The sequence below is a fragment of the Lolium perenne genome, chromosome 1 (assembly GCF_019359855.2).
Source record: "Lolium perenne isolate Kyuss_39 chromosome 1, Kyuss_2.0, whole genome shotgun sequence".
NCBI classification, from domain to species: Eukaryota; Viridiplantae; Streptophyta; class Magnoliopsida; order Poales; family Poaceae; genus Lolium; species Lolium perenne.
The window spans coordinates 26,076,994-26,148,262 of NC_067244.2; the positions used below are offsets into that span (position 1 = coordinate 26,076,994).

At 47.4% G+C, this 71,269-nt stretch overlaps 3 protein-coding genes and 2 long non-coding RNA genes across 6 annotated transcripts; 1 reads left to right on the forward strand and 4 right to left on the reverse strand.

Moving 5' to 3' along the window:
* Positions 1-10,270: 10,270 nt before the first annotated feature.
* On the reverse strand, positions 10,271-11,420 carry LOC127325769 (uncharacterized). The gene is made up of 2 exons (XR_007867367.1): positions 10,990-11,420; positions 10,271-10,901 (listed from the first exon to the last, which is right to left on the reverse strand). It is a non-coding gene; the product is annotated as an uncharacterized lncRNA (long non-coding RNA).
* A 6,345-nt stretch (positions 11,421-17,765) lies between these two features.
* LOC127325751 (uncharacterized) lies at positions 17,766-18,989 on the reverse strand. The gene is made up of 2 exons (XR_011752388.1): positions 18,175-18,989; positions 17,766-17,993 (listed from the first exon to the last, which is right to left on the reverse strand). It is a non-coding gene; the product is annotated as an uncharacterized lncRNA (long non-coding RNA).
* Positions 18,990-32,586: 13,597 nt separating this feature from the next.
* On the forward strand, positions 32,587-33,854 carry LOC127325768 (uncharacterized). Its single transcript, XM_051352591.2, has one exon. It carries the CDS (start codon positions 32,587-32,589, stop codon positions 33,844-33,846), a length of 1,260 nt encoding a protein of 419 aa, XP_051208551.1. The 3' UTR covers positions 33,847-33,854.
* Positions 33,855-34,658: 804 nt separating this feature from the next.
* LOC127325742 (probable alpha,alpha-trehalose-phosphate synthase [UDP-forming] 2) lies at positions 34,659-44,120 on the reverse strand. 2 transcript variants are annotated; one of them, XM_051352567.2, is made up of 17 exons: positions 43,289-44,120; positions 42,646-42,743; positions 42,176-42,564; positions 40,336-40,450; positions 40,010-40,111; positions 39,637-39,787; positions 38,615-38,703; positions 38,357-38,405; positions 38,099-38,199; positions 37,770-37,957; positions 37,517-37,634; positions 36,696-36,875; positions 36,481-36,603; positions 36,316-36,403; positions 36,123-36,229; positions 35,792-35,899; positions 34,659-35,152 (listed from the first exon to the last, which is right to left on the reverse strand). In XM_051352567.2, the coding sequence occupies exons 1-17, from the start codon at positions 44,043-44,045 to the stop codon at positions 34,901-34,903; spliced, it is 3,015 nt and encodes a 1,004-aa protein (XP_051208527.1). In that variant the 5' UTR covers positions 44,046-44,120; the 3' UTR covers positions 34,659-34,900. The 2 variants fall into 2 exon arrangements, with proteins under 2 accessions (XP_051208527.1, XP_051208526.1); XM_051352566.2 differs by having other exon boundaries at positions 36,099-36,229.
* Positions 44,121-62,540: 18,420 nt separating this feature from the next.
* Positions 62,541-66,044, reverse strand: LOC127325748 (putative FBD-associated F-box protein At5g53635). Its single transcript, XM_051352574.2, has 5 exons — positions 65,803-66,044; positions 64,814-65,723; positions 63,767-63,928; positions 63,470-63,674; positions 62,541-62,766 (listed from the first exon to the last, which is right to left on the reverse strand). The coding sequence occupies exons 1-5, from the start codon at positions 66,030-66,032 to the stop codon at positions 62,708-62,710; spliced, it is 1,566 nt and encodes a 521-aa protein (XP_051208534.1). The 5' UTR covers positions 66,033-66,044; the 3' UTR covers positions 62,541-62,707.
* Between the last annotated feature and the right edge of the window lie 5,225 nt (positions 66,045-71,269).

Sequence of the window (71,269 nt, forward strand, 5' to 3'; positions counted from 1 at the left end):
GCACATATCCTCGTCATTAAGTTCTGGAGATTGCCGATGATCCCTTCTGCTTTGCCGCGCTCTGTCGACCCTTGCTTGTGCTACTGTGTCTCTTGCTCCACTTGGTCCTTCAGGTGCTGCCGCTGTTGGACTATTTTGCCTTGCCGCTCCTTCGGGAGGCGTTGATACAAACGCTGTCCCCATAGCTCCAACTCCTGCTACCGCCATATTGTACAGTGTTTCCCTTGGATCACCTGGAGGTGGTTTAGATGCAAGGATAAAAGCATGTGTTGCCATATACCCAGCCTCTGGTGTCTTAGGGATGATGTTTCCTCTTGTATCTATCGACATAAACGACATGTCGAGGTTTTGGACCAAGTGCTCTCTTTCTGCTTCGGGTATGTGTTGCAGCCTTGATCTTGCTCTGTTCCGCGCCTCCCGGTGGCTATCACCCGTAGTTCTAGATTGTCGACTTAGATCTGCCCTTCTCCTGCTGGATGCAGAAGCTGCTTCCTTTCTCCTGTTCAACTCAGCTGTCTGTTTTTCCAATTCCCTGGCAGCTCGTGCGAGCCTATATTGATATGCTTGTAATTCCTCTGGTGTGGCCGTGGTAGCCATTGGTTCTGTACCGTTCATAGCTCTCGCGGCTCTGTCCCACGCTGCTTGCGAAAGTTGAACTCTATCTCGCGGCTCTGGCCCGACGTATTTGTTGCCCAGGCCTTGGCGCAGATTGGAGGGATCGACGTATGGATTTCCCAAACTGTCGAAAGCCTCAGATGTTTCCTCTTGATCTTCAATGGCATAAATCTGATGATACTTTGTACTCAGATCTATGTTGGATTTGGTGACATCATCGTTGAGATTGATGAAGACCTTGCCCACTGTGAGAGATTTGTCGATGAAGTCGTGACTGTCGACATCGCTTGAGCCATCGCTTATATATGAGTCCGCAGATGACTCAAACGACATGTCGTTGAAGATCTTGGCGAGTTTCTCTCTTGCTCTGATGCTGAAGTAGCGTGTCGCCGAAGTTTCTTCTTCTCCTGACTCGGTTGACGATGCATAGCTTGCAAAATCAGAATCGACCGCCGACGATCCCGACGAAACCGGAATCTCGACACGATACGATCCTTCCTTCTCGACGCGAAAGTGAAACCTTCCGAACGTCATCTCCATGGGCTCCGCCAGATACGCATATGCATCCAAACGGGAGGGTGGGTGAGGAACAAAATCGACAAGACCAGCAGCGATCTGTTTACCTCGATCCATTGTGTTGCTTGCGGTTGACGATGTCGAAGATCTTGAACGTGCCATCGAGATCAGATCCTTACGCCTCTAGTTCCCACAGACGGCGCCAATTGACAAGGTATCAACTTGTCAATGCCTATGGATTGTAGGCTAGGGTTTAGTTGGAAGTAGAGGGTAAGTAGATCTCGAAGGTTTCAGCCGAAAAGTACTCGACGATTATAAAAACTAGGGTTTGTAAAACAATGATTCGATTCCCTCTTCGTCCCTCGGCTCCCCCTTTATATAGGAGATGGAGCCGAGGGATTCGTGCTATACAAGTTACAGAGTCCGGGACGGTTTCTAACTCATCCCGTCATATTACAAATAACACTTCCTATTACAACTCTTGACTTTCCTTGATACATCTTGGGCTCCCGAATCTTCTTATTCTTCGGGTAGTGGGCCTTCAGTAAACCCCGGGTACTATCTTCGGCAGGCCCATTTGGGATGCCTATGTCACCAGGTTCTTGATAAATCCGGAGGTCCTGTGTTTTGCAACTCCATCCACTCTGCGATGAAGTCTGGTAGAATTTGTGACTTTATTGCCTTTCTTTTTTCATACGTGATGTCCCGAGGGGAAAGTTCTATTCCCCAAAGGGAGACACGGCCTGTAGCTTCTGGATTATTGAGTATGTTGGATAAAGGCGCCTCATTGACCACTATTATCGGATGCGCCAAAAAATAGTGGCGCAATTTTCTTGCGGTTGTGAATACTCCATATGCTAGCTTTTGGTATTGCGGGTACCTCTGTTTTGAAGGCGATAATACTTCGCTGATGAAATATACTGGCCTCTGCACTCCATGGAGTTTTCCTTCTTCTTCTCTTTCGACAACTAGCGCTGTGCTGACCACCTGAGGTGTAGCCGCAATATATAACAGGAGCGGTTCTTTCTCTTATTGCGAGAAGGTATATATATTTCGCTATCAATGGGCACGAGCCCCCGAGTGTCTTGGTGGTGACGTTCTATATTTTTGTTGCGAGGTTTTCAGACCAAAGCAATAACATTTTGACGAGTGCACTATATTTATAGTTCTTAGCTTCCGATGTTCTATTTGGCGAGGTATTCTTGTACCAAGGCGAAATATTTCGGTAAGTCTAGTTTATCTATATTGTATATATTTTGTAACTTGAAGGCATTGAGCCCCCGAGCGTGTCGAATAATAAGAAGTATATCTCCACTATCTTTATTATATTGCAGCACCGCGAGCCCGCCTCATTAAAAACCTTTCCGGTCCCACTCGGTGCCCCGAAAAGGAAAAGAGTGCGTCTGAAAACTCGCGGGCGTTTCAGTACATTGTATTTTTACAGAGGAGGACTATATTTCGACTCTAAGCGTAGAACCGCCTGAGCTGTGCCACGTTCCAGGGGTTTTTCTCGGGAACCCCTGTCTTCTTGTCTTTTATCCTGTACGCTCCTCCTTCGATTACTTCCGTAATGACGTAAGGGCCAAGCCATGTCGACTCGAGTTTTTCAGTGCGCTCTTGATTGAGTCGCAAAACTAAGTCTCCAACTTGAAAGGATCTTGGTCGCAAACGTCGACTGTGGTAGTTTTTTAGGTCCTGCTGATATTTAGTTACCCTTGACAATACTTCGTCTCGAGCTTCGTCGAGTGCGTCGATGTCGTCTTCCAATGCTTTCCTGGAAACTTCTTCGTTGTACTCTGTGACTCTGGGGGAGTCGTGCTCTATTTCTATCGGCAGTACTGCCTCTGCTCCGTGGACTAGGAAGAACGGGGTCTCCTGTGTTGCTGTATTTGGTGTTGTTCGGATGCTCCATAACACACTTGGTAACTCTTCTGGCCAGGTATGTCGAGCTTTTTCCAGTGGTCCTAATAAGCGTTTCTTGATGCCATTGCAGATGATACCATTGGCTTTCTCGACTTGACCATTGGTTTGAGGATGTGCAACTGACGCGAAGTGCAATTTGATGCCTACCTCTACACAGTACGCCTTGAACTCCTTTGACGTAAAGTTGCTGTCATTGTCTGTGACGATGCTGTGAGGTACTCCAAATCGAAAAACGATGCCCTTCACGAACTTTATTGCTGATGCTGCATCTGGTGAATTTATCGGCTTCGCTTCTATCCACTTGGTGAATTTGTCAACAGCAACCAACATGTACTCGTATCCTTCTGGCGAAGCTTTGTGTAATTTTCCCACCATATCGAGACCCCATTGTGCAAAAGGCCAAGATAAGGGTATTGGCATTAATTCTGCTGCCGGAGAGTGAGGTTTTGCGGCAAATCTTTGACATGCGTCACAAGTTTGCACTATTTCCTTCGCGTCCTCAATCGCTGTCAACCAGTAGAATCCTGCCCGAAAAACCTTGGCTGCAATAGCTCGACTGCTTGCGTGATGACCACATACTCCTTCGTGTACGTCCTTCAGAATTATCCTTCCTTCTTCGGGTGTAACGCACCTTTGTAACACACCCGAGATACTTCGCTTGTACAACTCCCCTTTGACCACCGTGAAAGCTTTGGATCGCCTAATAACTCGCCTTGCTTCAACTGGATCATCGGGTATTGTTTTTCTTAGGATGTATGACATGTACGCCTGCATCCATGGGATTTGCACCATTAGTACTAGATCCTGTTCCTCTTCTTCTTCTTCCCATGCTTCTTTCGCAGCCCCCGAGGGTTTCTCGCTCTTCTCCTTCTTTGTTAATTTCTTCGGCTTCGTGGATCTTTCTATTATCTCTTCCCAGAACACACCTGGGGGAATTGCGAGGCACTGCGACCCGATGTTTGCAAGAACATCGGCTTCATCATTGCTCAACCTGCTGATATGGTTTACCTCGCATCCGTCAAATAGTTTCTCCAGCTCATTATACATCTCTTTGTACGCCACCATGCTATCATTGACCGCATCACATTGGTTCATGACTTGCTGAGCTACCAATTGTGAGTCGCCAAATATTTTTAGTCGAGTTGCGCCGCAGGCTTTCGCCATCTTCATCCCATGTATAAGGGCTTCATATTCTGCCTCATTATTAGATGCGTTTGGGAACGTCATCCGCAGGACGTATTTCAATTTGTCGCCTTCAGGTGATATGAGTATTACCCTTGCTCCAGCTCCTTCTAACCTTTTGGACCCGTCGAAGTTCATAGTCCAGGTGACAAGGTATCAACTTGTCAATGCCTATGGATTGTAGGCTAGGGTTTAGTTGGAAGTAGAGGGTAAGTAGATCTCGAAGGTTTCAGCCGAAAAGTACTCGACGATTATAAAAACTAGGGTTTGTAAAACAATGATTCGATTCCCTCTTCGTCCCTCGGCTCCCCCTTTATATAGGAGATGGAGCCGAGGGATTCGTGCTATACAAGTTACAGAGTCCGGGACGGTTTCTAACTCATCCCGTCATATTACAAATAACACTTCCTATTACAACTCTTGACTTTCCTTGATACATCTTGGGCTCCCGAATCTTCTTATTCTTCGGGTAGTGGGCCTTCAGTAAACCCCGGGTACTATCTTCGGCAGGCCCATTTGGGATGCCTATGTCACCAGGTTCTTGATAAATCCGGAGGTCCTGTGTTTTGCAACTCCATCCACTCTGCGATGAAGTCTGGTAGAATTTGTGACTTTATTGCCTTTCTTTTTTCATACGTGATGTCCCGAGGGGAAAGTTCTATTCCCCAAAGGGAGACACGGCCTGTAGCTTCTGGATTATTGAGTATGTTGGATAAAGGCGCCTCATTGACCACTATTATCGGATGCGCCAAAAAATAGTGGCGCAATTTTCTTGCGGTTGTGAATACTCCATATGCTAGCTTTTGGTATTGCGGGTACCTCTGTTTTGAAGGCGATAATACTTCGCTGATGAAATATACTGGCCTCTGCACTCCATGGAGTTTTCCTTCTTCTTCTCTTTCGACAACTAGCGCTGTGCTGACCACCTGAGGTGTAGCCGCAATATATAACAGGAGCGGTTCTTTCTCTTTTGGCGCCACTAGAATTGGTGGTGTCAAAATTTTCCGTTTGAGGTCCTCGAAGGCCCTATCTGCATCTTCGTTCCACTGGAACTTCTCTCCTTGTTTGATTAAAGCGTAGAATGGTAGCGCCTTTTCTCCCAGCCTGGCGACGAATCTGCTTAAAGCTGCGACTCGCCCAGTTAGCTGTTGTATTTCCTTCAACTTTGTTGGCTTCCTCATTGTTACGATAGCTTGGATTTTTTCGGGATTTGCTTCAATCCCTCTCGCCGAGACTAGGAACCCGAGAAGTTCTCCTGCAGGGACGCCGAAAGAACATTTCGTCGGATTCAACTTAAGACAAAATTTGTCGAGGTTATCGAAAGTTTCCTTCAAGTCCTCGATTAATGTTGCCCCCTTTTTTGATGTGATGACGACGTCGTCGATGTACACTTGTACATTTTTCCCAATCTGTGTTGCTAGGCACTTCTGCATCATCCGTTGATATGTTGCTCCCGCGTTTTTCAACCCGAAGGGCATTGTTTTGTAATAAAATACGCCATACGGTGTGATGAACGCTGTTTTGGCTTCGTCGTCTTCTTTTAATCTGATCTGGTTGTAACCAGAATATGCGTCCAAAAAGGAAAGACGTTCACATCCTGCCGTGGAGTCGATAATCTGATCGATCCTTGGGAGGGGAAAGTGATCCTTTGGACAATGTTTATTGAGGCACGTAAAGTCGACACACATGCGAAGGACTTTTGTGTTTTTCTTCGGCACCATCACTGGGTTAGCTACCCAAGTGGCCTCAGTAGATATCTCTTTGATGAAACCAGCTTCTCTAAGTCGATCAATTTCTGACAGCATGGCTTTGCGGTTTGGTTCCGAAAAACGCCGCAAAGGTTGCTTGATTGGTCTCGCAATAGGATCCAAGTTTAGGTGGTGCTCGGCAAGTTCCCTGGGTACTCCTGGCATGTCGGCTGGACACCATGCGAAGATTTTCCAGTGCTCACGGAGGAACTCGACGAGCGCGCTTTCCTATGCGAGGTCCATGTTTGTCGCGATGGATGTCGTTTTCTTCGGATCGGTTGGGTGGATCTGTACTTCCTTAGAATCTTTAGCGGTGTTGAAAGTTGATTCTTTGTTGGGCCTCCCTACGTCTGGCAGCACATCATAATCAGTCATGAGCCTTGACGCTGCGTACTCTGCCTGCATCCCGAAGGTTTCTGATAGTTGATGAAAATCTTTGTCGCATTTATCGGCCAGCGCGAAGCTTCCTTCGACTGTGATTGGTCCCTTAGGTCCAAGTAACCTCCAAAGCAAGTACGTGTAATGTGGTACTGCCATAAATCTGGCGTACGCTGGTCGCCCCAACAAAGCGTGATACTGCGACGGGAAATCCACAACTTCGAATTCCAACCTTTCTATCCTGTAGTTTTCTCGGGTCCCAAACTGAACGTCGAGATTGATCTTCCCCAGTGGGTAACTTGGCTTCTCTGGTGTGATGCCGTGGAAACGTGTGTCGGTTGGTTTCAAATTTGCGAGGGAAATATTCATCTTCCTTAGCGTATCTGCGTACATAAGGTTTAAACTGCTACCGCCGTCTATGAATACTCGAGATACATCGAATCCCGCAATTACTGCTGGTAAGATCAGTGCTGACTGCCCTGGTCGAGGAACTTGCTGTGGATGATCAGCTATTGTGAAGCCAATATCTTGCCCTGACCAGTTTAGGTACTCGACTGTTGGTGGTGGCATCTTCTCTGCCATAAACACCTGTCGCGAGATTACTTTCTGAGCTCTATTGGATGGCCTGCCTTTCTGAATCATCGAGACCGCTCCGTTAGAGTTAGGATCGACATAGGGCGGTGGAGCAGGTGCTGCCGCTATTCTGAGCTGATGTCGATTTTCATCTGTAACCGCGGGAGGAGGTGGCAAGTGAATCTCACTCCTAGGTCCTTGAGGATTTCTTTGTGCTGCCTGAGCATTTGCATGTCCTGCCCATCTTAACATTGCCTGGAAATTTCGGCAATCCTTTTGCAAGTGTCCTGACTGTCTTTTTCCATTGCTATCGAGAAAGAAATGCATCTGACACGACCCGTTCATCATCTCTTCGGGGGACACAAAAGGTCTCTGGATCCTTGGCCCGCTATTTTGCCTGCTATCTCTATTGTCGCCTTGCTGTGCATTACTTCTTTGGTAGTCATCTCTACTGTTTCCTCCATTGTTTCCCCGAAAGCCAGCCGATATTTGGCCAGGTGCATCGTAACTTGAAAATTGACGGGGAAATCGGCGTCTATTTTGAAAATTTCGATTGCGATCTTCCTCTGGTGACCTATGTCGTTTGTTATGTACCGCATCTTCGCCATCTGCCCATCTGTTTGCTATCTCCATTAAAGCTGATACTGTTCTTGGGTTTGTCCTCCCCAAGTCCTCCACGAAATCTCCTCGTCGAACTCCTGCAACAAATGCATCTATCGCTCTTTCGTCAGATATATTTTCTGCCGAGTTTTTGATGATGTTCCACCTTTGGATGTACTTCCTCATTGATTCATCATGCTTTTGTCGACATGACCTCAACTCTTCTAGTGTCGCAGGTTTTTTGCAGGTTGACCGGAAATTTTTGATAAATACGTCCTCAAAACTTTCCCAGCTGTCGATGGAACCTGGGGGAAGCTTCTTTATCCATGATCTGGCGGCTCCGCTCAGGTGTATCTGGATGCTTTGCATGGCTGTCGCTCTGGTCCCGCCTATCAATTTTACTGTCTCGAGGTAATCGACTAGCCAATCCTCAGGGTCTTGCAGTCCATCGAATTTCTTGAAACTATCGGGTAGCTTGAATCCTGATGGAACTCGAGTTTTTCGGACCCGTCGTGTGAAACATGGAAGTCCACACATGTCCTCTTCAGCAAGTTCTGGTGAATGCCGACGTTCCCTTCTTTCTTGTCGCGCTCTATCAACTCTGGCCTGAGTTGTTGTGTCTCTGGCTCCACTTGCTCTTGGTGGATCTTGCACTGCTGCGGTAGGTCTCGGACTATTTTGCCTTGCGGTTCCTTCGGGAGGTGTAGCTGTGAACGCTGCTCCCATGGCTCCACATCCTGCCATGGCCATGTTGTACAACGCTTCTCTTGGATCTCCGGGAGGTGGCCTGGACGCTAAGATGAAAGCTTGTGTCGCCATGTACCCTGCTTCCGGTGTTTTTGGGATAATATTCCCCCTCGTGTCGATTGACATAAAGGACATGTCGAGGTTTTGAATTAGAGTCTCTCTTTCAGCTTCCGGTATATTTTGCAGCCGAGATCTTGCTCTCCTCCGAGCTTCTCTGTGACTATCTCCCGAAGTTTCTGAGTGTCGACTTAATTCCGCTCGTCGCCTACTTGATGCGGAAGCTGCCCCCCTTCTTCTGTTCAAAGCAGCTGTCTGTTTTTCCAATTCTCTTCCAGCTCGGGCGAGTCTATATTGATAAGCTTGCAGTTCTTCGACCGTAGCAGTTGTCTCCATTGGTTCAGAGCCATCCAAAGCTTTCGCAGCTCTATCCCAGGCTGCTTGTGGAAGTTGGACTCTGACACGTGGTGTGGGCCCGGCATATTTAGTGCCCAAACCTCTCCTTAGATCTGAGGGATCGACATAGGGGTTTCCCAAATCGTCGAAAGCCTCTGATGTTTCTTCTTGATCGCGACTTGCTTCTCCAATGGCATAAACTTGGTGATATTTTGGAGTTTTCACTTTGCTTGGTTTAGTGACACCATCATAGAGATTGGTGAAGACCTTCCCAATAGAGATTGATTTGTCGATGAAGTCGAAGCTGTCGGTATCGCTTGAATCATCGCTTATATAGGAGTCCGCAGATGACTCGAAGGACATGTCGCTGAAGATCTTGGCGAGTTTTTCGCTTGCCCTGCTGCCGATGAAGCGTGGCGACGAAATCTCCTTGTCGTTTGACTCGATGGATGATACTGAGTTTGAGAAATCAGGACCAACCGCCGATAATCCCGACGAGATCGGAACTTCGAGACGATACGCTCCTTCTTTCTCGACGCGGAAGTGGAACTTTCCAAACGTCATCTTCATGGGCTCCTCCAGATACGCATATGCATCCAAACGGGAGGGCGGGTGAGAAAAAAATTCAACGAGACCAGTTTCAATCTGTTTACATCTCTCCATGATGTTGCTTGCTACTGATGAAGTCGACGATCTTGAACGTGCCATCGAGATCAGCTCCTTGTCGCCTCTAGATCCCACAGACGGCGCCAATTGACAAGGTATTAACTTGTCAATGCCTACGGATTGTAGACTAGGGTTTAGTTGGATGTAGAGGGCAAGTAGATCTCGAAGGTTTCAGCCGAAAAGTACTCGACGAATATGAAACTAGGGTTTGAGAAACAATGATCCGATGCTTTCCTTGTCCCTCGACTCCCCCTTATATAGGAGGCGGAGCTGAGGGATTCGTATTGTACAAGTTACAGAGTCCGGGAAGGTTTCTAACTCCTCCCGCAAGATTACAAATAATGCTTCCTATTACAATTCTAGCTTGAGAGTGGATTTGTTGCCACCGGGTGGCACTGCCCCCCCGGTGGCTGCCGTCGGATGGAGCGTGGGAGATTCGTGCCGCCACCCCTTGCATGTGACGCGATGCGTTTAAGACTCGTCGAAACTTGCTGAGAACCGGTTCAAACACTAATTAGGCGCTGACGTCTGAGTGATGTGCAGCAGGATGCAGCCGGTGCCGCGCTGCAGCTATCAGTTTTGGCAGTTCACTGTTTGTGACATTGAATGCATCCGTAACACTGGATGAACGTGACACGAGCTAGTAAGCTACGCCGGCAGGAGCGAACTCACCAGGCCCTCGTTGGCCGACCTCACTGCTGAGGTCCAGCTCGAAGCAGGCAGCCGCGTGTACTCATCTTTGCTCGAAAGAAATCAGCCTCCAGTGCTTGTCATCGAGGTGTATAGTATATTTTCTATGCAATAATAAGTAACGTCCATGGATGCTTAAGACCCACCTCACGATTTTACCATTGTGAAAATGAGCGTCTGCCCTGGAGTAGATGTCTTCAGGTGCGTCAAGCAGATGTCAAGGTCTCCTAACTCACATCTGTACCAAGTATTGCTTGCAGTAAATGAGGAACAAAGTTGTACTTCACTGTAAGAGACCAACACGGCCACCTACCAACAATCATTGTAAAACACTTCCTAGCATGCAAATCAGAAATTCACTCTTCACCACACCTTTTCTACACATAGGGCGGCGGATATCAAGGAGTCTTATCACTGCCAGTCTGCCATACTGCAAGACTCAGCGGAATGCATGCTAAAAGCCAGCGTCGATTTGATTCTTGACTGTTTTCACCTGACGCACTGCAGCGCTGCGATATGCTGTGTTCGGGTAGGTGATTTGCAGTGTCTCTGCTAATTAGTGCATGGACTTGATACAAACACACGCAAGGAGCACGAATCACAACGCAGGAACGGACGGCATCGACCGAGGGGGTAGTGCCACCGGGTGGCAACACCTTATTTTGCTTCTAGCTTTCCTCAACAATATCTTGGGCTTCCGAGTCTTCTTATTCTTCGGGTAGTGGGCCTTCAATAAACCCCGGGTACTATCTTTGGCAGGCCCATTGGGGATGCCTATGTCACTCATTGCGTCATACAAGTTATCATCCACTACATCGTCGTGTTCATCCGCTGTGTTCATCCCGTGATCATCATCACCAGCGTTGCTTACTGAGAAAATTGGGCCACCCCGTATCAAAGTTAATTCACGGTCAAGGTTGTATACCAGAGACATGATCCAAAAGAACATTCTTCCTACCTGATTGCACATGTTTTATGTGCAATGATTTTGGTCAGAAGACTGCTGATCATCCAGTGCGAATTTGCAAAAGCCTTCTGAAAATACATGTGCCTCGTCTGGGATATTATGAAAGCAACCTCTCAATTAGATTCTACATATTTGTTTAAGCATAGATTGCAAAAATCCATACCGTCGTGGAGCTTGTTATTTTTGGAGCTTGGGCCTAGGAAGACCATCAAATCTTCAGCCAAGCCTGTTACTAAGACCATCAGAATTTACGCATTTCTTCCAATTTGTTGAGCTTTGGACGCGTCTTAGCAATATCCATCGTGACCCCGAGGTGGAAGAAGGCATCGTTTGGATGGTCATGCTGAGTGGCCAATACTCGGGCAAGTCAGCATATGAGGTGCAATTTTTGGGTTCGACGTCCTCAAGCATGGACAAAAGAGTATGCAAAGCTTGAGCACCTCCGAAAGTCAAGTTTTTTTTTTTGCGTGGCTTGCTATTCAAAATAGGATTTGGACTGCCGATCGCTTGGCCAACTGTGGATGGCCTAATTACGGGCTTTGCTCTCTTTGCAAGCAACGCACAGAAACCTTCGTTCACCTCTCGTCCATTGCCACTTCACCAGTCATATTTGGGGCTTCGTCAAAAATAGGATGGAACTCCCAAACTTGACCCACTTCAATGGATGAACCTTTCGATCTCCGAGTGGTTGACCATGAAGGTGGCCGGTCATATGCCCAACCAGAAGGATCCATCACATTGCTCGTCTCTTGGAAGGTGTCGAACGAGCGAAAATGTAGGGTCTTCCACAACAAGAATGCTATTAAGAGAGACAATTTTTATTGGTTCTAGCGGGTGTCAGACGGTTGGGCTATTTGTGCCGCGAGAGTGATCCTTGTAATAAGCTTAATTTAGTGTAGCATGGCATGTACTTTCATGTAAAACATCTAAATCAATAGATATGGGCAGAGATTTTGACCCTGTTTCAATTTTTTTATGTACAGACGAGGAAAATTCACACCTTATTTTCAACATGGGTTGATGATCGTTTCATGTACTGTCTACTCTCCTGGCACTAAGTAATTGTTGCAGGATAATTTAATGAACCTAGACATAGTTTTGTCTAAATTGGCGACAAATATTTGAAGCCGTGGAAGTATTGATTTTAGATTCAGTTTTTTTCCCCATTTTTCTGCCTGTACAAGGCTCTTGTACTTCAGACCTTCAGTACTTCATTATACCCAAAATCTAGTAGTACTAAAGATATGCAGCATCAAGGCTGCTAGCTACTATAGTAAAACATTGTTAAGTTTGAGAAACATATGAATTCCCCAGCTCGTAGAGACCATCAAAATACTCGGCCGGTGTATGGTCTAGCTACAAAAATGAAAGCACAGGTACCAGCTGGTCTTGCCGACATGGCAAGCTCCCAGCAGCTGGGCTCTGCCGGTGCCAGCTCGCTCCTCCATTTCGGCGCCACCGACGTGCCCAGTTGACCACCGGAGCTGAGTGCGTACGTTATCGCGCCCGACGGCCTCGTTATTCGGCGCGGCACCTACCTGTGTAGGCGTCCGCCTCCAGCAAAACCATCAAACATGGCGAACAAGGCGATAAAACTAGGGTTTATAGTTGTCGCATCAGCAATCTCCACGCTCGGGTGTACGTCCTCGACCTCGATCACTAGCCCCCACGCATGCGCACACCAGTGCGCGTACCTAAGCAGCATCATTTTTCACACACTAATCACACCTGGCCGGCCAGCTGCCACTGAGAATTTCTCGATCATAGACTGAGCACACAAGATCCAACTTAATTGGTTTGGCCCTCCGCGTCGCTCCCCGCGGGCGACGGGAGGGCGACAAACCCTAGGCGCCCGAGCCCCGCTCCTCTCTGCCCCTCCCCGCCGCTGCCGCCGGCGCAGGCCGCCGGGCAAAGCCCGCGCGGTGCCAGCGACGGCGGAGCTGCTCTTCCCCGCGCATGAGAAAGGGAGACGCGGGGTCTCCTCATCTGGTGGCGGTGATCCCAAGTCGGAGCGGTTCCGGCGGCGGCGCATCCTCCTGGGCAGCACGGCGGCGGGTGACGACGAGGCGGTGGCGAGGCTCCTTGGCCGCGGGACAGCGCGGTGGCTCGGGGCTCCACCTGCCTGGCCCAGATCTGGGCCCTTCGGGCTCCACCTGGGTCCGGGCGGGCCGGCTCCCTGCCCAGCGGTGCTCCTCTTGGCGGACGGAGGGACGGCCGGTGCTCGGGGCAGCGAGGTCGGCGGTGCGCATACTGCAGCGTGGAGACATGAACTTCACGAGCCCGCTTGGGCTCGGCCGGGCCAGGTGGGCCTGGTGTGTTCCGGTCGACGCGTCCAGTCGGTGTCCGCAGGCGGCGGTGGAGGTGGTGCCCTCCGGCGTGGCTGCTGACGTGCTGCCTCTCATTCCCGGTTGGCTCGTTCTGTTCGTGATGACCCTGCTTCGTTGGTCATGGTGAGACGGCGGAGGTGTCTGCAAGGCCGTGGTGGCGCATGGTGGTGGGTGGCGAGTGTGGTGGAGCATGATGGAGCGTCCGAGGCGAGGTTGCGAGGGTCGGGAGAAATCCCTGTCGGTTTTTCCGGCACCGATGCGATGACGCCCGCGGGCGCCATCCTTCCTTCTTGAAGGGCGTTGGGTGAAGCCCTGTTTCCTTGTCCTTGCGCGTACCGGGGGAAACCCTAGGACTACTCCGGGCAGCAATGGCGTCGTCGTCGCATCCATTCTTGAAGGTGCTGCTTGGTACGTGGAACTTCAGAGTGCTAGGAGCGTGGTGGGAATTCTCCAACGGGCGCAGCGGTTGCGAGGCATCTCCGTTTTCGTTGATCCGACCCTTTCGGCATTAGTTTCTCTTTTCTTTCTTTTGTGTTTTCTTTTGGACATGCTTGTACTGTTTTCCCCAGCAATGGTTCTATGTTGTATCGGTGTTGTGCTATATTAATATAGCGGGATGAAAGCCTATTTCGAGGAGGATCCAACTTAATTGCTAGCTAGCCGGCCCTCTAGCTCCGCGATCGAATGCGAATATGTACGTGTTTTTGCAAACCCTAGATGGCCAGGTGCCTCTCTAGTCATCTCATCTCCTGGAGGCTATATATAGCGAAGGTATCCCGTACGTGCCTTTGCATCCAGCAAAGAGAGTTAGCTAGCTACCTCGAGTAGACAAGCAAGGTTAGTGGGCTGACTATAGCTAGCACCGAGCTGAGCTGCCTAGCCGAGCTACTAGCTAGCTAGTCACTCAATCATGAAGAAATCGGCCGTTGTTGCTGCGCTAGCTCTCATCTTCTTTGTCGCCGCGGCGGTGCTGCCGGTGGCGACGGTGGCCGTCGCGACGCCGCCGTCCAAGTACACAAAACAGGAGGACGTGACAAGCCAGCTCGTGAAGGGCGTGGGGTCGTTCTCAGTGACCGTGTACAAGCTCCACGAAGGGCGGACCATGTCCTACGCGAGCACATCCCAGTGCTGGTCCGTGCCGTCCCAAGAAGGCTACGAGTACTGGTCGGAGCTAACGGCCAAGGACGGCGCCGGCGCCTATGGCAGGTACTTGTCCATCGTTTGGGGCATCCCGGGGTCGGAGTCCAGGACGTGGAAGCTCCTCAGCTTCAACAGCACCAACTGAAGTGGTGAAGCTATTGAGTATTGACGCCTATCGCGCGCGCGGTTGAGACTCTTTCGTCACTCGTCACACTATAGTACTTGCTTAGTTTACTCTATGGAGATTTATGATTTTTAGTCGTACAGTGTCTTGTGGTGGGCACATTGCGATTTTTGTGTTTTTATCACCATGATGATGTGCTTCTGTATTTTGAAATTAATAAGTGTGGCTACTTATTTTGTCATCCTGGTGTTTTTTTTTACAATATTACCACACCCTCCTTGCAATCTATGTTTGTGGTCCTCCTACAGATGAAGCCCTACTTTTCTTTCGATAAAGATGTTTTCTTAAAAGATTTAAGCATTCCACTCGATTTCTGCATAACAAAAATGCACAGGGTCATTTAAATCTAAAAATTACATCAACAAAATATAATAGAGTGATGCTCTCTACAAGTAAAACTACAATACCCCATATGCATGGTGTAGACTACGATGCCATCCATGTTGGATAAAAGTACCACTCATTCTTTCCTCTAACCATCTATACACACCTAAATAAATAGGTCGCGATGCTCCACAATGTAGGGATGACCATGAACGGACCGTGGCCATGCACCCATAGATGACTTGCATAAGAGAGAAAAATTATGGTTAAAAACCTTGTTGTTTCTGTATAGCTATAGTCACCAAACAACAACAATCGCTCTCACCATAATAAGTAGTTTGAACCTATGATCCACACCACTTAGCCAATTGCTGAATATATTCGCAACGCTGCATGTTGGGTATAAGGTAGAGCCTATCTGGATGACACAGTAAGTGTTTGCACTCTAACAGTAAGTGTTTTATAGTCTCGTCGTGGTGACACAAGACACACATTTTACTTTCATTCCAATTGCATTTTGCCAAGTTATCCTTGGTAAGAATTTACGCCTCGACGAAGATATCATGTGAAAACCTTCGTTATGAGCAGAATCTTCATTTATTGTTGTTATCAACTGATTGAATTAAAGCTTTGTACATAGAATCTACCGAGAATTTACCACTCTCATGTAGATTACATCGAAGTTTGTCGGACCCATGTATCAAATAGACCAAAGCCAAACACTGCAGCCAAGCATTAGAAGGTGCTAGACTAGGAGCAACGAGATATCATCTGAACGACACATTTTGTGGTAAAGTTTCCAACACCTTAGCGAGTGTATCATTTTTGTTTCCCACAATATTATATAGAGTTGGATATTATTCTTGAAGTGTGGTGTTACCTAGCCATTTATCGTTTATGAATCTTATTTCTAATGCTTAATTGAGAACGAACCATATAGGAAGAAGAGCTTCTTCGTCACCATTAGATCAATCCAGAAGTGCGAGTCACTTGGTTTCCAATAAAGCTAAAACAATGTACTGAGCATACACACTTTCACCTAAGTAGGGTTTGTTAGACCCCATCCACGTCAAGGTCATGACTAACAGGACCCCCCCTTCAGCAACGCATCGATGCGTTGCCGAATGTTCATATAAGCGTTGCTAATGTCTACACCAACGGATCTGGTATGCGTTGCCGTTGGTGGCGTTGCAAGAGTCTACAGCAACTCATATACATGCGTTGGTAACTGGCATGGAGAAGCGTTGTAAGATAACAACGCATATAATTAGAGCCTAACAACACTTCATATGCGTTGGTGGTTGCCCCATCTGAATGGGTTTTACAATGCGCATAATAGATATTGCAAAAGTTTGGAGGAGTTGATAGATAGTTCAAATAACTAATGGTAGTTTATATATGGACAACCACAATTATTTGTTCGATGCTGGGAGTGCATCGGAGAGATGCAATATAGTAAACATAAAGACCTCATATATTAAATCAACTATGTAGCTTTACATATAGCAGGATTCAACGAATACATGTTGTGTATTTCTCAAAATGACATTCTAAAACATAATCTACAACTATGAGGTAGTGGCATCATTCTCGAAACTTTCTCTCAGCATCTCAGCCATGCATCATCTGAATATTTTGGCAATCTACAACAATAGCACCAATTTGAGATAAGTAACTTACCATTAGTCAGAAAAAACAAGTGAATAAAATAGTACAATTTAAAATAGCTTCAACATACGAAGGTTGAAGGCCAAGAGATAATTAATCTAACTGCATAACCACTTCTCGGAACACGGAAGGAAGTTGTGTTTATCTTTTCTATATAGACAAAAAACCGAGAACTTTTTCTGTTATATATAAATTATCATTTATTTCAGTAGACTTTTATGTGTCCTCTTCATTCAAATCAAAATAATCTTTCCAGTCTAACACACTCGTTGAGGATAGCTCACTCAGGTGTGGAATCTTACTTACAACAAGTAGCTTGGTGCTAAAAATATTTTAAATAAACTTGTTGTGATTTACAGAGTAAAGTTTAAATTAATATAGGAGATAGAATAAAAGATGTAACTGAGTAATTGTTTAAGAATTTTCTTTTGACTACACCTGTTATAGACTTATAGTTCACTGAGTAAAATATTTTACAGAAATTCTATGATGTGCTGACTCAGTGTGCATCCTTCCGTACATAAATGTACAGAAAATACAATAATTTTCACTATTCAGAAGTAGATGAAGATAGACTAAAAATGCACATGAAACTAAATTCAGACATTTCTTCCCACGTCAGTATGTATACTAGTCCATTGAGATGCCTAGGTCGACTATTAGAGCATCCCCACTCGTTGGCGCTCCCCACGTCCAAATCCGGCGAAATTTTTGTCCGGATTGGAGGAAGATTTGGCGTGGGGGGCAGTATATTTCCAGTCGTGTGCTCCCCAAGCGGCGTTTCTCGGGGAAAAAGAGGACGGCTCGGGGAATCCGGACGAAAGAGGAGACACGTGGGCGTGGGCGGTTGGTTTAGCTTCATCCGGAGTCCCCGAGCGCTCCCCGGGAGGGCGGGGATGGTATGGGGAGTCCGGACGAAAATAGGCTCAAATCCGGATCAAAACGAGGAACCGGGGGCCTGACTGGGCCGTTTTTCGCCGTCCGGATGAAAAAAAGTGGCCGTGGGGGGCTCTGTGGGGAGACGAGTGGAGATGCTCTTATATGTGAGACCTTAACAACATCAGGACCAATGACCTTCTGCACAACCATGGCTTTATATTATATTTTTAGATGCATCACAAAAATACTGAAGCTTTACCTCTCGTATAAAAATGCATAAGCATAAGCATGTTATCACAAGAAACCAAACAGAAATTTCTGATCCAGTGTGTAAAGATTCTGCAATACAATTTCATATCTTTGTCGGTTCCTTCCTTGAGTAGAGAGGATTCCCAATATAATACATGTTGTGCATATCTCCAGCGAATACAATTTTATATCTTAGTAGGCGCCCTCTTTGATGACAGAGCATTCTGCAATAGAATTTCAGAAGTCAGCTCAGTTTCCCGTATTTTTACAACCAACTAGTTAATCCCTGACTAGCTCTGAAAGATGCATACCACACCTTTGAAAAAAACGAGCTGGGCATAGTAATCAACAACACATTTGTCAATTTAGTGAAACCATAGGCACAAGTTAAAGTTGCAGGAATACCGAAGCTACAGTACGTGATGTGGTTCCTGATAGGGTTTGCCAAACTGGAACAGTCCTTCACCTCATTGGCTCCAGAATCACCAATGCGAACACACATATGTCAGCAGCAACGTGATAATGTTCTGGAATCACGTTATGTTAGATTTTCTGCAGTATAAGTCACTAATATTTATGGCACAGGAACATTGACATATTAGATTTTTTTTTGGATAATGATTGACATGTTAGGTACCTCTAGCCTGCTGTAAAATTTGGGGAGCTCGAAAATAAGTAAAAAAGGAAAGAGCAATCAAATGTAGGAACTGGTCACCTGATTAAAGGAGAATCGTGGTGGGGACGATGGTTTGGCACCCCTGGCAGGGGATCTGGGATCGAGGGGCGCCCTTGTTTGAGGAGCGGGAACGACAGGAGACACAAACGGATCCACGAAGCACAATCACCTGAAAAAAAAAACGGATCTCTGCACAGATCGAGTGGTGCCCCGTGCCCGTCGTCGATGGCCGGTTGTGGAGCAGAGTTTCGCTCGTCGGCTCACAGCTGCACATACTTGACGAACCCTAAACATCTCAAGCCATAACGCCAGTGCGAATAATGAAGTACGAACGGATGAACCGACGGCGACCACGATAGAGATAAATAGACGAGACCGACGACCAAGATAGAGATGTAAACGCAGGCCTGAAGTCGGGTGGCAGCGGCGGCCGGGGCGTAGTGGCATGAGAGGATCTGGGAGGGGGAAGATCTGGCCGGAGGTGTATTGCTGCGGGAGGAGAGGACGGGCATTGAGGGGAAATATCAGATCGTGTCTTGTTTTATCTCTCCACTCACACCACGCATGGGGAAGTGGGGAAGTTGTTCTCTAGGAGCGCATGTGGAATCCGTTGGAAGATATGCGTAGCTATAGGGGGGTTCGTGTTGTAGTAAGTTCTCCTTGATTTTAGAGCGACAAACGATACTCTTCTTAGAGCAAGTACAATAAGTCCTAGTCAGCTGACTATAAGGATTAAAATAGTATATTATTGCTTAGTTGGAGGAGAGAGAGGAGGAAAGAGAAGGAGAGTGGGCTCTTATGCAAGAGCCAGCTCTAGCACGTGCTCCTAGGCACTTTGTGAGAGTGAAAGGTGGGTCATACATTGATTAAGTACTACATTTTTATAGCTCACTATTGTATATGTTGGCTCTAAGTTGGCAATAGATGACATGGCACTTGGCTTATAGCCAGCAGCTGGCTACACTATTGGAATTGCTCTTAGCTAGTCGATACCTTCTTTATTTGAATCCATTTTTCTGAAGACACAAGCCGCACATCCATTTATTTCGTTGATAGGAGAGATGAAAAAATAGAAAAATGCTAGGAAGCTTTGGCTCGGCAGCACGGCTGCACGGGGCTCCTATAGGGAAACTAGACGCTTAATGTGTTCTTGTAGATGGAGTCTCGAACTTGTAACTTTTATTTTTGCAAAGCAAGAAATCTCTACATTTAATCTAGTCCCTACAAGTCCACCAAAACGTTCATTTTAACGGATTGCTTTGTCCATCCGGTGCAAAATCTTCAGCAGTTGTTCTCAAACATTAGAAAAATATGCAACACACACATATACTTCGAATATCTTTCATAGATCTATGAGTCTTATTCTTTTCCATGTGAATTTCGTATACAGGCGCATGCGACACTAGTATAAAAAGGGCCTACAATCCCGGTTGATAAGGGCCTTTACAACCGGGATTAGTCATTTGGGACTAAAGGCCCTCCCGGTTGGCGTTCCTCGAGGCAAATGACCTTTATTCCTGATTTGTAACCCCAACTGGGACTAAAGGCTATTTCGTTAATATTTTTTATCCATTTTTTATCTAATTATTTTTCGCTCCCTCTTTTTTTCTTTTCTTTTTTCTCCAAAATTTCTAGTATTTCAGTTATTTGACAAGTTCAGTCTCTAACTACACTTAATCTCTAGTCAAATTAATTATCCGTAGTTAAACTTTCCGCTCGGTCACCCATCCTCCCACTACTCTAGCACTAGCACGTTTAACTTTCAAGTTCCTTCCCGTCCCGCTTCCAAGTGCTTCGCACACATGTTGTTGATAGTAATATCATATCAATCCTATTAACATATTGGTCGATGCCACACTTCTTTATTGTTTGAATTTCCAAAGAATTCTTTTAATAAACAAAATTAATGATATAATAATAATCTTGTATTATAATTTTAAATTATTTTAAATATTAATTTGTATTATACTTATTTTTTATTTTTTTAATAATTTTTTTGCCAAACCTGAAAATTTGAAAATCTAAAAATTGGCTAACTTTATGGTTAAGTAACAATAATATTTATGCAGGATGCAATTATTAATTTAAAAAAACTAAAAAAAATATAAAATCATGAATTTCTAGCAAAAACTAAAATCATCCTACTTTCATATTTTTATTTAGAATTTAGTGAATCTAAAAATTAGCTAACCGGGTAAACCCAGGTGAATTCGGATGTAACTTCTTCCACGATCATTTTGCTATATTATACATTTTTTCCGACGTCGTATGCAAAAGTTAATTTCATTTTACCATTTTCTAAGCTTTTTATGGGAAAAAGGTTGAAATTCAAATTTATTAATTTATCCTAATAGTAGGTTGCGTAACATACAAGAATCTCAAAAGATTATATTTTATGAATTTTCTATCATTTTCTTTTATATTTTACAAAGCTAAAATAGGGATCCACGGGGGGCGGGGGGGGGGGTGGTGGAGGTGCGTGGAGAGCCAAAAAAACCTAGAAATCATTTAGTCCCGGTTCGCTTTACCAACTGGGACTAAAGGTTCCAAATAAACTGGGACTAAAGGCTTTCTAGGATGAACCAGGACCATTGCCTCCCAATAGTCCCGGTTCATTTTTAAACCGTGACTAAAGCTCCCAGGGGTGCTGGACGAAAGCCCTGTTTTCTACTAGTGTGATGTAATGGAACGGAGAGTTCCACCTCCAATTCGCTTTTGCAGAGTGACTCGGGGAATCCCTAGAACCTCCGCTAGCAGGATCTTCCTCCTGGTTGGTTCGGAGTGGTGCGAGTTGGCAATGGAGTGATGTCGAGCTTCCGGCGGCCCGTGGCATGATGACGCAGTAGGTGAGCCGGAGCGAAAGCTTTGGAGCTTGTGGGTTGTAGATCTGGGGTGGCCTTTGTCCTTGATCTGATGGGGAGGCGGGGCGTCAACATGTGGTGATGGTCTGACGAAGGTGTTACTATTCTAGCTACGTTGTTATGGTGGCAGGGTGGCGGCATTGGTTGTGCTGGGAGACGTGAAGGTGGTGTAGGTGCGGTGTGGAGGTGCCCAACCTGCTCGCCGACATCCAGATTACACAAAGGAGAAGCAATTGGTGACCATGGGGAGATTCTTCTGCTGCGTACTCTTGCACCAGGGATCTTGGCGTTCATTGCTTCCGCAGATCCGCCCGAACATTCACCTTGCTCGCAATGATGGAGGAGCTCTAGGCAAAAGCCTAACCTCTTGCCTTGGTCGCTACTGACTGCAGCAGCACCCTAGTGTCGTCTATCTTCTTGGAGGTGTTGTCTTAGAGCTTTGTTCTCGCCCTCGTGGGGTTGTGGCCCTCTGAAAAAATCCCTAGCTTTGTGTCGTCTAAGCGGGTGATGGTGAAGGATATGTGGATACCTCTTTGGAGGCATCACTCGTGTCTGCCTCATCGGCGGTGTGGTGGATGTCAAGGCGGCAACACCGAGAGATTGTATTTGTACGCCAAGGCGGTGGCTTCTGGATTCATAGCGGGTGGTGGCCACATGAGATAGGGACATATTGGCTCGCAATGGCTTGGGTGGCAGTGTTGTGTAACTTGAGCGGCGGTGCTGTCAACTCAGTCGACACGTCCCAGTAGGGTGGTTGGACTTTTAGGCTAGGTGGCGGCAATATATGAGTTGGTGTGATGGTCATGGTCTGCGGCCGGCTTCCCTGGGTAGCTTGGGCTGCGGGTTAACACTTAGTGTGGCATTGCAACTCGAGTGCGAGAGGTGGTATGCTATGGCGGTGACGCTGGAAGGTGTTGATCGCACAGAGCGCGATGAAAAAGCGGCAAGTCGAAGCAGCGGCTTTGAGTGTTTGACAAGTTTGAGGGGTTTTGACGTTGGATCGTGTGAGCAATGAGGTTATCTTTTCAATGGTCGGCATCATGTGGGGCATCATTTCTGACGCTTGGTCTTGTGGGTGCGGTCTTCTTCACCTTTTTGGAGCATCCCTGGTTTTCTCCTTCCGTAGCCGGCGTGGCTTCTTCTTGTCGGCGGTAGTGTGAGTTCAACTAGTTTGGTGGAATGGGGTACCGTTCGTTGTGGTTGTGCACGGGCCTATTATGTTTATGTTGGGTTTGGCTTGGCCCTAATTGAGAGTGACAAGGATGCAAAACATCTCCAGGAAGGCACACCAACTATGATTTATTTGTATTTTCAACCATTTGTTATTTGTTGAATTTGTTGTTGTATCATTTGATTCATATTCTTTCAAAACATTTGTTCTTGTTCGTATTGTTTGTAATATGACAGCAAACATTTGTGTAATAATTCAGATTATTGTTGTATTTTATGAAACATTTGTTGTATCAATTGGTTGATTGTGATATTTTACAAAATCCTTTATTTCCGGTTTTTGTTGCGGGCCGAAGAACGGCCGCGCAGTCCAGGCGCGGCCCGCATATCAGCATATTCATTTGGCGCATCTGAACTGCGTAGCCGTTTTTTGCCCCCCAAAACGCATTTGGGGTCTGGGTACGGTTATTTGCGATTTGCGGTTCAGGCGTTCAGCTAGAGATGCTCTTAGACCAGGGTATCCGATATGTCATGGTACCTGCTCGTCTCCGGCCGCCATCAGTCCCGATCGGCGGTATCGCTTGAACCGGTTGATGGAATCTTGAAGATCGGAGTCGTATTTCTTTTCCAACAAGTCGTGCCCGTACCGAGAACTCGCTCTCTGGCTGAGCTTGATCCTGGCGGAGCACTGGGCAGCGCAGCGTAGCAGGTTCGCGATCGACACCGCCGCCAGTCTTGCCCGGCCCGTGGACCTGTGAGACCCTCGAACTCGAGATGCTCGAGCTTGCGGAACTCCGCTAGGAGCTGAACCCGCCGCGCCTCGCTTGTGATGGCGATCTCCTCGAGGTCGCGCACCCGTAGCTTCATCACCTTGGCGTGGGTGTAGCTGCGGACGAATTGCCAGAAGTTCCGGCGGACATCGCGTGGATCCTTGCCAGTCGAGGAGAGTCAAATCCGCCAGCGGCAGAGTCAGAAAGATGTGCCGGAGGGGCCCCCCTATAACGGAAGCGCAGCAGTCTGGGCGCGTCAATCTCCACTCCACGCAATCACGCATCCTTCTTTCATCCAGCCGAACCAGTCGAGCAGCACGGCGGCCGCCGGGCAGCTGAGGCGGCGAAACACACCCTCGTCTCTGGATTCTCGAGGATGACGGACTCAAGGTGGATGACGGCGAGCACCAGCGCGGCTTGGATGACGCCCTGGAGAACCTTGAGCGGCACCTTGCTGTGGCACAGCCGCATCGACGCGAGCCGCGCGAGCGCGATGGCGGACGACAGCGGCAGCTCGAGGCCGCTGCAGTTGCGCAACTCCAGCACGCGGATGGTCTCCGACGGCAAGAAAGCGAGACGGAGCTGGTAATAAATTCCTAGTGCATCATTAGTTCATTACGCGACTACAAGTCGGATCGAGTCAATCCGCTCGAACCGCGGGGCATCGCATCGAGATGGCGAGATCCACGGCCGTGATCCGCGGCGCAATGGAAGAGGTAGGCCGTTTTGAGAAAATATAATCGCGAACGTTTGCGTCCACAATTTTGGTTGTGTACCGCGTAAGTCGGTAGTTTCGTGCGCAAACGTAAGCCCTGGAGTCATTTATCCCTAGGTTTCTTGCATTTCAAATAAGGATAGGAGGAGAAAATCCTGGAGTTTCGGATCCGTGCGAGACACGTACTAACATAAATCTGCTGCGCATATCATGGATGCAACTTGCGCATTACCGTGGGAGGATCATCAGGTCAGATTTTCGTGATGGCGGCTTGGAAAAGTGAGGACCCGTCTGCATGGTCGGACTTGCCGCCGGAGCTGCTGGGCACCGTCCTCCGCTCCCTGCCGTCCCTCGCTGACCGTGTCCGCCTCCGCGCAGTCTGCCGCCGGTGGCGCAACAGCGCCATCGTGTTCCCTCCGTCGCACCTTCACCTCCCCTGGCTCGCCTTCATCGACGGCACCCTCCTGGATGTCGTCAACAATGCCGCGCACCGCGTGCGCATACCCGACGACGCCGTCTGCTACAGCGCCGGCGAGAACACGTTCTTCCTCGTGCACGACGACGGCCGGTGCTCCCTGGTGGACTTGTTCTACGGCGGCACCGGCACGGCAACCCCTCTCCCCGAGCTAGCCGCACTCCTCCGCGCTTCTAAAGTGGACCCGCGCTACGAGCTGCTGCAGCCAGTCCACAAGGTCGTGGTGTCCACGTCCTCGGCAGAGCTGGAAGAAGATTGCCGCCTCGTCGCGGTCATAATCCGCGGCGGCAATGTCATCATCTCCACCTGCCGGCCGGCGGGGGAGGCCAACGCATGCCTGGCGCTGGATAACTACTTCAATTTCTCCATCGCCGACATCATGTTTTTCCAAGGGAGGATGTACGCCCTGGCCAAGGTCCACGAGGCGCTACAGGCCGTCGACCTCAACAAAGGCCGCATCGACCAGCTGCCAGCGCCGCGACCCCCTGGTATCGAGGTCATACCCGGAGCGGCATCGGCCGAATTCGAGATGATTCAGGAGCCTCATCTTCAGGAAGATCCATGGCCGTATGGTCACGAGGTTGCCGGGCGGTATCTAGTTGAATCCAATGGCAAGCTGCTCATGATCAGGCGGTGGATCCGCAAACCTCTGATGAGCTTTAGTTACTATGCGATGACTGAATTCCATGACGCCGACGGATACGACCTCGACCGGACTCGCCGATTCGAGGTCTTCGAGATTGGCCACCGCCAATGGAACAGCCGGCGCCGGTGGCACAAGGTCCAGAGCCTGCACGGACAGGCGCTCTTCGTGTCATCGCCGTGCTCCAAGGCTGCACCTGCAGCGGACCATGGAGCTCAACAAGACTGCATCTATTTCTCCCACCAGTTCTGTCGGAGGAAGATGGACGACCCCCTTGGTGACTCCGGGGTCTACAGCATGAGAGACGGGACGATCACGCGGCCCTTGCTGCCCGAGCCCGCGGCGGTGTCTGCGTCGCTGCCATGGCTCCGGCGGTTCCCTACGTGGGTTTTCCCTGTTGAAGCATAATTCGGTTTCAGCTGCATACTGGTTGGTTCTCGATCGGTTCCTAGTGCCAAGAGACCAAAGGGGTCCAATAATAAGATGGTAAAGAAACTAATACGTACTAGTACTACTTTCTGCATTCTTTTTTCTAGAGGTCTTAGAGCATGTCTAACAGGCCCCGTATATTTTCGCCCCTTAAAACACGAGTAGAGGGCCCTGTATTCACTTTTCGCCGGCCGAAAAATCGTCCGAGCTAGCAGACCCCGTATGTCTAAACTGTAAAAAGGAATATTCCCAAATATGCCAAAAAAAAAAATCATCTTCTTCATCCTCTCCTTCTTCCTCCTCTGGCCACAGCCACAGCCCTGCCCAGCCCCTGCCCCGCCCCGTCCCGGCCCCCGCTGCCGCGCCTGCCGCCGGCCGCCGCCGCCGGCCCACGGCCGCCGCGCGCTCGCCCGCGCGCCGCACCCGCCCGGCCTACCACGCCCGCGCGCCGCCCCGCGCCAAGGCCGCGCTCGCCCGCGCCGGCCCACGGCCGCGCGCACCCGCCCGCCGCCGCCCGCCAAGGCCGCGCCGCGCGCCGCACCCGCCCGCGCTCGCCGGCCGCGCACCCCGCGCTGCTCCGCCTAGCCAGCGAGCACGCGCGCCGCCTCGCCCCCGCACCCGCCCGGCCGCCTGCTAGCCTCACCCGCGCCCGTAGTCTTGTGCAGCATCTCGATTTGGCGTGATTGGGAGCGTGCAGGAGCTCGATTTGGCGCGATTGGGTGCGTGCAGCAGCTCGATTTGGCGCGATTTGGCGGAAGCAGTTGCGATTTTGTGAAAGTTCAGCGCGCCACGAGTGGGGGGTTGGCCCTGTATTCAGCCTCCCACCCTGTACTTGTAAGGGGCGAGGAGCCGCCCCGTAATCGAAAACAGCAAAAATCGATACGGGGGCCGGTTTTACGGGGTCTGCTAGACGGCCGGGTAGAGCCGAAACCCGTATAATGACGGTTATTATACGGGTTTGCCCCTTTTACGGGGTCTGTTAGACCTGCTCTTATAAGAGCACATCCACAACGCTAGACTCTAATCTGAAGAACGGTTAGGTGAAAAAATCAAATGCCATAAAACTGGACGGCGTCCTTAGGGCATCTCCAACGCGGCGACCCATACCGCACCCGTGCATCCGGATGGGTCTATACGAACAAAACCGCGGCCCAACGCGGGCCACACATTGCAAATGCGGATGGCCGTGGTGTTTGGGGTGACCTAAACACGTCCCAAATCTGGGCCAGGTTTGCGTGGCCGCGAATGGCACGTGGTGTCCTCGCGTGTCCGCCTGGTCCGCATGTCTGGCCCACATGTGGGTGCCCCAGTCCTATTAAATGTGGACTGGGGAGGGGGAGTGTCCATATCCAGTCCCCACTCCACCACTCCACTCCGGCCGCACGAGCTCGGCCTTCCGCGCCGCCATGGCCCCGAAGCGAGAGTTCGAGCCGTCCGCCAACGACCATGAGGCCGGCAGCAGCCGGCGAGCCGCTCCGACGGCTTTCGACATGGGGCCGCCGGCTCCCATCCGCCACCAGATCTACGTCACCGTAGCGGTGGCGCATATCTTCTGGGAGTCCGGCGTTCCAATGCCGTGGGGCGACGTTCACCTCCCCCACGGCTGGCACCTGAGCCCAGGTCGATTTCCGGTGCCGCCGATCCCGGGCTCCGGCCGCGCCCGCGTCGCGGAGATTCCGCGACGGCGCGCACAGCTGCCGGTGGACCTCCAGGAGGACCCCGCCTACAGCGACACATGTGGTTCGAGGTGGAGCACAAAGCACTCCGACGCACGTGCTTCACCTCGGCGACGGCGAGGCCTCGCCCGCAGCCGCGCATGCATGCTAGGAGGGTTGGCCACCGCCCGGCAACCTCTACATCGACGAGCCCGCGGCTACTCCGCCGCGGGCCGAGCCCTTGGAGGACAGCGACCCCGAGCTGCACGGCCGCGTTGGCGGCGTCCCGCGAGGTCAACGACCTCGAGGAGCTGGCCAAATGGCCGCACCTCGCCGAGGCCATGCGCGCCTCCTCGCTGGAGGAGAAGGCCAGGAAGGCCAAGGAGGACGCCGAGTCGCCGACGCGTGGGCGTTCCTCGCCATGGCGCGCCGGCGGGAGGAAGCCACGCGCCAGGGCACGCTACAGGAGGAGGAGTGTAGTTGGACTTTTGACTGGAGTACATGGTTATCTGGACTGCATTGAACTTAAATTGTGGATTTAAGTACAGTTTAAATAAAATCAGTAGAAACATTCTTGTATTTCAGCACAAAACGAAAGTAGGAGCAATAGTGTGAAAAAAGAACTCAATTTGAACTAAGGCGTTTCTCAGCCCTTAGACAATTTTTATCTTTCCAAGAATGCGCAACTTGAGGAGTCCGCGGGACAGGACTTTACGCACGCGCGATATTTCTACATGCCCCGAGTTGGCTCACCTTTATTTGTACATGCTCTCAACAACGACTGCTACATCAGTAGCGGGCCCAACCGTCCAATCAGCGGTGCAACTTATTTTGATGAAAATTTAACCAGGCTTACGATACGTTCATGCTTGATGAAAATATGGGGTCCGCCACTAGCTACATCCCTTGGATTTCCCTCTTTTCCACGGAACCAAAGGCAAGGAGAAGAATTACACAGGACTGGCTGCTACATCCGTAATAAAATAAAGGAAAAAGATCACATGAACACTTAGGAAAACAAAATAAACCTCCTTAAGAGCATCTCCTATCGGACACTCAAAATGTCCTCCAAAGAAACTTGGGACGCGTCCGACACTTAACCTTCTCTAGTTGCGCGTTCAAAAGGCCGCTTTGTTCTAGGCGTGTACCAAATATTGTTCGGTGTCACCAACTCATCCCATCTGTATAGACCCTCTATTAGGAACGCCGAACACAACGTTTACACTTGCTTTTTGGTTGGAGGTCACATTTAGGGACGCAGCTGGGACAGGCACGCCTCCAAACGCGGCACCACACCGCGGCGTCCCCCCCCCCCCCCCCCCAAACGACCAATCTGATGCTTTTACCGGATATCCTTTGGAGGATGCGACTAGAGATGCTGTAACACCAAGAAAGTAAATCAGATAAGAAAGCGAGAGGGATAAATTAAATTAAATTTAGAAGTACAATCAAAAGTATAAAATACTACATTAATTAAAAGATTGCTTATATTTAGTGTAAGAGTGTGTATATATAAAAAAAAGTCTCATATATAGTACATCAATACATTGTATGAATTATTATTATTATTTCGTGTGTGTAGACTGGTGTGTTGTGTCCAATTTGGTAGTTGAAACACATATGCATCAAATCTTTTTTTAGGAACATTCAAATGGTAAATAAAAGATTCAGTAACTTCTACCAAAACATGAGGATTAAGGTCAAACATGTTGCTTAGCTCTTTAAACAATATAGTAGTATAGAAGTTCTCTACACATGAATATTCATATTCAACACGGGGTTTTTTACTTTTATCAAGATCTAGCAATACTGTACAATAAGTCTCTTCCTTCTTTTTGAGTTATGTTAGTAAAACTTCCTTCAGATGAATTATCCAGAAAGTGCCAATGATGTTAGGGTAGCCTCACATATAAATTGATCAATATAATACTCTCAAGAATACTATGACAATGATTCTTACAGATGTGTTCATTAAGCCACCCCAAGCTTGAGCAATACTTTCTTCAACATGAGGCCAAAAACTATAAATATGACAATGATCAACATAAACTTCTTTAGGATTATATTATTTGAGATAGAAAGCCTTCCTTATGCATTCCCAATCAAGACGGTATTTATCATCCAGAGATCTAAACCATATGTGAGCATTACCAGAAAAAGTTAGATATAACAATTCATTTTCACTTCATCATGATGAATACCAGATCTTCAATAGTGTTTAAATAAAGAACATATATCTTCAATAGTGTGTAAATGTCCCATAACACTTTGGCTTTTATCCCCTGAAAAAGTTAGTTTCATAGCCTTTTTGGCAATACCAAAGCGAACTACCGAAGAGAAATAGGGGAAGAAGCTAGAGACGTACACCGGCCACGGACGGCGAGAGTTCTTCTCGCCTCCACGATCCGTCGCTATGCTCGCCATGTGTGATCCTTCCTCCCTCATCTCACTCACTCGCTCTCTCTCTCTCTCTCTCTCTCTTCCCGTGACACGATGAGTCTATAACATTGGTACTAACATCACACACTCCAAGATGTTTTGGTGATATTGCATGACAATAAGTGAAGCAAGAGAGTGATGTGATAACTAGCTATGTTATCATAGCACCACACAATCCAAGACAAGATGAGTCTATAACGTAATAAATGAACAATGTATAAAACCACATACAAGTTATTACCACTATGAAGTTTGTGAAATAGAGTAGTAATTTATACATATTACTACCCATATTTTTTCTACTATGACTAGTCTCATAGACGAAAAGTTGGGGAGAAAAATCAATTGAAAACCAGGTCCCAACAGGAAAAAAAAAAGGCGAACGGGGCACTGACCAAACCGGTCACGCTGAAACGATCAAATACTCAGCCCGCTCGAAGATTGCGCTGGATTGCCGGATCGGACGGCGCAAAAATGTAACCGATGACCAAATGAGAAAGGGAAACGCTGACGATCAGCCGGGGGATTAGAAATCTAATCGTCCCTCCGCGCGTGACGCATCGCTCGGCAGCACATGGCGGGCCCCATCCCATCTTTCTTCTTCCCTTTCTTTTCTCAGCCACACACAGGCGAGCCAACCAACTACGCCTCCCCCCGCACACGCATGAGGAAAGCAACCGCGCCGCCGCCGCCCGTTGGCCGGCCTCGCCCCAACCGCCGTCCTTCGACCGGCCTCCGCGCCGTCTCCTTCTCCCTGGGCTGCTGGACGACATCCGCGCCGCCGCCTTCTCCCCGGGCTCCTGGCCGGCCTCCGCGCCATTGAGGCACTCCAAGCAGCCGCGGCCGCTGCAGCTCGCAGGCCGCCGCGGGCCTTGCAGCTCGCGGGCAATTGATTCGCTCCGCCGCGTTCCACTGGACCCGCCGCCGCGCCCCTGGATCTCACGCCGCCGCGCCTTTGTGTCGGCATGGAGCAGATCGTCGTGGCGCTGGAGCTGCCCACCGGTGGGAGAACACGTTGAAGGGGCAGGGGGCACCGAAGACTTATTTTGTGGTGTTGCTACAATTTTTGTGTTCTTTTGCTACTATAGCATATTATTTTTGCTACCATGTCTCCGATGAGGTCTCCAGTGACATCTCCGGCGAGGTCTCCGATGAGGTCGCTTTTGCTACATTTAGCAGACCTTTTTCGCTACAATATTCTATTTTTTTTGCTACAACATCTCCGGCGAGAATCCATTGAAATTAGTGTTTGCTACATTTGTTATAGGTGTTTGCTACAATAGTATATTTTTCTGCTACAAATTCTCCGGCGAGGTCTCCGGCGAGTCTCCGACGAGGTCGGTTTTGCTACAATAGCAAAACCAAGTTGCTACAATCTTTGTGTGTTTTGGCTACTATAGCATTTTTTTTTGCTACTAAGTCTCCGGTGAGGTTTTCAGTGGGTCTCCGGCGAGGTCTCCGGCGACATCTCCGGCGAGTCTCCGGCGAGACTCCGGCAAGTCTCCGGCGAGGTCTGTGTTTTTAGGTGAAAACAGAGTTTGCTACAATTGAACCGTTTTTTGCTACTTTGGTGCATTATGGTAGCAAAAGTGGGAGAGGAGACTGGTTGGTTTGATCTGACGGCCGGAAACGTTTCAGATCTGTTGATCGGACGGTTGGGGACCTGGGGGATTAGATTTCTAATCCCCCGGGGGACGCCCAGCACTCCCCAATGAGAAATCAGCTAGCTGAAATTTAGAAAAGGTGATCATTATGCAATATATAATGGAAAGAGGTAGCCCGTTTTGAGAAAACATAATCGCCAGCGTTTGCGTCCGCAATTTTGATTGTGCGCGTAAGTCGGTAGTTTCGTGCGCAAACGTAAGCCCTGGAGTCATTTATCCCTTGGTTTCAAATAAGGATAGGAGGAGAAAAAACCGGAATTCGACGATCCGTGCGGCCTAACCATTCATTATGCATCCTATGGTTATCCTGCTGCAACCCATGTTCGTTGTTTTCTCGGCGAAAAGGAAAGTAGAAATACGGAGAATATACTCGCGCGAATGCGTATCCAATCCCATCTCGCATCGCAAAGTCTCTCTAGAAACAAAAATTTCGCACCAGAGGGAAAGACGGCGGCAGGGGCACGGCGCAACCTCAAGGCCGCAAGAAGCATGTCAGTGTCGAGACGTCATACATGATCTAGATCCATGGCGGAGCCGAACACGAAGAATCGGTTGCGGTCATGGGGGATGGCAGCATGGAGCCGTGGACACGGAATCGGTAGCACCGTATGGCGGCGGCCACAATGATGTACAGTGGTCCAAATGCTCTAGCCCAGCTGACTCGGTTGGGAGGCCGCTGCAGCGGAGGAACAGCCGCGAGTCGCGACTCCGCCCTCATATTCCAGAAACACCCGCCGCCATGGCTACGTCCTCCAGGTCTGGTCTATCTCCGTCGCGCTCCGTGCTACCACCCCACAAGGCCACAAGCACAACATATGCTTCCATCAGATGCCACCTCCGACTCGCGACAGCCGCCCTTCCAGCAGCCGCACCTCTCCTCATGATGGCAACACATGCGTACACAGAGACGGAGTCTTGCCACACCCAGGGGTCACGACTCACGAAGAGGAAGATGACGACATTTGCACTCCACAGAGACGCCGACTCAAGGAGAAAGAAATAGACGGGGACGAGCGGGAGATGGAGATCGGAGCGACGCTCGTGCTCTCTCTTCTATCTCCGTTCTTTCTGTTTGGATATCTGTCGGATCGATCGAGAGGACATATATACGGAGTAAATACGGAAAAAACTATCTCGCGGGATGGAAAAACTAAGAGCAACCGCACGATGCTGAACGAAGGGAAGGTCGCACGGATCGTCGCACCAAGAGGCAACAGGCAAGCCGCGTCCCCGTGCGAGACATACTAAGATAAATCTGTTGCGCATATCATGGATATATACGCGTTACCGTCGGAGGATCATCAGGTCAGATTTCCCGTGATGGCGGCTTCGAAAAGTGAGGGCCAGTCTGCATGGCCGGACCTGCCGCCGGAACTGCTGGGTGCCGTCCTTCGCCTCCTCCCATCTCTCGCCGACCGCGTCCGCCTCCGCGCCGTGTGCCGCCCGTGGCGCTCGGGCGCAACCGGGCTCCCGCCGTCGCACCTCCACCTCCCCTGGCTCGTGTTCGGCGACGGCACCCTCCTAGACGTTGCAAACAACGCCGCGCACCGCGGGAACATCCCCGACGACGCCGTGTGCTACAGCGCCGGCGATAACATGCTCTTCGTCGCGCACGACGACGGCCGGTGCTCCCTGGTGGACGCCTTCTCCGGCGCCGCGGCGGCAACCCCTCTCCCAGAGCTAGCCGCACTCCTCCGCGCTCGCAAGGTGAACCCCCGCGACCTGCTTCAGCCAATCACCAAGGTCGCGGTGTCCACGTCCTCGGCAGAGCTGGAAGAAGGCTGCCGCCTCATCGCCGTCGTGATCGACAGCGAAAAGGTCATCATCTCGACGTGCCGGCCGGCCGGCGAGACCAACGCGTGCCTGGCGCTGGACGACTACTTCGACTTCTGCATCGCCGACATCAAGTTTTTCCAAGGGCGGATCTACGCTCTGTCCAAGCGCAACGAGACACTCTGCGCCCTCGACCTCAACAAAGGCCGCATCAACGAGCTGCCGGAATCGCCACCCGGCTTCGAGGTCATACGCGGAGGGTCATCCGACAAGATCAAGATGGATCAGGAGCCTCATCTGCAGGAAGATCCATGGCCGTTTGGCCACATGGTTGCCGGGCGGTATCTAGTCGTGTCCAACGGCAAGCTGCTCATGGTGAGGCGGTGGACTCGCAAGCCTCTGCTGAGCTCTAGCTCCCCGTACTCGATATTTCAATTCCGTGATCCCGATGGATACGAAGCTAAGCGGAATCGCCGGTTCGAGGTCTTTGAGATGGACCGCAGCTACCGCCCGTGGCAGCGCAATGGCCGATGGAGCAAGCTGCAGGACCTTGACGGCCAGGCTCTCTTCGTGTCCCCGCCATGCTCCAAGAGTGCGCCTCCAGCACGCCATGGAGCGAGGGAAGACTGCATCTACTTCGTGCATCAGATGGGCCCGTGGAAACCAGAAGATCCACTCGGCGACTCCGGCGTCTACAACATGAGAGACGGGACGATCACGCGACCGTTGCTGCCGGAGCCTGCGGCGCTGTCGGCTTCACTGCCGTGGAGCTACCGGTTTCCTGCGTGGGTTTTCCCGGTTGATTGAAGGTTTATAATTCAAGTTTGATCTACATGGCTTCTCATCTCATCTGCAGCTCTACGGCGATTTTTTTAGTTAACTCTTTGCTAATACATAGTAGTACTAGTCTTGGTCAGTTAAACTTTGTAAAGTTTTTACTAGATTCATTATGAATATACTTTCATATTATATGTATTTGATATTGTACACGTTGATTTGAGAGCCGTACAAGATCTATATTTTTAATCACTCGGTGGTCAGATCATATACATACTAACACAATGGTACAAATCTTTTCTTCGGCTGTAATGTGGTGAATGTGAGCAAATAAACCAAATTGCGGCTGCAGCATCACAACATATTTTCGATAAAGAGCAGCAGAACAACATGGACAAGATCGTAACACATTGTTCAGGTGTTCAACTTGTAAAACAAAAAGGAAAGGTTAATCTGCTACAAACTAAACTCCACTTCCAGTGACTTTTCTTCGGCTGTAATGTGGTGAACGTGAGCAAATAAGCCAAATAGTGACTGCAGAATCACAACATATTTTCGATAAAGAGCAGAAGCACCACATGGACAAGGTCATAACACATTGTTCAGTTGTTCAACTTGTAAAACAAAAAAGGATAGGTTAATCTGCTCCAAACTAAACTCCACTCCTTGCATACCAACTTGACAGGCCAGACATAAAGGGCAGAAGAACATGCCTAAATTGATATTGATGCAAAGATGCATAGACAAATGGGCTTGCAAAGATACACCCACATGTGGTTTTCACTGAATTTGCAAGACAGAAACATGCCAACACGAGTGGACAGTTAATTAACAAAGCACCATAGAAAGAAAATTTTGATTTGAATAAAACCTACAAAAGAATTATAACTTCGGTAACAGCAATTTAATGGTTTTACAGCATCAAGTGCATCGACAAAAACTTGTGCGGTTGTAAATCAGCCGCGAAGTGATGAATATTTTCCAACCTCTTCAACTATATGTACAGTTTTTCCTATTCTTTTTTTGCTTAGCCTAGGATTTGGCACATGTATACGTATTTGAAAGGGGCACCTCCCTGGCCACTCTACAACTGCGAGCCATCATCGTCTACTATGTCCAGGGAAGCCTCAGGATTTGCAAGACCACGGAGCATGGTGACAACATCACTCGTGCCCTCAAGCTTGTACTTTGCTCGAGAGCATTCCCTGCCAACAGTACACGAGAAGTAGTTCTCAGCCTTGAGGCCGTCGAACATGATGCTGGTGCAATCTTCTTGCCCCGCCTTTGCCTCCGATTCACGTTGAATAAAGTAGGGTAGGGTATAGACGTCTTCATCCTGAAAAATGTTGTAATACCATTCAACATGGTGCTTGAGCATTCACAATGACTTCATAGGCTAATGTGCTAGACCATACAATCTAAGCTTCATATAAAATGCATAAAATCCTAAACTGCTGATCATATATTTCTCGACTTAGGAACATGCCAAACATGTGAAAGAAAATGCATATATATGACGACATCATTGGAAGTTGATTTCACCTCTAACAATTACATTTTCTAACTACGAATATCCACAATAGTGGTCTCTATGAATATTGAATGCATCACTGGAGCTTTGGGTATATCATTGTGACGTGACAATTTTGATTTTATGTTTTTCTGGAAGGATCTGAACTTCTATATATATAACAGAAAGGGAGAAACAGTTTTTTCATCAAGTTGAACCTTTGTGCTCTCTGTTTCAAAAATATTGTGTCTGTTTTCTCATTATATACTGGGTGATCTCTTCTTTGATGCAGTACATAGAAGAAAAATACGGTGAAAATGATATAATAGGTTTCATGCCTTATAATTTTTTTAAGGACTCCCTTGACCCCAAACATCATTATTCATATTAACTGTTTGTCCTGTCTCGGTTTGTTCAACTAAAGTAACATAAATAACAACACAGTGGAGAAAATTCAGTAATTACCTTTGCAAGGAAGTGACCTATGCACAAGACAAAGTCGATTGGAGTGGTTATGTTTTTTGACTTTCTTCTGCGACCTAACTCTTTAATGATTTCATTAACAGCATTACCCTGGACAAAAAGATGAATCAGTTTATAGAACGCAGGCACGCAGCCAACAACCAATATGTTCCATCTTCTATTTAAGTAAAGGATGGATCAGTTCAAAAAATATAGCTAACGACCATTATGTTCCACCTTTCTATCTTATTTTGCTTGCATAACCACTGAAACATTTCTGTATCGATTACAGAACTATAAAAGAGCTGACCTTGGTGACTCCCACAGGGCGCACCTCAATTGAGCGTCTGCCTTGAACAATATCAGCACTTCGATTTGATGATGAATACGACCCCAAGTGTTGTAACATATCCTTTGCCTGGTTTCTTCCAAAATCATCATCTGCGGAACATTTGCATGAAACATAGAAACATAAACCTTTTGGTTTGTGTCGATACTGGTACCATGAATGTAAGTTGAATATTTACCTGAGTATTTATAGTTCCATACAAATGATTTTCCACGCTGTTCTAGGTAAGAATTTGGGGTTCTTCTAGTGAAGTATTCAATAACTTTCTGGAAAATATTAGCATAAGTCAGAAGAGTAAACACGAAATTGCAACAACAGAACACACTTCACCGTGTACACGCACCTTTACACTGTCAGAGCAACCAATTTCAAGATGTTCAGTTGCTGTGGTCATCCATTCTCCAGTGGTTCGCCGTAAAAACATCCCGTTCTCTGCCGCCAACCACATTTCGAACTCTCCGAAGTTCTACATGCAGGAAATGGTTATGTGATTTTCAGCGAGAGATTTGACTATATATAAATAATGCAAGCAGAAAATGAGAATCATTAAGAGATTACTTTCTCGAGAATAATTCTGCCATAACCACTGACAACAATTACAGTCGTATCCTTATCGTCACAAAGGGTTTTCAGAGGTCCCTTAAACTCAGGGTTCAACTTCAGTTTCATGCTTGCGGTTTGGTCAGAAGCCCCTATCTCAAAGGATTGGACCTGTTCAGTCAACGTTTCATGAAAACCCTGTATAGAAACACAGTTGTTAGCTGCTCTGTGGAGTAAATGTTCCACCAAAGTGCACCAAAAGTTATTAGATGACAGAACACACATAAATCATAATGTGAGGAAAATCATCACAAAAGTGAGAAGGCATCTAAGATCAGTTACATCTTCCTCCTTTATTCACAAGGAAGATATCACTACACGATTTGTAAGATTTTATTTCCTGAAGGAAATTGTATTGTGATTATGTGAATCTAGCTTCACATATTATAACATTTCTTATTGAAATGAAAGAAAATGAGGATGTCCAGCCAAAACAATCTATAAAACTCGGAAGACTTTATTTGCAGTGAGTTGCCCGCTATTATCTTGAATAATGTCTAAAAGTGGGGCTTCAGCTTAAGTTTGAACCCAAAAATTAAGTAGGTTGGCTCGCCATGTCTTGATTTTATTCAATAATAACCCCAAGTTGCAAAACGACAAGTTCAAGAGTGAGCGTCAAATACACCAGATGCAAACACAGCTATACTCTACCTAAATAAGGCATAATGTAATCATCCAATTATTAGTATTAATTAAAGATGATGGTTTTGTCAGTATCAGAAAATTTTCTGAAAAAACAATGGCGACCAAGTAAGCAGCAAGAAATTCTGCAATCTTACCAATATGAGCAAACGACTTCTGGATTGTGCGTATCGTGAAGTTATTTCTTCAATTGGGAGCACAACAATAGGTTGTTTTGTATGTACTGGAGCTTTAGTAGCTGTTTTATGTAGCTCGCTGCAGGAAAAGAAATATTATGACTGTTAGATCCCAATATTAGTAAGAAAAAATTGTGTATGTCAAGAAGAAATCCAGTCAGCTGATAAATACTAGTCTTCCAAACTCCACGCTAAATTGGCATGAGCCCCTCACCTGACATAGTCTTCAGCCCAGTTTTGTGCACTGTATGCTGAAACAAGTTTATAATTATGCCTATGCCGTTCCTCTCTATCATGAGCTGGCATAGCCAAAGCAGCTTTTATGGAGTTTGCAACCTCTGCAGTATCCCACGGGTTTACAATAATAGCACCAGCCCCAAGAGACTGTGCTGCTCCAGCAAACTGAAAATAGGATAACAGCAAGGCATGTACCATTGAATACATTTAACAAGAAATGGGGAAATACATAACATGCAAATGTAAACTAACCACATCAGTACCAGGAGGTACCTACAAATATTAGGCAGATTGAAATCTACTTACCTCGCTCAATATCAGAACACCTTTATTTGATTCTTGACAGGCAACGTATTCATAGCTTACAAGGTTCATACCATCTCTCAGTGACGTTACCAGAGCCACATCTGAGCAACACCAAGTAAAAAAATAAAACATGCTCAGTTACTCACTAGTAGTAGAACATAATAATAAGTGAAAGCACATGTGACAGATTTGAGGAAATAATGACAACAAGCTGTTGAAGGCTATGCATTTATTTATGAAAAGGGTTGGGAGAATCACCAGTGACTGCATAAAGAGCGCACAGATCAGGAAAATCAACAGTTTGGTCCTGTAAGATAAAAACATCCACAAAAAAATTACTTGTATTTCTCTCTCAAACCGCAATACACAAAATGCTCAAAATTAACATATTTATTGTAGTAGTGATGATTCAGATGTATTTTGACACAAACATGCATAGTACTAGTCTAGAGTCTCTAGACTGGTCCCAAATAAAGCAAATATTAAATTTGTGCATGTAGGGGGAGGGGGACAAACCAGATGGTGAATAGGAGTGGTTCTTATCGTTCCAAATCGACCATTTACACGTGCAACCAATTCGTGCACTTGACTTGCTAGCCTTCGATCTATTCATGGATTAAATAAAACATTAACAAACGTGAAACAATCATTAAGGTTAAGCATGCCTGGTTGTGTGGCCCAGAAAAAAAAGTATTATCGCTAGAATTTTTTTCAAACATTAGCATATGTATTACTTTCACTAAATACATAATCCCATTTAGGATGAACTACTGAATGCCACGAGTGTTTCCGTAGAAACGATACCTTGTAATAATCTCCTGAAGGTTAATTGTTACACCTAAGAACTACTCCCTCTGATTGTGTTTAATCGACGCAGACATAGTAAATACATAAGCTGTTCTCTATTCACACTTTGCGTCAATTTTATCTGACCGGAGGGAGTACCTATAGAGACCATCATATCCCTCCAGTGCCTTATATTTTTTGAAATACCAAGGTGGTGTAATTTCACTAAACAATAGTTAATGACCACAATCTCCAGTTGTGGATGCAAAATTCCAGAATATCCGACTATCCAAGCGGTATTAGACTATTCGTCTAAAAATAAGAGAACAGAAATATTTCCATAAGTAAGAAATGAAGTTATAATGCATATAAGCCTACTATCTTGAGAATTGAGATTCTTAATCGAAGCAATATTATTTTTATATAATTACCTGTTACTGAATAATAAATATCTCCAATGATTTCTATAAACAATTCTTCCTAAGATTCTAAGAAACCCAATCTTGCAGAAGTTTCTGTTTCGGACATGACACTTCAAGAATTACCAGATCTTGTATTTCATCCGCAAGAAGTGTCAGCAACAAATGTTTGGAGTTACATTACTTCAGTTACTACAAGCTAGATTATTTCTGGAAGCATAACAACACACTGTACCGAGAACAATCGTAAACTCAATCATTCTGCATGCCAATCATATGAGTTATTTGTGCAAGAGACTAAAAAATTGTAAACACCAATGAAATGGATCTTACATTCAGGTACGTCACTTCTGGTAGGCACTGCAATCTGCAGTAGAACCACCTTTTCATTCATACCAGTGTTTTCCTCAAGATATTTCTCAAAGGCCAGCACCTTTTGCAGTAATCCTTTAATCATGTCAAAACGGTCAACGCCAAGCATGACCTATCACATTAGCAAGCAACAACCAATCAAAATAAAGGAAATTGTTGATTATCAAGAAGTGTACATGATTCACCAAACAAACTCAAAGAGATAAGGGAAATGTGCTAAATGAACTGAGGTGATACACACACGTTTTGTTGCATTGCAGTGGACTTTTTTACAGATTCTGTTACACAGAGCCTCAAAAACAATAACTTGGAAGTATATGACTTATCTTTGTACCTGTCGACCAGCAAAAATGCTTTTGAAATCAGCTATTTTTGCTTTGACGTCTGGACGCTCCAAAGTGTCTTTGAATTTACTAAAGTCAATCCCGATTGGAAACTGGGTATTTAAGCAAAGTGAGTAACAAATAATCATTTTCTTGCATGCGCAAACAGATAATTTCAAATGTTCTGAATGTTGATGAGGTTTAGATATCATGATGAAAAAGGTAGTAAGCTTTGAGTGTGAGAGTAGAAAATCAAAATCATTTAATATTGATATTGGAAATCATTTTGAAAGTTTCAGATAAGATACAAATATAAATTAGAAGTTCTCATACATACAGCTTCGACCTTCACAACCCTCCCTTCGACCTCAACACCTTCTAGGTAACTCTCAAGTCCAAGAAGGCTGGTGCAAGCACTCACAAAGTGCCTTGCATAATCATACGTATGAAAACTGAAAAAAAAAAGGAATCATCTACGTTATGACCAGCTCAATATTCAAACTGGAAAAGAAGATAAGAGACAATATCAACTAGAGGAAAAAATAATTTAATGCGGACCAATGCACACCTATTGATTCCAAACCACTGCTACATTAAAAAACATGCATTTTTGTAATGGGGGGGCTTATGTTCAACCAGGTGGAGAGACACGGAGAAATTTCCCAAAAGATTATATTGTATCGGCACTATGGTTTAAATCCTAGCCCACCCTTAGCCATCACCGTTTATATTCATGGTAGCTGTGTTGCATTCATGCCCCTCCCTTGGCTCCCTGCATCATCCTAGAAGCGAAAAATAACAACCTCATTCTTGGGAGGGCATCAACTGCCGGCTTGATGGCAGGAGTAGGAAACTCCACTGCCATGTGGCTGGATTTATGTGGAAGCTGGGCTACTAGGAAGGAGCTGATGGTTCCCCAGAACCCAGACAGCACAGGCTGTGTTTCCTCTGCTGCCTTGGGTCGTTGTGTATTTGGGCTAATCCAGTGCTGTTCGTGTGGGTGCTGAACTGCTGATGTGCATGCAATCCTTTATGTGAAGACTATGCTAGTGGAGGGAGTGTTGGATGTTGCCAGATTTGAGTTGTAAAGACTTGTCGCAGTTGTAGCAGATACACATGCTTTATGATATGTGCAGAAACGCTCTATTAGAACAGATGAGTACAAAGAAGATGGAGGAAATAAAGAAAGCAAGCAGAAAAACTGCCACTGAGGCAAGCAGCACAGAAGAAGCAGAGTGCTGAGACTCCTCATTGGTCACTTAGGGGCATGGAAGTATCAGAACTGGAACTGTAGCCAATGCCAAATGAGGTGAAGCTAGAGGGGGGGAAATTGCCTGAGTTGCTCCAGGATGGCCAGACTAATCCTAGGGACAAAAGGAGAGGAGCACTACTTGCGGATACATGTACTGAACCTGCAAAGAAGAATGGCATAGAATGGAGGACGTGGAACCCCACTAATTCAGGGATAGCGGCATGGTTGATGACCTCTGTTTCTCCAGCTACTGCCAGGATAGTGAATGCAGCAGTGATATGGAAAACATTGAGAATATGTACTTTCGGGAAGGCAATATGATGATAATGGAAAATGTTCAGAGCAAGGTAGATGCACTAAAAGAGGGATGAAAACTGTCCAGGAGTATGCCAGCCAGCTGCACTTACTATGACCCATTGATCTGGTGGAGTTGAAATAAGATAGGCATGTCAGCAACACAGGATGGTTACATATTTTGTAAAAGGCCTGAGTTCAAAACTTGAGAACAAGAGAGCTGCTAATGTGCCACCACAGAACCTGCCTATAGTGGAGGATGAAATTTAAGACTCAAGTGGAGATCTGGGTGCGAGCGATAGACAGAAACAACCTTGCAAGATCAGCAAATGTTTCTGACAACAGGGATTGCTACAACTGGGCAGAGAACACGTCTGAAATTGGCGCATTGGTATGGGAGGAACTCTGCCTAGTCACCATTGCGGAAACAGTGGGGAAAGTAGCAGAAAAGAAATCCAACATAAAGCATCACAATTCAGAACATCTCGTTGGCTTTAACATAAGCCAAAACTCAAGCTAGGGCTCTTGCATCTACTTATGTAAACAAACCCTCGTATATAATAGATAGTTAATTCAGGAGCCTCCAAACATGTGACATGAAAAGACAAGTTTTAGAGGAGGAAGAACTCACCCGACCAAGTCAGACTTCAGCACTGCCTTCAACAGGTCCATGCGGTTCGGTAGTGCTCGATAAATTTCAGATGAGGGGAACGGCGTGTGAAGGAACCATCCCACCTTCATGTTGATGTCATGCTTCTTCAATAGCGAGGGGAGGAGCATCAAGTGATAGTCATGGCACCATACGATGTCTCCTTTCTCATAGATTTGGCACACAACATCCGCGAACATCTGGTTGGCTTTCTCATAAGCTTTGAGCTGTGACTTGTAGTCTTTTGTCTTGTTGAACCTGTAATCCTGTGGCAGCCCCATGTAATGAAATAGTGGCCACAGAATATTATTACAGTACCCGCTGTAGTATTGGTCCACCAGCTCTTGATCCATGAAGATAGGAAAGCACCTCTGTCAAAGTCAGATGAGAACCACGTGACAATTTACACATAAAAAGATGTTAATGACAATAATGTGCCAGATTTAACCAACCAAGGTCATGAGTTTATTCATGACGATTGTTTGCTCCTCCTTGTCGGGGATGGATACACCAGGCCAGCCGACCCATGTCATTTTCACCCCGGTCACACCTGTGGCATCATAATTCAGAACATCACCTCCAGAACAAAATTGGCTCAGAGAGGAATATAACTGAACACAAATTTGCCAGGTATGCATTAGAATTGACTGAAGATGGTGGCCTCTGATTTTTTTTTTAAATGCAAACAGGCAAAACACCTATGGAGAATGGCAGACTAGACGAAACTAGATTGGTTTTACTACAGTGCCCAAGGCCTACGGATATTATCACTCATCTGTATCTGTACCAGCTTGAAATAGATGAAGTGCATAAAGGCATGTACGTTGCTCTGGCTGTGGTCTCACGAACGAAGCACAAGCAAATGCCATCGACCTGCAAATCTATTGCCCAAGTAGCCTACATAGTGCAAGTTCACACTTCACAGCCACGCAAGAATTTCAGGAACACTTCCTGACTTCGTATCTGAAACTGTTGCCAGTAATTTACCTGTGCAGTCTAGCTAGTTAATGGAAAGTACGCGTTCCGTTGTCATACATCGCATCATGTTGCCAGCCAAAGATTTGGGGAGTCCTCGATCAGGGACAGGGATCATACCTCGTAGAGCGCTGACGAGACCACCCGAACTGTCAGAGTAGTCCCAGCCGTCTACGAGGCGCTTTACCGTCACGGGAAGACGATTTGCGACGATGAGGATCCGACCCTCCGGTCCTAGAAGTGCGGGTAGACAGCTGGCTGGGGCAGACGCCGCGGATTCGAGGGGGCGTTGGAGCGCGGTTTCCGGCGCTGCGCCTGCGCCGCTGGCGTCGGTGGTGCCGTCGCCGCGAACCCGGGCGCTCGGGACGAGGCCCGAGGCGGGCTCCCCGGGGTCCTCGTCCTCGCGCTCCGCCGGGTCGGCGTCCACTGCTGCCGTGGAGGAGGACGCGGAGGAGGCGGAGGAGGGCAGGTAGGGCGCGATGCTGCTCCCCCGCAGTACCCGCTCCAGCAGGAACTTGGTCGTCGCTGCGTCGTCGCCGTAGCGCGGGAAGGGGTCGGCGGGAGTGGCGCCATGCCCTCCGAGGTCTCGGAGGAGGCAACGGTGGTCCTCGGGGTCCTCGTCCTCGCGCTCCGCCGGGTCGGCGTCCGCTGCTGCCGTAGAGGAGGAAGCGGAGGAGGCGGAGGAGGGCAGGTAGGGCGCGATGCTGCTCCCCCGCAATACCCGCTCGAGCAGGAACTTAGTCGTGGCCGCGTCGTCGCCGTAGAGCGGGAGGGGGTCGGCGGGAACGGCGCCATGCCCTCCGCGGTCGCGGAGGAGGCAGCGGGTGTGCGCGGCGCCCGCTCCGCCCACCTCCAGCGGCGGCGCGGCGTGCAGCATTGCGCCGAACACCTAGCGGGCGACGGCGAGAGCGAGCGGCGGGATGGAGAGAGGGGAAGAATTGGTGCGTGGTTGTTGTGGGGCCCCTTGTGGCCGTTGCGGTTCGCTCTTTCTAGAAGATACGGAACGGGATTCGGCGGCGCGCTGTATCCGAAAACGCCGTTGTGGGCCCGAGTCGTCAGTGACAGCGGAAAGGTCGGTTCGTGAACTCGTGTGAAGCCAATTCGTTCGTGATCAAGGGTTTTGTGAGTTTTTATGTTCTTCAGCATCCGTTATGAAACTAGCAGAATACTGGCGCGGCGGGCACGCCGCGCCCTTGTGGTAGCCATGAGTTGAAGAATAAAATATGTTGCTGCTCTTTTGCTCTGTAAAGAGATTTATAATCTTCTCTTGTACAGAAATATCGCACATGCATTTTTTGAACTCCGCACTCTCAATTTGAATAGGTTGTAGAAATCTGCTCAACTGAGTTGTTTTGCTCTTTAAAAGCGATAATTACATGGCAGGGCATGTTTGCTAGTGTATTTTACAACTTTACATGGACAACTGAGATAATCTGATGATGCAAATACATTATTCAGGGCAATCTGGAGTTCTTTCAAAATATAAGATTGACTAAAGGGACCAGTCGTTATAATTCCCTAGTTGCATTATAAAGCAGAGTACTATTTGTGTCTGTGGCCTCACACAAAGATTGTACGTCTTTTTTGAGGTCGCTTCCATACCTCCCACGATTGAATGTATGTCTTGGACGTTGTCAGAAGAGAACCAAACATGAGTAAGTGAACCAGATGTGCACTGATGTTTTTTTACAAACCACACAAATGAAGTTCAAATGCTAGTGAGAACTGGATTTTTTTCTCGTAAGATGGCATACACCAAAGGAAGTGCTGAAAATCAGCAGTATATATCAGTTTAATCAAACAAAAAGGAGGACGGATACGATTCCCAAACACAACGGTTGCTCAGATTAAGATCTAGTTACATGAAGACAAACTATGCGAGAAAGAGCCCGTCAAGAGGTAAATCAATTCATATCTACATGGAGTGGCATGTATATTACACTAAGTATATACTCTATACAATGGAACACACAAATCTACTAATTCTGTGGGGAATAGATTTAGCTAGGCATTATTTGAACGATTATCAATCTACACAACTCAATTTTAAATATGAGTATTGCAAATATGGCATTCTGATGTCACAGTTGCAGATATATTGTTGTATTTCAATGGTAGCCAGTTTCATACTATTTATACTGACAAAACTGGCCCCAAGCCAAAATTATTTTGTTATCAAGAGGAAAAAAGTAGGTTGCATATTCATCTTTCTGAATATTGATTCTGTGGACCTTTTTTCTCAAGACGTGCCTTCATAGCTAGCACCTAAAAAGCTTGTAAATATTCAGTAGCCATGCCGCCATATTGCTAAGTATTTGTAATATTAGAGGACAACCTTGAAGATAACTATTCTATTAAATTTCAATGCAAAAAATATTTAGCAACTATTTGATATTATCAAAATATGCATGAAGCTTAGTTTGCATTTGCCTGACACAAATACACAATACATACCTCAAATAATGAAGAAAACTGGCCAACTAAATATTTGCTCACAAGTAGTGCATAGGTAAGATCCCTGCAAAAAATTGTGTGCCTCTTTAGGTATTTAGCAACAACGACCTATCGATGGCATGAATGATAAATGCTGAAACATATGGTAACCCAGGAGGTATTTACTAAAATAGTCAAATATTCAGCCAGAAGTATTAAACGTACAAAATAATCACATTTACAGTTGTTGGCCACATAGATTTTGAAGATACAACTCAGATTTTTTTGCTCGAGTATGTGCACTGTAATACTGCATAAATGCAGATGAAGAAATTAGGTATCCGTCAAGACTAAGACAACCAGAGCATGTAAAGCCAGAATTTCTTTCAATTATTTGCATTAAGATTCAGTTAGAACAGAGAATTTAGGACTTGGGGGAGTAAGAATAACTTGTAATATCTTGTGTTCAGGTTTCCAAGCATGCCACTCTTGGTGCTGGACTGGATATAAAAGAAACTAACCTGGGATCACCTTTGGCAAAATATGAACTCATCAATGGGAGTCCTGTGTGCTCTCCATACAAAATATTTGTAAAAACAGTAGAAACAGAGATCTCCATGCAAAGAGGAATAAAAATAACTCCGTGCCAAAGAAGAAGAAAATATTTTCATGTGACGGAGCTGTCAGTGAAAGGTGTGGTTTCAATTGGTTGCTCTGTTGCATCGGTCTCTTGGTTCGTTAGATCACTTGACTGAACCTGGAAGCAAGAATTGATCTGCATTTAGTAATAAGAGTAAGTTGGCAACCTGGAAGCAAGAATTGATCTGCATATAGTAATAAGAGTAAGTTGGCACTAATAATAAAAATAATAAGCTTGAATATAAGTTGCCAGCTCTCGGTTCCCTTAGTTCAAGAGAACATGATCACAGGTTTCAAATATAGCTCTCTTGTTTCTCTCAAAAGAAACTCACACAATTATAAGTTAGGTAGAACTTCAGTTTAACTGTTCGATAAATTTAAGATTTCAAAACAACAGAAACTCATGGTTCTTGTGATATTCAATATTTTCGAGATCTCCTTATATGTCTTGTGGGTTCAAACGAAGAAGTAAATATTTCTTTCAAAAAAACACTACCTCTCTTCAAAGTTATGCAAATATACATTATTATCAAAGTAAATTTACAGAACCTATTTTCATGGTAAACAAACAAATAAGCCCAAAATGGAGAACTCTAGAGCATCAATTTACACAAAAGTTGAGTTACACCTCAGGCTTATATTCAATAAAGATCTTGTATGCTTGATGGCAAGAGGCAGTTGAAGGATCAGAGTGCTTAACTAAGAAAGATGTCACCACAATGATCCGTCAGAACTTCTGAAGCCGCGAGCGTAAGTAGCATGCCGCAAATTCAATCGATCATGATTTTGATAATGTGGTTATCCAAGTATCTGTTATGACTGTAAACACTAATGGTAGAAAAATTGGTGGCTATGTACAATACCATAATGCTATTTCTATCAAGAAGCTCAAGTGCTCAACCAGGCTTTATAAAAGACCAATAGTATTAGAAAGTACAACAGAAAGGAAAACAAAGTTAAATGTTCCTTAAAATCATCTTCTTTGCATCCATGATGTACATAAAGCGTCAAATCAGGTATGATTTTTAACATAAGAGCTTCAAGATTTATCTCTCTAGGATATGTTAATTTGTTGAATTGAATAGCACCACAATTTTCCTCCATATCTTTAGATAGGTTTATTTACACAGGGTACTAAACATTATTCTTCAATTTCTATTAACTTAGAACCAATGTACATAGGTAACTCGGAAGCAGACCAATGTACATAGGTTAATCAAAATGGCTAACATATTCAGAAAGATGAGTATCTCAATCATCTCTATAGGAAACATCAACTAATTCTGATGGCTAACATGGGCTGATATGGAAAAAGAAAAGTAAAGTTTCCTATTAACATTAAAGGAAACTGGCTGAATGGCAAATACATGTGCACGGTGCCACTAAAGGAGATGCAGGCCACCTAGGCTGGATCTTATCTTGTACCTACAGAGCATAATCTTGTCCAGACTTGAGAACAATGCTAATTCACTATGCACTGTTGGACTTTCATCCTGGATAAACTATGTATGCATCATGTCATGTAGACTCTAGTTGGTTAACAGAAAACAGTTCATCTACCTTATTTGAGCCAAATAAAACAACATAGTGAAGTTTTACTTCGTTACCCCAGTATGCACCCACCTTGCATATTTCCTTCAGCTGCATACAAAAAAAAATCAGAAGACTGTATTAATGTACTGTAAATAATAAATGACTGTCTTAATGCAGGTACAGAAATAAAGCCACTGAAGTCACAATAATCCACAATTACATAACAACTATCCAAATAAGCATGGTCTTAGACTATTATGAGTTCTACCTTACAATATATCGTCTATTAATGAGTTCCACCTTACAATATATCATCTACTAATGCACTACTTGTGGAATATCTAGTGGTTTTGACATTCAGACAGTGGCAAAGCTCAGGACAAATGGGAGAACACAATGCTCTCTAATTATACAATGGTGCCAAGCTATGGGTGTTTACAATACTAAGCGAGGGAGGAAACAACGTAATGGAAACTAAAACTTACTGTCTGGTCAAGTTTGGGCTTTAAAACATTCCCTGCAAAGTTAAGAACATTTGTTGTTACACATGTATGCACAACACCAAACGGAAACCGATATTTCGTACCGAATTTGAGAAACATTGTTATACATCAGATAGTGCTAGCTGATGATGTGATGCTCGACAACCAACAGAATTTTTCCTAGAGTTAAATGAAATAAGGGTGGTTCTGAACCTAAGCTACTTTGTGTGTCATGTGAACCTAGATTCTGGTAGATCCATCAGTTGGTCGCTTGACATACGAAGTGTCATATAAATTAATCCAAATTCTTTGGTGAATAATACTGCATAGATGCTGTCCTGGACAAATTGACCCAAAAACTACACTATTTTGACCATAAAACGGCCGGATAAAACAAAATACTTGTGGAGTGCAGAAATCGTCGTGTAGTATATGAGAAGTCCTAGGCATATCAATAGTCTACTCAAGAGGACTAACATTCCATAACCCCCTCACCAGCTCAAATGCAGCCTACGCCTCATTAGTTACATAGTACCGTAGTGAACAATTTGGAGATTAAAAACAGTAAGAAATTCACCAGTAGTAGTGAACAGTTTAAAGAGTAAAAAACAGTAAGAAATTCACCAGTTGACTGATTCATTATTATCCAAGCTAAGAGAAATTATAGCTCCAAGGAGACATCCTTTGTCACCGTGAAATGTAACCAGAATATGTAAAAAGTACAGAATCATATTAAGCAACTACAATGATCATGCTGGAAACTAAGATAGTGACGGACTGACGGTATTACAGATTTTTCCAGATACCATACTGGAATTTACTTTTCCATTGTAACATCGATGCTGACGACCTGAACAATAGGCTGACGACGATTGGGTTGCGCCATTCTGAATAATGCATCACCTGATATAGCAGGCATGTATTGATCATCAATGTGTTTATGTAGCATCAATACAGAACATAAATCTATTTCTAATCTCTATACTTATGTAGCATCAATGCAGAAACTAAAAGAAATGTGCATGTATGCTAAATACAAAGAATCTCCAGTTTTTTATTCCAAGACGTCTACGCCTAAATGCAAATGGAGAACTGGCTCACTTGATTGGGATCTTTATGGTGATCTGAGGGTCTGCAGTCCTGCATTGAATCAGACAAACTTTGTACCTACACAACAACAAAGCAGTATTTTCAAAGAGAGTAACTACATGGCGTGGGACAATTGGAAACAGTCAACTCAATAGATAAAAAGAAGGAGGTGTTGTAACGAATAAATGATTACCTCTGAGATATCCTAATTGTGACCGATCGCACGAAGCCTGGCGCTCCTCTTTCTGATGGTGATGGCAGGCTTGTCACGTTGGAGCAGCACTGGGCGCACCTCCTAGTGATGGCCACCGAGCGCTCATACCACCGAAGCAGCGGCACTCTTCCCAGCGATGCAGCGGCAAGAGTGGCAGCATCACATCACTTCATATGGAAGACCTCCCCCAGTCAGCACCAACTCGAGGTAGTCCACGCCGGCGGGCACCGTCGGGTCGTCCACCGACTTCAGCGGCCGCTCGGGGCCACGGCGCGGCCGACACTGCCGGCCATCGCGTTTTTCGACGCCCTGCCCAACCTCTTCCGCGCACAGGTCCTGGACATCACCGGCCACCTTCCGCAAACACCGCAGTACGGAGGAGAGATCAGGGCGGTAAGCAAACCGGGGCAGGAGGCTCGGACAGGGGCATGTGGCAAACCTCTGGAGGCGGACGGGCAGACATGCCATGGATGACGATCTCACACGCTTGGGCACCGCGCCGCCTAGGGTTTCCCCCGCCTCCGCCGCCTCCCCTCTCTCCGCAGCCAGCCGCTCACCCGAGGATGTTGAGACGCAGTTCTGGTCGGCGGCGAGGATCTCCGGTGGGACGGCGGCTTTCCGTGCGCGCCGTCGAGCGCGTCGGCCAGCGAGGACAATCCTCATCCTTATGCGGCGCTCGTTTTGTGTTCTGGATATGCCACTGAATCCATGAGCAGGCAAGAGACAATCTGGCGAACTAAAATCGGACACCAGCCGCGGCAGACCATCCCGCTACCGGCCACCGACGCCTCATCTCTTTCCGGCAGCAGCCGCTCCCCATATCGCCATTCACCGGCTACTTTCTGGCTGCCGGCTGCCATAAAATTTCTGGCAGCGATGGTGTGAATGGAGAGTGCTCCGTTTTTTTTGAGAGTGCTCCGTTTTTGCTACAGGGATTGTGGTCGGGGAAGAATTGGAGGGACCGAGAGAAGGAGAGAGGCACGGGTCCAGAGACCCCGACGGTCAAAGCGGTGTGGGTAGCGTCAAATCCCACGAAACCGACCGACAATCCAATGCATTGGCTACGCCCACACCAGGAAAACACCCACAACTGAAACCTAGTCTATCAGCAGTTTTTCCAAAATGCTACCTAGCCCCAAATTGTACACAAGAGAGCCGTACGAAAATCAAGGCAGTAAAAAAAAAAATACGTGTCACCAGCATAGTAATTTGGAGGAAGACCCAAAATTCTGTGAAAAAAGATGTCTGTTCATCTTTAATATAGTAGTTATGCATGCTTTTGTGTGACTTCGTGTTTTTGTGCAACAAATTTCTGCTGTGGCATGCGCGAAAAAATATTATAATCCCTTTGCCATAGAATCGCATGTATCACATTTTAGAACCTCGCCGACAAGTATTATGGGTCGGAGAGAGTATCTCCGTTTCAGTTAATAAGGCACACGCGTATCTCACAATGAAATTTGATCGGAAAAAAAATGAAACAGTAAAATCTTAGTTACATTATACGTAATTAGTATCGTTGAGTTTCTATAGAACAAACATTCTAATGATGCTAATTTTATATGTATTTAGAGTATTTATTGGTCAAAGAAAAACAAGAAAAAGGAGACGCCTTATTCATTGAAATGGTGGCAGTATGAAATAATGTACTCCTATACTTCCCCCGTTCTGAAATATTCTACATTTCAGCTTTAAAATTTGTTCTGAATAATCTGCATTCTAACTTTTAGTCAACAACAACACTAAAAATAAAGTGGTTTTCCTCTCTTTATTGGAAGTTGTTTGTGCGCATATCTAAGTAGTACTAATAAATGCAACACTAGTTTATCTCGGTATTTCTAGAATGTAGACTAAATCATAACAGGGTGAGTTTGTCCGTGTGAGGTCAATCTTTCAATAAACCACTACTCAATTTTTCCATCATAAAGAAGGCAAATGAGCCATGAATAAAAACTTCAGTCGTCGACAGTCAATAGGCAGAAAGTATGATGACTAGGGGTGGCAATGGGTGTGCTCCTAGTCGGGAAGTGCCTTCTCATCCCATCCATATTTAACAATTTGTGAGATTTTTTTGTCATCCTATTCCCTATCAGATTTGGGACCGGGAGGGTCTAAAGGATTTATGTCATGGAGTCAATACTATATCACTTACTATTCTTTTTTGTTTTGCATAGAAAAAAGAAGGGAAATATTGATATATATTAGAGGGTATTGATATATATTATGATCTGATGTGCTTTCTTGGTATCCTAAATATAAGATTAATACTTCAAGTTGCTGAGTTGAGAAAGAGATGGTTGAATCAAAAGAATTCCTTTTTTGAAGTTCAATTTTTATCACAGGACAGACAATATGAATATTATACCTTGTTCCATTAAAACACTCAAGGGGTTATACGATATATCGGGTGTATAAGTAGGCCAACACTTCTATTGGCAAATAGGAAGTTTCCAAATTCATGCCCAAGTACTCATCACTTCTTGGGTTGTAATTACTATCTTGCTAGGTTCAGTTGTCATAGCTGTTCGGAATCCACAAACCGTACCGATGGACGGTCAGAATTTCTTTGAATATGTCCTTGAGTTTATTCGAGACTTGAGCAAAACTCAGATTGGAGAAGAATATGGTCCCTGGGTTCCATTTATTGGAACTATGTTCCTTTTTATTTTTGTTTCGAATTGGTCGGGTGCTCTTTTACCTTGGAAAATTATAGAGCTACCCCATGGGGAATTAGCAGCACCCACGAATGATATAAATACTACTGTTGCTTTAGCTTTACTCACCTCAACAGCATATTTTTATGCGGGTCTTAGCAAAAAAGGATTGAGCTATTTCGAGAAATATATTAAACCAACTCCAATCCTTTTACCAATTAACATACTAGAGGATTTCACAAAACCATTATCGCTTAGCTTTCGACTTTTTGGGAATATATTGGCGGATGAATTAGTTGTTGTTGTTCTTGTTTCTTTAGTCCCCTTAGTAGTCCCTATACCTGTCATGTTTCTTGGATTATTTACAAGCGGTATTCAAGCTCTTATTTTTGCAACATTAGCCGCAACCTATATAGGTGAATCCATGGAGGGTCATCATTGAATTGACTAGTTTTAAAATAGTCTTTTTTTAGCTTAGCTCAATTCATGCACGGTTACGGACTTGGTTGCAAAAAAGTAGTTAGAAATGCATATGAATATACAACCTAGAGTTGTAGGAGAGAGAATAGACTCTATTATGGAGTTGGCAAAATATGCAGTAAGGAGGGTGGAATCAGGCTAGATCTATACTATAATTATATATCCTTAATGTCTATAAGTGGAGTCATCTTTTGTGCGGGTTTCCGCTTTAAGGAATGATTTTAGAATCCGATTCATTCAATAGAAATAGAAAATGAAAAAAATATGAAAACAAAATAGAAGAAACATGCAAAATTTATGTTTGTTGCTGAAGGAAAAACCGTTCCAGCTGTTCCTGAATAGCTTCCTTCAAAAGGATTTCCGCTTGCTCGGTGAATGTCTTGCTAGAAGATAGAATTTCTTGGAATTGAGGTTTAGTATCTTTTAGGTGTTTACGTAAGTCATCCAGAAATTTATTTACCTGTTCAATCTCTAATGAATCCAGATATCCTCTCGTTCCGGTATAAATAGTAGCTATCTGTTGTTCTTCTACTGGGAGAGGGTTTGCCTGAGATTGTTTAAGCAATTCCCTTAATCGTCGACCCCTTGCCAATTGATTCTGACTTGTTTTATCCAGAGCAGAGGCGAATTGTGCAAAGGCTTGTAACTCTGCGAATTGAGCTAATTCCAATTTTGATTTGCCAGCTACTTGTTTCATGGCTTTAATTTGAGCCGCGGATCCTACTCTGGAAACAGAAATACCCACATTAATAGCAGGTCGAATTCCGGCATTGAATAGATCTGAAGATAAGAATATTTGTCCATCTGTAATAGAGATTACATTAGTAGGAATATAGGCAGAAACGTCTCCAGATTGAGTCTCAACTATTGGTAAAGCGGTCATACTTCCTTCGCCTAAAAGAGAATTTAATTTCGCGGCTCTTTCTAAAAGGCGTGAATGCAAATAAAAAACATCCCCATGTTCAAAAGTCACTGATATGTTATGAGACATCCTTTTTAGTTAGTAGCAAAATATGTTTAAGTGTTTGATTATGTAAAAGTCCTTTGATCATGAGAATATTATGGTGAATTATATCGGAAGGTATGCTTTGAACTTATCCACCCTCACCGGTTAACCTTGATCGAGTGTTGCGAAGGTTAAGACTCGGGTATATTTGAAGGTGTCGGAAACCTAATGATTCAAGAATAGGATCCATTCCTCTTGACAAAGGAGATATATGAATTGGGCCATCTCGGTATTGTGATTTTAAGTAACATGCACAAACACATTGTGATAGTGATCACATGACAACATCAATATACCCAAACGAGAAAAGGAGCATCGATACCAGATCGAGGATGGTAGGGGTATTGTGATCAAGTTGATTACATGAATACCAAAGTTTTACCTTGGGTTATCAACATGTCGTGTAACAAAGGGAATAACATATAACAACACGGAAGGTTCATTAAGGTCCAAACCTCGAGTATACAAAGGAGCCAATGTGGATGTCTAGATGCCAACATTGGTTATTGATCTGAAGGTGTTCGAACTCATGACTGCGCTATATCGAACCTGTCGGGTCACACGCTTAATGTAATATAATTTGTTGTGGGAGTTATATTTATGGTATGTGGTTGAAAGAAGTTGTTTGGAACAATTCCGGCAGCGTCTGGTATTGTTCCGGAGATTTTATGACTAAGAGAGTGACTTGCGAAGTCACTATGAGCATGTCATAAGTGATTCGAGGTAATGTTGCAAGTTTTCCGGGGTTTCCATATATATATATATATATATATATATATATATTGAATTACTCTTTGGAATCATTCCGGTGATATTTCGTATTGGGGAAACCTTGTTTCGGTGGAATCTAATGCCTGGTGGACACGGGAAGAAGAGAGAGGGAAAAGTTTTGGTGGAAATAAAGGTGAAGATGGCCGACCAGGACACCATGGCCACAGGGAGCCAGCCAGGGCATCCCAACTAGGCCAGCTGGCCAGGCCCCAAGGGCCCATGGCGTCAGCCCCCTTCCCTTGGCCACCCTTCCGAAAGGTGGGCCTTATGATTGGGGTGACCTGCCCATCCCTTGGCCGCACCGACCTAGGGTGGGCGGCTTCCCCCTCCCCAAGTTTGTGACCCCAATCCACCTACAATTAGAGGCCCCCCACCTCAATTGGTGTGCAAATTCCTCTCGAAGTCTCTCATGGCCCTTTGGTTGGCCGTAGCTCTCTCTCTCCCTCTCCGCACACGTCATAAGTTTGAAACACTCTCACCGCGATAGCCTAGACCTGGACGGCGAAACCCTTGCAGATACCGCCTAACGCGTGGACTATGCTAAAGGAATAGCCTATTCGATTCGTGGAGCAATGACGAGATATCCTCGTGGCTTGGAGGTATCGTCTAGCTGTGTGGATTTCCTGAATCACCATCTTCATCTCTTCCGTTTTACTCGGTGAGTCGATACCAACCAAATCCCTTTGTTGCAGCTACATAGTATAGATTTTGGGTGTTCGTGGACTACATAGTATATATTTTGGAAATACATACACAATCCACTTCAGTGGAATCGGAGCAGATCTATGTTTAGTTGCTTTATTTCGATCTAGCAAGTATATGTGTGGTGGTAGTATCATCTTTTGTTGATTCTCACTAGTATGCATCTTGCCAAACTCCCACTGTATGAACGCAATTTTTTACAATCTTCTGGTGGTCAGCAGCCCTTCTATGTTGCTCCTTAGTATGTTGGTTGTTAGGACAACGACACACTATACAGTTGATTGGTCGCTTCATTCTGCCAAAACGGGATGCATAGGAAAGAGAAATTAACCCTTGATGATAGTGATGTAGATGTTGTGTAATACAATTTATCAACTTGGGTAAAACTTGCAATAGAGCGTCTAGAGCCATCTAACTCTCTTTTTGCAGCAAGTACAATAGTTTCAAGATTTCAATATGTTTGTATGAGATGCTATATGATGTAATATATGATGTGTATCATATAACAACATGATGGCTGGAGCCATGTGATTGTCATTTAAATATCAAAATATGAATTGCATGTCAGACTGTTCATCTTCTTCCACAACGGTTGTCAGTATGGAGGCCACATGCCATAGGCACCTAGTACATGGAGGTGTTGCCGCATGGCGGAGGAGGTGTTCCACCCCATTGTAAATTAAATGAACACGAACAGTTCAGCTGGGAGTGACACTATGAAATATAGCATCGATCATCAATGAAAACAGACTTCATCCAAGAGGTGATTAAAATAATTCTGAGAAAAAATATGCAGGTATTCAGGTCTAGTACGAATATGTTTTCACAAAAAATATCATTTCAAACATGTGGAGGAAAATCAAGATCTTTTTACCTTTTGGAACTGCAATTTTCTGTTTTTCGTTGCATCCCAAAATGCAACATACTATTATTTAGTAAACTTTGAAGGTATGAAGAGAGCACTTGTAGGTATCCAGAACAAAATTTAGAACTTCTAAATACCATTTTATTTTTTTATCCAGAGGCCTCAGGAGCCAAACACTGCACTCGTCTCTTATGATCAATAACTAGTTGGTAGAAACTAGGGTTCTACCGGGGCGAGGGCGTAGATTGTAGGGGTGGAAGTGCTGAGAGCGAGAGGGAGGAAGGCGGCGCCGGCGGCAGGGCGCCGTCGCGAGCACGCGGAAGGCGGCGGCTAGGGTTTGGGCGGCGCGGACGGGAGAAGGCCGACTCCCAGAGGAGTCGGCAATAATGATATCTGATTATTGCTTGATTGATTTAGTCTATTACAACTTGTATATATAAGAGAACTTGCGAAACCCTAATCTGCTAACTGGGCTAAGCCCCTAACTAAGCTTGGCCGGTTGGGCCAATGGGCCCCCTCCGGCGGTAGACCAGGCCGGTCATAACATCTCTCCCCGCCTGCGCAAACAGCTCGTCCTCGAGCTGGTAGTCTGGGTAATGCTGCTGGAACTCCTCGCGGGGCTCCCAAGTCGCCTCCTCCTCGGAAAGGCCCTCCCAATGCACCAACAAGTGCCAAACAACACGACGTAGTTGAGCGCGGAGCACCTTGGCCGGACTGGGCAGCAGACGACCCTCGGCCGTCGGCGGAAGTGGTGGAGTGGCCACCGGCGGGGCACCACGATAGGGCTTCAGCAGGCCCACATAGGGTTGAAAACGAAACGGAAACGGACGGAAACATGCTTTATCGTTTTTGTTTCCCTCTATCTTGTCGAAATCGAAAATGGAATCGAAACCCCCGGAAACGAATATGAAAACGGAAATCATCGGATATGAATACGGAACGGATACGTAGCGGATACGTTACGAAAATGAATATTTGCCACAACACAATGCGGCATGATACCTTGGTCTGTAGACCAAAAAACACACATAAAGAAAAAGACAATAAAATAAGATATAACACTTATCTTCGACAAGCGGCAATTCACATAAAGTAACTCACATTGCATGCACACGCAATTATACAGAGTGATTAGGGTTAGAGTACTTAGTGGACTTGATACGTGGCCAAGCCTGGTTTCATGTGTAAATGTAGGTCTGCTAAATGCACGGGCCTTTCTAGGTTATATTTCCGGAAACTTTCCGTATTTATTTTTCCGGAATTTCCTCTGCCGTTTCCGTTTCCGTCGGAAAGGGCTTCCTTGTTTTCTTTTCCGTTTCTGTTTATGCTTTTGCCGTTTCCGTTTCGTTTCCTCAGAATGCCGCTTCCTTTTTCGTATTTGGTCCTCCATTTCCTTTTTCTTCGGAAACGGACGGAAAGTTTCCCTTTCGTTTTCAACCCTAGGCCCACATGGAATACGTCGTGAATGCGGGCCCCCTCCGGCAACTGCAGCCTGTACGCCATGGTCCCAATCCGCTCGACGATGATGAAGGGCCCCGCATAGCGCGGACCAAGTTTACGCTTGGCACGCGGGTCGAGGGACTGATGAGAGCGGTGCAACAGGCGAAGCCACACCCAGTCACCCACCGCGTACTCAACCTCACGATGTCGCCCGTCATAGTAGTGCTTGGCGACCTGTTGAGCTTGGACAAGACGCTGCCGCACCTCGGCCAGCATCTCGTCGCGGGCGCGGATGAGCTCGCCAGCTGCCTCCGTCCGCGCTGTCGCAGGATCCACCGGTAGGATAGGTGGTGGTGGCCGACCGTAGACCACCTCGAATGGCGTAGCACGCAGGGCGGAGTGGTAGGAGGTGTTGTAGCAGTACTCCGCCCATGCAAGCCAATCCACCCAAGCGCGAGGATGATCACCTGTAACACAGCGCAAATACATGGCGATCACCTTATTGACCACCTCGGACTGGCCGTCCGTCTCAGGATGGAACGCCGTGCTGAACCGAAGTTGGACCCCAGCCATGCGGAAGAGGTCCCGCCACACGTGCCCCGTGAACACCGGATCTCGATCACAGACAATGGACGAGGGAAACCCGTGTAGGCGGACGATACCATCGAAGAAGGCGCGGGCCACAGACGCCGTCGTGTAGGGATGGCCAAGCGCGATGAAGTGGGCGTACTTGGAGAAGCGGTCAACCACCGTGAGGATGACAGACTTGCCGCCCACCCTCGGAAGGCCCTCGATGAAGTCCATGGAGATGTCGGCCCACACCTGCGAAGGAACGTCAAGCGGCTGCAAGACACCAGCTGGGCGCAAAGTCTCTGTCTTGTTGCGCTGGCACGTCTCACACGAACACACCCAATCCTGGACCATGGCCCGATCGCCAGGGATATAGAAGTCCGCGCGAAGACGGTGGAGGGTCTTCTGGACACCCTCATGACCGGCGGAGTGCGCCAAGAGCAGCACCTGATGGCGGAGGTCATCATGGTCGGGGACGAACACGCGGCGCCCGTGGAGGAGAAGGCCGTCGGTGACGCGCCAAGGGTCGTCCAGCTCACCCGCGTCGAGCTGCTGCCGCAGAAGCTGGGCATCCGGCGCGGACACCGTCGCCTGGCGGATGCGGTCGAAGAGGACGAAGGAGGGCCCCGAGCGGATGTAGAGCAGGCGTCCGTCCGAGTCTCCCTCAGTGGTGTCGGGATCGGCGTCGCGGCGGGACAAGGCGTCGGCCACCGTGTTGAGGCGCCCCGGACGATACTCCACCGTGAAGTCGAAGCCAAACAGCTTGCTGATCCACTGGTGCTGGGGCACCGTCGACAGCCGCTGGTCCAAGAGGAACTTAAGGCTGTAGTGGTCCGTACGTACGTGGAACGAGCGCCCCCATAGGTAGGGGCGCCAGTGGCGGACGGCCTGGACCAAGCCAATGAGTTCCTGCTCGTACGCCGCAAGCTTGAGGTGGCGTGCAGCAAACGGCCGGCTGAAGTAGGCGAGCGGCCCGTCACCCTGGTGAAGGACGGCACCGAACCCCGCCCCGGAGGCGTCGCAGTCGACGATGAACGGCTTGTCAAAGTCCGGCATCTGGAGAATGGGGCCCGTCGTCAGGGCCCCCTTGAGGGCCTCGAAGGCAGCGGTAGCCTCGTCGTCCCAAGCGAAGGCCTCGTGCCGCAGCAGGCGCGTGAGCGGTGAGGCGATGAGGCCAAAATCCCGGATGAACTTCCGGTAGTAGCCGGCGAGGCCCAGGAACCCGCGGAGGGCGCGTGGTGAACGCGGCGTCGGCCAGGCGGCGACCGCCGCCACCTTGTCCGCATCCATCGCCACCCCGTCGGCGGAGATGACGTGACCGAGATAGGCCACCGAGGTCGTCGCAAACGAGCACTTCGAGCGCTTGAGGTGAAGTCGATGCGCTCGAAGCTCGTTGAAGACGATGGCGACATGCTGCAGGTGTTCCGCCCATGATGCGCTGTAGATCAAGATATCATCGAAAAAAACCAGCACAAAACGACGTAAGTATGGGCGAAGGACATCATTCATCAGGGCCTGAAAGGTCGCGGGCGCGTTGGTGAGGCCGAAAGGCATCACCACGAACTCGAAGTGGCCATGGTGTGTCCGGAACGCCGTCTTGGCGATGTCCTCTGGGTGCATGCGCACCTGATGATAGCCTGAGCGGAGGTCGAGCTTGGTGAAGAACCTCGCGCCGTGGAGCTCGTCAAACAGCTCGTCAACCACCGGGATCGGGAACTTGTCCTTGAGCGTGAGGGCGTTGAGGGCGCGGTAGTCGATGCAGAAGCGCCACGTGCCATCCGACTTGCGCACCAAGAGCACCGGCGCGGAGAACGGGGACGTGGAGATCCTGATGATGCCCGCCGCCAACATGAGCGCGCGCTGGCGCTCCAGCTCGTCCTTCTGCAGCTGGGGGTAGCGGTATGGGCGCACCGCTACTGGCACCGACCCCGGGAGCAAGTGTATGCGATGGTCACATGCTCGTGGAGGCGGCAGGCCCTGCGGCTCCTCGAAGATGTCGCCGTGCTGCTGCAGGAGGTGCGTCAGGAGGGGGTGGTCGGCGTCGTCGGCCCCAGAGACTAGCTGGAGCTGTGGCGCGGGAGATGTGCCCCCGAGACCCTCCCAGCGAATGTGGCGTCCCTGGCGCCAGAAGGTCATCGTCAGGGCGTCGAAGTCCCAGAGGATGGGTCCGAGCGTCCGCAGAAAGTCGACGCCAAGGATGAAGTCGAAGCAGCCCAAGTCGATGCCGGTGCACGTGATGACGAAGTGCTCGTCGCCGATGGTAAGGGGGACGTGCTGGACCACCCCATGGCAGTGGAGGCGGTCACCGTTGGCAACGGTCACGCGGAGGGTATCCCCACCTGTCGGCTGTAGCGCGAGGCGGCGCATAGTGGCGGCTGGGAGGAAATTATGCGTAGACCCCGTGTCCAGTAGCGCCACCAAAGGCTCGCCCTGGATAGTGACCGGAAGCAGCATCGTCCGCTCGTGGCGGATGCCGGCGAGCGCGTGGAGGGACACGACGAAGGCCGTGGCAGCTGCGTCGGTCGGCCCGGCCATCTCGGATGCCGCGGCAACCGGCCCGGTCATCGGGTCGCCCTCCTCTACGTCGACGGTCTCCAGGTAGAAGAGGCGAGGGCACACGTGACCGGGCGTGTATGGGTCGTCGCAGTTGAAGCAGAGTCCCAGGCGGCGGCGTTCGAGCTGCTCCGCTGGGGTGAGGCGGCGGAACGTGCGTGTCGCTGCGGGGGCAGGGCCAGTCGGTCCAGGTGGGGCGGGGCGGGTGGCGGCCGCAGCCGGAGGAGGTGGTCGGGCGGCGCGGGTGCCGCGGGCCAGGGCCGTCTGCTGAACCGCCTGGGCGCGATGCTCATAAGCGTGCGCGTAGTGCATCGTCGTCTGGAGGTCCTGCGGGGCCTGTAGCTCGACATCCACTCGGATATGGTCCGGGAGGCCGCCAATGAAGAGCTCGGCGCGCTGTTGGCCCGTCACGCCGGGCGCATGGCATGCGAGGGCCTGGAAGCGGTCGGCGAAGTCCTGCACCGTGGTGGTGAACGCCAAACGCCCAAGTTCCGCCAAGCGGCTGCCGCGGATCGGGGGGCCGAAGCGGAGAAGGCAGAGCTCACGGAACCGGTCCCATGGAGGCATGCCACCCTCGTCCTGCTCCAGGGAGTAGTACCACGTCTGGGCGGCGCCGCGGAGGTGGTACGAGGTGAGCCACGTCCGGTTCGAAGCCAGGGTACGCTGTCCCCGGAAGAACTGCTCGCACTGGTTGAGCCAGTTGAGGGGGTCCTCGACGCCGTCGTATGTGGCGAATTCCAGCTTGGCGTAGCGTGGGGGAGCGAAGCCGGTGGCGCCCTGGGCGGGGTACTCCGCGCGACCAGCGGACGGCTCGGCGAAGCGGGCGGGCGGCGGGTCCGGGAAGGACGGGCGCGGGGGGTCCCGGCGGTGGTGTTGACGGGGGATGGCGCCGGTGCGGCCGAGTGGGTCGGCGGGGCTCCGTCGCGGTCACCCACGCCGGGAGTCGGGAGGGCGATGGCGGAAACTGGACCCGCTGGATGGGCACCCCTTGGGGCAGCGAGGCGGGGCCCGGGCTGGGGTCGGCGGCAGGACGCCCATGGTGGCGGCGGCGGTGAGGCCGGGGCGGAGCGGGCGCTCCCTGGCCGGGAAGCGCTGTCGGCGCGGCCGGGTATGCGGCGAGGGTGGCGACAGGACCGGCGTAGTCATCCCTGCGTACCGATGAGGCATGTGCGGATGCCCCGGACGGCGGTGGCGAGGTCGCGGATGGCCGTCGACAGCTCTTGCTGCGAGAGGAGGGGGCGGCGCCGGCGACATCTGCCAGGGGCGCCGCGGCGCCCGTGGAGGGCGGCGGCAGTTGCGCGGCGGCGGAGGAGGCCGGCGGCGTCTCGGAGGCGGCGGCGGTGGTGGCGGTGGGCTGGCTCGAAGACATGATCGTAGAGGTCTCTGATACCAAATTGGTAGAAACTAGGGTTCTACCGGGGCGAGGGCGTAGATTGTAGGGGTGGAAGTGCTGAGAGCGAGAGGGAGGAAGGCGGCGCCGGCGGCAGGGCGCCGTCGCGAGCACGCGGCGGCTAGGGTTTGGGCGGCGCGGACGGGAGAAGGCCGACTCCTCTGGGAGTCAGCAATAATGATATCTGATTATTGCTTGATTGATTTAGTCTATTACAATTTGTATATATAAGAGAACTTGCGAAATCCTAATCTGCTAACTGGGCTAAGCCCCTAACTAAGCTTGGCCGGTTGGGCCAATGGGCCCCCTCCGGCGGTAGACCAGGCCGATCATAACACTAGTGTGTTTCAATCCCTGGCTCTCAGCAAATTTACACGCTCTTCACCCCGTTGTAAATTAACAGAACTGGCGCTGATAGTTCTGCTATGCCTAAAGAGTGGTAGCATCCATCAAATAACACAATCTTCTTACCTTTTCACCCAACATTTCTTTTGAAAAAAGGGATTGTGCATCCATGCAAATAAATTAAAGATGCAAAGTCAGGCCACAGTTTCCATTGCTGACAACAGATAAATACTAGTAACGTCTTGACATACCCAACCAGATTCTTTTCGTTGAGTTACACCGACAGCCAGCACATGGCGACATAATAAAAGAGTTGGACAAACAAAATAACGGAAGGCTTGGAACAATATCACACAACCACCGAACACGCGCCTTAGTCCTCACCCGACCAGTTGGGATCAAAGAATGAAGGTGACACAGCCCGGATACAGTCTGCACAAACATGAAGAGCACCACGTCAGTTTTACTACGTACAATATACCGAGGAATTTATGGTTGCTAGAATAAGGATTTTGAAGCAGAGAACTAGTAACAACTAACAAAGCACGTATGCAATTTGACATAATTTACTATTAACCAGAAGTTAAGACAAACTTTGGAATAATTATCGGAGTAGATATACTGATGGGGTAACACACATGACCACTTGACCAGTGTCTCATCCTTTGGTCAAAATGTTTGATCAGTGTCATTAGGGGTGATCGGAGCTAGCAGCACTGTCAAGTGTCAACCCGCAATAGGCAAACTGGTCACAGGCTCAAATGAAAAATTGAAGTGGTTCTTACTAGGGTAGAAGTCAGGAAATTAAAACAGTAGAAGTAAACTGTATTTGTAAGATGGAAACAACTACTGTTTCTGTTAGCAGTTAATCAGATTTATAGGCACCAATGCACCATAGAAATGTATTTCAACTATTAGTGCCACCCTGATACTGGTGAGACATGTACCCATTCTGAACTCCATCAGCTCATACTAAAGGAATATAGATCTTGAATATGGATGCCATTGTAAAAGGTTATTATATACTCTACTCGCTGAGCAGATAAAGTTAGAATATAATTGCTAGAAGATGGTGCTATGTTTTTTTTCAGAATTAGAGACATATAAGGCATGAAGACCATCAATATGAACTTACATGCTTTTGGCCTTGGGATCTTCTTGAAACTGATATGCTCAGAAAGTACGCCACTTCTATTCAAGATCTTCACAATTTGATTGACCTTATCCTTGACCCTTAGTCGCTCTTCACATTCAATGCTGACTTCCTTAAGATGCACACATGCAAATGATTCCTCTATTTTAACATGTTTTCTTTCGCCTCGGGCTGCACATAGGAACCTCTAAAGGACACAAGGCATTTTAGTAAGATCAACAGAATAAACATGCTTCATTCATCAGTAGTACAGTGGTCTCATAAATCCAGAAAATCTACCTCATCACTACGAAGCTGAAGAGTGAGCTTTTCAAGAGCTGGCGAGTGCTGAAGAATGCGAACTAGTGCATGTAGGTCAATAGCCCTACACCACATGTCGAGCAAAAGAGTCTTTAATCTGCCAAATGTGGGGTAAGACTCCAGATCCCTTTTGTAGATATACTGGACAAATTGCAGAAGTATAAGAAACTCAAGTTTTCCAGCTTATGAAATGAGATAATTGAGGTTAGTAGAAACTTTGAGTACATATTTTGAATTCACCGATAAATGGGGAAAACACAGAACTATGCCTTAAGCCTGTAGATTATTCATTTTTTTATTTTTTCTAATCATGCTCCTGTATAGTTAAATTTAATGATCCAAGGGTTCATTTCAACAAAAATAAATAGTTGAAGGCTCACAGCAAAAAATCAACAGTATAGGTGCTTGATTGGACAAAGTATAATAGTTAGTGTCTTAAAAGAGTAGTTTAAACAAAATAACCCATTATGCCTTTCTAAGTTTTTCTGCATCTAAAATGTTGATATATTGACGATAGAGGCTAGAGATTTTGAGAAGAATCGCTCAGTCTAACATTTCGAACTTGTATGGTATAAGATATTGCAAGAGTATAATCCACATATTAAGCCAACTAAAATGTACATAACCAATCAGTGACACTATAAGGGAATGATTGAAAATTTAGTTAAGCAAAGGTAAAGAGAAGTACACATAACCCTTTATGTTTCTAAGTTTTGCTGCATCTAGAGCGTTGATAGGTCAGCCATAGAGGCTGATGCTATCAAGTTCGTCATAAATTGACAAGAATCAATCAGTCTAAAATTTCTAACTTGTATGGTGTAAGAAATTGCAACAGCATAATCCACATAGTACGGACAATTTATTACAATCATCAGACACCAACTAAACTGTATATCAACAAAATGTGATAGTAAAAGAAAAGGAAAAAAAGCAAGTTGTTTAAGGATGTCTCGACACATGTCTAACTAAATAGCAGATGGCAATTACTAAACAGCAAGAGAAGGTACAGCGCAAGTGGAAGCATACCACTTTAGGTTGATCTCTCAATTCCAAATTGACAGCATTGGACAAACTATTGAGAAGCACACTCTGATAAGCACCAACAGGATAACCACGGCAGCCTTCACAGGTCTGGTCAGCACAACCTCCACACTTATCCTCGCACCCTGTGGAGAGATCGATGGACGCTGTTTCTAGCAGTGGCATGCCTTCAAGCAAAGGAGTCTTGCCTTGACAATCAAGCAGTTGCAGTGAAACAAGACGAGGTGCAGATATACAGACGCGGTAATCCGCGGGGAAGTTGCATTCAGATATGCACAGACGCTTGAGCGACGGAAATGACATCTTGCGCACCCAGAAGCCAGCTTCCTGCATCTTCAGATCCTCCAACACAGGACAGCTTGAGAAATCCAGAACATCAGGGTCCACGAAGAAATGCTGAACATCCAGTTTCACCAGGTGCTGGGAGGTGAAAGTCAGAGCGAGCTGTGTTTCGCCGCCCACATGGTCGCCGACGACCTTGAGCACCTGAACCTTGCACGACAGGGCGTACTGGATCCAGGAATCGAAGTACGGGTTCGGATCGGGCTCATCGGGCTCACCAGCGTAATCATCCTTGGTCAGATGTGACTCGATCTCGCAGCTGACGAGAGGCGCATCGCCACGGAGGGCGATGACATGGTTGACGAACTTGTCGTAATCCACGGCGCTCGCGAACCGCCTGGGGTGGACGAGGCGCAGGACGGGCATGCGCTTCCAGAGGTGCCGCCACCGGCGGGCCAGCGCGGAGGTCTGCACGACCTCGTCCACCGGCAGCGAGGCGAGCACGTGGTGGAGGAGCTCGTCGGGGAGTTGGCTGATGCGGTCCACGGCGATGCTCGCCGCGGCTTTCTTCTTGGGCATTCCGTCGATCTTGTTGCGGGAGCCACGGCAAGTCCTGCGGGAGGGGTGGAAATGAGTAAAGATCAAGAGAGAAGAGGAGATCGATCGGTGGAATCTAGGATCAATTCGCTCACCTCGATTCGATGGCCGGTTGCTCCTCCTTAACCCCGGCCGGCGGCAGCAGCGAGACTGCTTGACGACTCGGCTCGCCCGTAAAACATCCAATCGCAAGGCGAAGCTCGACGTTAAGATCAATCTGAGACCCGACTTCTCCGGCGCCGGCCACCGCTACGTCGAATTTCACGTCGTTGGCGTCTTCGCCTGAATCATCTGGCAGGGCGTTGAGGTCTAGATGGACTCTCATGGCTGCCAAGGAGATGGCGCGCTGTTAATTTGGCGATGATTATGGGAGCTACTAATTATGCACGGTGGCTGTTCAGTTCTCCTGAAATTTGAAGTTCGCGCGCGGCCTCAGTTTTCGTTTTCCCGCTTTTCTAAGTGGCGCCAGACTGCTTAGACTATTTTTGGCGCTAATAAGTGTATTTTTTTTCTCCCCTTTCTGGAAAGGACTAATGGAGGTCAAACAGGAGTTTTTTTCTAGGGGTTGGTTTTTTCAAAGTGGGTAATGGTAGCAGTACTCGTTTTTGGGAAGATACCTGGTTAGGCAAGACTTCTTTGGCCCAACAGTATCCATCGCTTTATAATATTGCCCACCATAAGAATGTCACAGTCGCACAGGTTCTTGGTCAGTCGCCATTGAATATTACGTTTCGATGATTGCTAAATGGTAACAAATGGTCTTCATGGTTACAACTATGTAGGAAACTAATGATGGTACATTTGAATGAAGAGGATGATCGTTTTGTTTGGAATTTGACATCTAATGGTTTGTTTACAGTGAAGTAGATGTATGAGGATCTTATGTGCGATCCTACCCCCTTTCTGCGAAAATATCTATGGAAGGTTAAAGTTCTGTTAAAAATTAAGATTTTCATGTGGTTCTTGAGTAATAAGGTGTTGCTAACAAAATATAATCTAGCTAAACGTCATTGGAATTGGTGTACAAAGTGTGTCTTCTGTGGGGAACAGGAGACCATTCAACACCTTTTTATTGAATGCCCTTTAGCTAAACTCTTATGGCGTACTGTGAACTTTACTTTTGTTCTTCCACCTCCCACCAATATTACTAATATGTTTGGTAACTGGTTGAATGGAGTAGATAGACAATCTAAGGCATATGTCCGGGTTGGGGTTTCTGCTTTATGTTGGTCTATTTGGAGGAGCAGGACTGACATAATTTTTAATAAAAAAAAACCTTCCTTTCATTTTTTGCAGGTTATCCATATAGTTTTCCATTGGGTCCAACTCTGGGCCCTACTCTCTCCGGAGGGGCAGCGGGATGCCATGGCTTCTGGATGCACTCGGCTCCTGATGGTCGCTCAGGATATCTTGTGCCAGGCTGGTTGGCGACATACTAGAAGGCTATGTTGATTTGTAGTCTTGATATGTGTTTCTTTCGATGGTTGATTTTTGTATCAATCCTTGATGATGAGTGATTTGTAAACAGTACTACTTTGAACACTTTTAAATAAAGGGTTGTGTGCATCACCATGATGCAGAAGCCGGGTAGACCCCATTTCGAGAAAAAAATGTATTTTTTTTAAATCTGCGTTTGGTTATGTTCATTTTCTAGCGGTTTGGTCCCCTCGTGCCCGTGCACGTCAATTTATTTTTAACAAGTTCGATCATTTCGAGTACCTAAGAAAACGGAGCAGGTTAACGCTTAAGGCTTAGTTTGGAAACAAAGTATTACTAAAACTGAAGTATTACAAAACTGAAGTATTTCAGTGCATCGACAAGGAATATTTCAGTTTCTTGATATCATAGTATTTCTCAGTTTTAGGCAATACTTCAAGGTGTTTGGGAGGTGGCTATTTTACGGTACCTTTAACTGGTTGTTCCGTTGCATGCAAGATCCTTTTGACTGACAATGCGCGTGCATATGTGGTAATACTTCATGCACATGGAGTGTGAACGTGAGCGATTTGCACAAAAATAACCCAAAAGTGAAAGAAAAGCACAGACTGACCCTCCGGCGAAACTATTTCACCCATCTAATCCTTTTGTGTGGCGTCCCTCTCATGGACGCCACACATGCCCATGTGGCGCCCGTGCTGCCGACGCCACAAATCCATCCGACGTGGCCCGTCGACGCTGAGCTGGTTAGCCGATCCGACGTGGCAGGCCGTGTGGCGCCGCTCTCGCCGGCGCCACACTTTGAAAGTGTGGCGCTCGTGGCAAGGGCGCCACACATCCACTTATGTGTGGCCGCGCCAGCCCGCCCAGCCCGACCCATCTTCTTTCTTCTCCCTCTGTTCTTCTTCACTCACAGGAGGCGGCCGGTTCTCTCTCTCCCCCTCTCCCCCACCAAATCCACCACCAAATCAAACAAACATTGCATGTGTGGCGCCCGTGGCATCGGCGCCACACAAACAGGATCGCAAAACGGCTAAGTCCCAGACGATTTGTCTTACAATATGTTTTGGGCAATTACAAATGCATGTGTGGCGCCGATGGGAGGGGCGCCACACAGTGCAGTGTGGCGCCAGTGGGAAGGGCGCCACACATTGACTTGTGTTAAACCATGAAAATTCCTACCATATTCCAAGAAAACTGCCCTTGGCATCGGCGCCACACAAACAGGATCGCAAAACGGCTAAGTCCCAGACGATTTGTCTTACAGTATGTTTTGGGCAATTACAAATGCATATGTGGCGCCGATGGGAGGGGCGCCACACAGTGAAGTGTGGCGCCAGTGGGAAGTGCGCCACACATTGACTTGTGTTAAACCATGAAAATTCCTACCATATTCCAAGAAAACTGCCTTCGCGAGTGACTTCTCATATCAACAGCAATTTCATACACACATCATACACATAACATCATCATAGCTAACATCGTAGCACATAGTTTCATACAATTTAAGATAGAATTCAAACAACACGTAGCAATGAAGATAGAGTTCACAACACTCTAAGTTCTAACTATCGGTGTCCGAGCCGGATTCGCCGGTGTGGTCGTGCACGCGGCAGGCTGTGTCGTCGAACACCTTGATGATCATCTCGCCGTCCCCCTCGTAGAGGAAGGTGAGCTGGCAGCCGGGCTCGAGCGCGAGGTCACGGGCGAACTTTTCCCACCCCGTGTGCAGGTACATCTTGCCCTGCCCGTCGAACAGGACCTCCACGGGCCAGCGGCAGAAGTTGCAGCTGGCCTCCCGTAGCTGCAACTGCGCCGGCTCGACGCCATCGACGAACTCGGCGAACTTGTCTGGTAGCCGCTTGATGCCGAGTGGGTCGTCGTCGATGCGGAGGAGGAACTCAAAGCAGCGTTCGTCATGCGAAGACGAGGAGGGTGCAGGTGACGGTGAGCGTGGGGCCGTTGCTGCTCCACCACGGCGGCCCCTTCCCCGGCCCCGGGGGCGCCCAGGGCCACGGCCTCGACCGCCTCGCCGGCCACCAGGACCGGCCATCCTACATGTTTACATCAAACACCATATTATGACCCATTCCACTAACAAATATGAGTTATTCCATCACAAATACTAGGCATATGTAACACATTTGAATGCATTTTCTACGCAAATATTACACATTTCAACACACACATACATAGGGTTTCAACACATACATGTGAAATTTCATATCTACATTTCAACAAATCTATGGTTCAAGCACATGCATACATGAGGCTACGAATTTCAACACATACACTACAAAATAGAGTCCACACAAAAAAATCCATGTCTAGGGTTCATGTCCAAATCTAGCAAGATCTATGAAATTAGTGGATGAATGGAAAAGATTCGAAGGGATTACCTTGAGAAATGGATGGGGAAGAGATTGGTCGGACAGATCTGATGATTTGGTGGTGGATTTGGTGGGGGAGAGGGGGGAGAGAGAGAACCGGCCGCCTCCTGTGAGTGAAGAAGAACAGAGGGAGAAGAAAGAAGATGGGTCGGGCTGGGCGGGCTGGCGCGGCCACACATAAGTGGATGTGTGGCGCCCTTGCCATGGGCGCCACACTTTCAAAGTGTGGCCGGCGAGAGCGGCGCCACACGGCCTGCCACGTCGGATCGGCTAACCAGCTCAGCGTCGGCGAGCCACGTCGGATGGGTTTGTGGCGCCGGCAGCACGGGCGCCACATGGGCATGTGTGCCGCCCATGAGAGGGGCGCCACACAAAAGGGTTAGATGGGTGAAATAGTTTTGCCGGAGGGTCAGTCTGTGCTTTTCTTTCACTTTTGAGTTATTTTTGTGCAAATCGCCTGTGAACGTGTAACTTCTACACCACAGCAGCAGGTGATAAGTTGCAGCTAGCATGTGATCAGCCGCAGCAGTTGTCAGGATATCATGTCAGGCGCTTGCCTCCATGTTTGTGTTCACTCTACTATATGGTATCGGTTTGAGCAAGAGGAGAATCGAACACGCATCTATCAGAAGTTGGAAGCCAACATGTCGATGAACGGATCGGAATAAATCTACACTAATTCATGTCTTCGATCTGCACGGCCACCCAGCCGTGCCGCTCGCCCACTCCCTCCGCGCAGGCGCCTGCGGCAAGGTAGCGCAGCAAGACCAATCGGCCTGCTTTTCCTTCAATGGCATGCCCAGCGTCATAGCCCGCCTCTGTTCCCCCATCTCCACGCCGGCGCACCGATGGTGCAATCAAGTTGGGAAAAAAATCATGCCATAGATTCCCACAAGAATAGACAAGAACCAACCTTCTTTTTTTTGTGCTTAGCTTGCTATCTTCATGGATGAGGAAGACATCGCCGCAATCAGCCGTAGACGAAGAAGGTGCAAGGAGGCAGATGTGTTTTTCGCGTTTCTCCGTTTAGGAAAAAACAGGTCGGGGTGAAGTTTATAATACGTCAAAAAACTGAAGTATTGGAGATACTTCCGTTTCTAAAACCAACGTATTTGTTAGATCCAAACGCTTTGAAGTATTCAATACTTTATTATTTTTAGATACTGAAGTATTTCCAAAATACTTCAAAAAAACTTTGCTCCCAAACAGAGCCTAAACCTCCAAGGCAATGACTTCTCAATGCATAAGAGATTAAGAGGATGTTAGGCAGGTTGTTGTGAACTATATTGTCCTTCCTATTAACTGTACCAAATGCCAATTTCAAATTCGTCTTTTGGCTTTTGAAACTACTATTAGCCACCATTATACTGTTGTTGCCAAAGAGATGTGTGTAAATTAGAGATGCCAATTTTTTGCTAACCAATAAACAAAGGACGTGATTACACTTCGGTCAACCTAGGTTTAGCTTAACACAAGGTCGGTCCCACCAAGTTGAACTTGTCGTTTTCAGCCAGAAAAACTTTCCAAGAATGCGCAACTTGAGGAGTCCGCGGGACTGGACTTTGCGCACGCGCGGCGCGGGCTGGCTCACCTTTATTTGTACATGCTCTCAACAACGACTGCTACATCAGTAGCGGGCCCAACCGTCCAATCAGTGGTGCAACTTATTTTGATGAAAATTTAACCAGGCTTACAATACGTTCGTGCTTGATGAAAATCTAGGGTCCGCCACTAG

Coding starts and splice junctions, on each gene's coding strand:
- LOC127325768 (XM_051352591.2), top strand. CDS start 32,587: ATGGCGGCTTCGAAAAGTGAGGGCCAGTCTGCATGGCCGGACCTGCCG.
- LOC127325742 (XM_051352566.2), bottom strand. CDS start 44,045: ATGCTGCACGCCGCGCCGCCGCTGGAGGTGGGCGGAGCGGGCGCCGCG. Junction 42,565..42,645: donor TGAATAAACTCATGACCTTG/GTTGGTTAAATC, acceptor TGACTTTGACAG/AGGTGCTTTCCTATCTTCAT. Junction 40,451..42,175: donor CTGAAGTCTGACTTGGTCGG/GTGAGTTCTTCC, acceptor TTTTTTTTTCAG/TTTTCATACGTATGATTATG.
- LOC127325748 (XM_051352574.2), bottom strand. CDS start 66,032: ATGAGAGTCCATCTAGACCTCAACGCCCTGCCAGATGATTCAGGCGAA. Junction 65,724..65,802: donor CAACCGGCCATCGAATCGAG/GTGAGCGAATTG, acceptor CCCCTCCCGCAG/GACTTGCCGTGGCTCCCGCA. Junction 62,767..63,469: donor GATCCCAAGGCCAAAAGCAT/GTAAGTTCATAT, acceptor ATGTTTGTGCAG/ACTGTATCCGGGCTGTGTCA.